The sequence below is a fragment of the Hyperolius riggenbachi genome, chromosome 5 (genome assembly GCF_040937935.1).
Source record: "Hyperolius riggenbachi isolate aHypRig1 chromosome 5, aHypRig1.pri, whole genome shotgun sequence".
NCBI classification, from domain to species: Eukaryota; Metazoa; Chordata; class Amphibia; order Anura; family Hyperoliidae; genus Hyperolius; species Hyperolius riggenbachi.
Genome location: NC_090650.1, coordinates 22517796 through 22589884, shown reverse-complemented (window position 1 = coordinate 22589884; position 72089 = coordinate 22517796). Strand labels below are relative to the sequence as shown.

Below are 72089 nucleotides of genomic sequence, written 5' to 3'. Positions count from 1 at the left end.
CGCTCCGGAATGGCTGACAGGCCGCAGCCCGGGCGACACTCTGCCGAGTGTCGGGCTGCTCCTTCCGCGTATGACGCGAATTACGTCACACGCCGGCCGCCTCGCATCATCACGGCGGCCGGCGTGACAGTACGGCGCATGCGTGCTTTAATCGCGCATGCGCAGTACTTTCACGCCGGCCGCCGTGATGACGCGAGGCGGCCGGCGTGTGACGTAATCCGCGTCATACGCGGAAGGAGCAGCCCGACACTCGGATGAGTGTCGCCCGGGCTGCGGCCTGTCAGCCATTCCGGAGCGGGGACATGGAGAGGAGCCAGGACGCCGTCGTGGGACCTCCCGACCAGCACTGGGCTGGAGAAAGCCCCAGGTGAGTACAACTTTCATTTTTTTTATGAGCTCGGAGACCCTTTAAAGTGACTTCATTTTACATGTATTTTTTAATTCAGGGTTTTGAACCCGACACCTGCGGCTGGGGACGACAGTCGGAGTGCCTTTCATTGATTCAGCTGTCGGAGCTGTGTGCTTTCTGCCAAAGGATGGATGTGGTTTTACCTTTCAAAGTCCTCATTTGGGGAAATCGTGGAGCTGAGTGGAGCTCGTAGCCGCTCGGCGATAAACATGACTAATTTTGCTGTAACATCGCCGTCGGAATGACTAAGGCACATCTGCTCCCCGCCGGCTGGGCCGCGGCGGAGTGCCGACTGAAGTGTTTACATGGAAACCCGCAGCTTTCGGACTGAAAAAATTCACTTCTGCTGCTAATTTGGAACAGGGGAAAAAAATGTTTTTATTTCAGGAATAAATCAATCTCTGGGTACACGGTGTGGTGGAAGGAAATTGGAACTGTGTTCAAAAAGAACAGAATGAAAGAGTTTCTTGAAACAGGTGCAGTTGTGCTCTGGTCTTCAGTTAGGAATGCCTCTGATGACAGGTTCAATTTATCTCCTGATATCATATTCTTGGTGCAGTGGTCAATCCCTGCAGATTGCATGGAGGATGCCTGGAGTAGTCCAAAGGCCCTTCTATAAAAAAACAAAAGAAACACAGAGAGCACAGACAGGAGCCCCGTATAGTTAGATAGTTAGCTTTACCAGATATACAGTGACTTGCAAAAGTATTCGGCCCCCTTGAAGTTTTCCACATTTTGTCACATTACTGCCACAAACATGAATCAATTTTATTGGAATTCCACGCACTGGCGTAACAATAGGGGATGCGACCCCTGCCATCGTGGGGGGGGGGCCCGGGGCCCCCCTAGGGCCCGCTCGGGGACTTTTTGGGGGCAGGAGGGGTCGCAGCATAAGAGGAGAGCTGTGGCCGCAGATCGGTGGGGAGGGGGGAAATTCCCCCCCTCCCTCACCTCGGGTCTCCTCTTAGCGCTCCCCTCCTGCAAGCAATCATTGGTGGTGCTCGTGGCAGCCGCGGCAGGCAAGCTGAGCACATACCTCCGTCTGGCCGGTCTCTCTGATCACTAAGTGCTTTATGGAACTTCCTGTGTAAACAGGAAGTTCTATGAAGCACTTAGTGATCAGAGACCGGCCAGAAGGAGGTATTTGCTCAGCTTGCCTGCCGCCGCTGCCGCGGCTGCCACGAGCACCACCAATGATTGCTAGGCACGCCCCTGATTCCACATGAAAGACTAATAGAAAGTGGTGTACACGTGAGACGTGGACGAAAATCATACATTATTCCAAACATTTTTTACAAATAAATAACTGCAAAGTGGGTGAAGTCTAGGGTGCCAGGACATCTGTGCCTATAGGCTCCTGCAATGTCAATCCTGGCCTACTCACACTCCTCTTCTGACGGTAGTACCAGTAATATTCCCGTGCACTGTCTCCACATGGCAGTATTACCGCTGGTTACTACATCAGGCTCCAAGACTCCTGGGAGGGTTATTTAAAGGGACTCCAAGCACCTCTCATGGCTATGCCTTTAAAGAGACTCCGACCAGTACTGCAAAGTACTTAAAGATGCATACCTTTCTGTAGCTTGTGCTCTCCTCTTTCATTTAATGCATGAATCGCCGTTCTACACCAAATAGTTTTCGTTCAATCTCAATTTAAACATCGCGGCTGCCATCTTGGCTATGTTATAACTTCTGGGTCTCCCCTGTCTTCTCTGTTAGAGAAGTGCATCACTGAATGAAGCAGGAAGAGGAAGTGACACGCATGGCCATTGCAAGAGGCTCCTCCAGAGGGGTCATAGCACGACTTTGTTGGAAGTGATCTGGCTTAAAGGCATCCCCATGAGAGGTGCTCAGAGTCCCTTTAAAAAAAGAGACGACAAGTCTCAGGGTGTGGTGCTGAAGACAGCTCCCCAGCACCGCATCTCGCTCACAAGTCGTCTGGCTTTGCCTCTTCTGTGCTCAGGCGATTTGTCCCACTTGTCTGTACGAGACTAACTTCACACACTGACGTCGGCATTGAGACACCTGCAATTAAATTTGTCTGTAACTCCTGTGTGATACCAGGAGCTAAAAAGAACTTGCTCCAAGAAAGCCGGGTTACTGTGACATCACACACGTGCCCACGTTACCCCGGCAACCATGTGGGGCATGTGTACAAGGATAGTGCCTGGAGCCAGCGGCAGACACCGACGGGTAAAGTATACTGTATGGTGCTGAAATGAATCAGGAATCGGCCTGCAGTGTATGGGCAGGCAACAGATCTCTCTCCAATCAGATTCGATCAGCGAAAGATCTGTCTCTTGGTCGATCTGTCCATACATCGTCTATTGTATGGTCACCTCAAAGGACCATACCCACAGCAAGATTTAATTTGCCAAAATGACGGATGAATGATCAACCAATGTGTATGTATCTCTTGAGAAAAAGCAGTAAACGATGGTTACAAAAGGACGATGTATGACGTTGCTTGGACATTTTGAAAGACTGTCATGACTGAACAAAACAAATCACTTTTTCTGTGTGTACATAGCTTTAAAGAGGAACTCCAGTGAAAATAATGTAGTAAAAAAAGTGCTTCATTTTTTACCATAATTATGTATAAATGATTTAGTCAGTGTTTGCTCATTGTAAAATCTTTCCTCTCCCCAATTTACATTCTGACATGTACTACATGGTGACATTGTTACTGTGGGCAGGTTATGTAGCTGCTGCATGCTGTTTTGGCTGTTAGAGACAGCTGTAAACAGCTAATTCCTGTCTGCGAACCTTGTTACATTGTGGCAGTTTGCCCAGAGTACCGCGGTACTCAGAGCTTCTTGTGGGAGGGGTTTCAGCACAAAATCAGTCATACAGCGCCCCCTGATGGTCTGTTTGTGAAAATCATTATATTTCTCATGTAAAAGGAGGTATCAGCTACTGATTGGGATAAAGTTCAATTCTAGGTTGGAGTTTCTCTTTAAACGATCTTTCCGCCAAAGTCTGTGGAACTTCCTCCTGCATCCTTTTTCATTTAATGATCATATTATTGGTAATCTTCTTGCTGTCTGTTGCTGTTGTCCACATCCCACCGCTAAAGATCTTTAGTGTAAAGTGACGGAGCAGAGTGTTGTGTACACACAGATAGACACCCAGTATAACAAGTCAGAACTCTTTCCTGAAGGAAAACATGCAGCTAAATCATACATCCCCATCAGGAATGCAGCTTACGTAGAGCAGAGAGGAACATAGAGAGAATACAGGAAATCACAATACCATAGAGACCTTCACATCATTCTAAAGACAGTGGCATCTTGTGGTCGCTTTACAATACTACAGTTTAAAGTAATAATGTTGTTAAACCTCTAACACAGTGGTCCTCAAACTAAGCCCCGCGGGCCAAATGCAGCCCCCTGAGGCTTTTTTGCAGGCCCTCCACACACAAAATGTATTACTTATAGATGTGGCCATTGCGTGACATTATGACTTACATCTGACTTGCTATGTTAGAGTCACGATATCTGTACTTGCTGTGTTGGTGGCATAATAACTGCACCTACTGTGTTGGGTGGCAGGCTATCTGCACTTGCTGCATTGGGGACATAACACCTGTTCTGGTTAAATGGGAGACATGAGGGCTACACATCTTAATAGGTGCGGTCTACAATACCTAGGTTCAATGTAATGTTTTTCTACATCAGCAGTCTGAGGTATGTTGACACGGCCCTTGGCCAAAAAAATTTGAGCACCCCTGCTCTAACATAAAGATTGAGGATACTTTTCAGTTTACTTTTGATTCATTCTTGCGGTTGGGTACTTAGCTTCAGGCTCAGCCTACCCTTTAGCCTACCCTTAGGCCCTTCATCATCATTATCTAAAAGTTGCTTCCCATGTAAGCAGTGATTTGACAATGGCATAAATCACAAATAAATCCTAATAAAACCTCACTGTGAATGTAAACTGTGTTTAAAACAAGTCGTAACCTCCATCATTTCTGCTCCGTCATCAGCAGGTCAAGCCTGTCCCACGTTGATTTTGGACGTGTTTCCTCAGATATTATTTCTTAATTGGGCAGACAATAAATAAAAGCTAGATTATATTTTATCAGCTTGCCGTTTGCTCAGACACATTCCAGTACTTGATTATTTTATGAATTCAGTCTTTGTGTTTTTGTTATTTTTCATTGGATGGGACCATGTGTGATGAAATGCTGCAGGCAGAGGGCAGTATCGGCCCCCAGCTATGACCTCGGTTCCCTTAGTTGACCTCCAGCTTGTTAACGTTTCTTCTTGTCCAAACGAGCGCAGACAGTGCATTCATCTCCCGCTAATTGCTGATCAGCTGTTTATATAATCAATCACCGCTGCACTTAGCATTGGTCTTGGCTGATCTTGTGAAGTCCAATCCTGAGCTTTAGATCTAGACCCAAATTCCTGGCCGTGGTAATCATTTGAGTGGTGAACATTTTTTAGGGCCAGTTCACAGAGTCTTTGCCCTTCCGTACACTCAGTGCAGGAGAAATGAAGTACGGCAGAAGAATGAATGGCTCACAGTGGCGTAGAAATAAGGGGTGCAGAGGTTGTGACCGCACTGGGGCCCTTGGGCAAGAGGGGCCCCATGGGGCCCACCCTCAACCACAGTATTAACTCTTTATCAGTCCTGTGCTGGTAATAATCGCTTCTATAGAATTATAGTGATCAAAAACGATTCCCCCACCCCTTCTTCCACCTCTGGCACTGGGGCTCTCCTTGGCAGGTTTTGGTGCGTTGTATCAATTGTTATGTATAGAGTGCTTGGAGGGCCCCAGAGTAAAACTTGCACTGGGGCCCACAGCTCCTTAGCTACCTCACTGATGGCTCATTTTATACTACAAACCATAGAGCCCCCCTACTAACGATTCATTGGAGGCCCACTTTACTAGGAAAAGCCAATCCCCCTTCGTTTGTGGTAAAGGTGCTATGCGGAGATCTCCTCCCAGAGCATTCTGGGAGATGAGGCATTGCCGGTATTTTTACTGGCGTCGGTAATCTCAGAAACAAATATTCTGCAGAGATCACCCTAAAGGACTAAAGATTTCACCACCTGTGATAAATGTCAGAATGTAAATCAGGGAGAGGAAAGATTTTACAACAGGCAAATACTGACTAAATCATGTATTAAATAAATATTATAACCCCCCAAAACAAAAACAAAAACAAACAAAAAAATAGGCAGTTTTATTCATTGCTAGTGGTGATGAGCACTTTACAGCAGAATGCAGGGTCTAACAATTCAACTTTACTATACAAGAGCTCCAAATACAAGACAGTGGTGGATGAACGCTGATGCAATGAACAAACCAACTGCATATTTTTACACAGGGGTGGGAGGTATGTACACACATTACACAGCATTACACAGGGGTGGGAGGTATGCACACACATTACACAGCATTACACAGGGGTGGGAGGGGCACACACATTACACAGCATTACACAGGGGTGGGAGGTATGTACACACATTACACAGCATTACACAGGGGTGGGAGGTATGCACACACATTACACAGCATTACACAGGGGTGGGAGGTATGCACACACATTACACAGCACTACACAGGGGTGGGAGGTATGCACACACATTACACAGCATTACACAGGGGTGGGAGGTATGCACACACATTACACAGCATTACACAGGGGTGGGAGGGGCACACACATTACACAGCATTACACAGGGGTGGGAGGGGCACACACATTACACAGCATTACACAGGGGTGGGAGGGGCACACACATTACACAGCATTACACAGGGGTGGGAGGTATGTACACACATTACACAGCATTACACAGAGATGGGAGGTATGTACACACATTACACAGCATTACACAGGGGTGGGAGGTATGCACACACATTACACAGCATTGAGACACAGAATGGGAATGAAAGTCCTGGCCAAAAGGCCTAACAGTGTAAAGGATTCGGGGACAGGACAGTTAGTGAAGGTAATCTGTGAATGAGGTAGTAGCGATGATAATCAATGGCCGACGTGTCTTAGTTAGGAGAGTATGCTTGCCTGAAGAAGAGGTAAGTTTTCAGATTTGCGTCTAAAAGGGGTAAGTGTGGGTGAGTGGCGGATGTGTTGAAGGAGGGTGTTCCAGACGAGGGGAGAGGATTGAGAGAAGTCTTGTAAGCGGGAGTGAGAAGAGGTGACCAGAGAAGAAGACTGGAGAATGTTGTTGACAGAGCAGAGATTGCGTGTAGGATTGTATCCGGAAACAAGGTTATTTAAATTGGAAATAGCTAGGTTGTAAAGTGCTATGTAGGAGAGAGTCAGGGTTTTGAATTGTATCCTTTGTCTAACTGACAGCCAGTGAAGGACCTGATAGAGTGGGACTGGGCTGGAGATGGAGAAGCAGAAGGAGAGGTGGATGAGGTTTGATAGGCAGCCAGTGAAGGGCCTGGTAGAGGGTAATAGGGCTGGACAAGCGGGGGGAGTGGTGGATGAGTCGTGCAGCAGAGTTCATAATGGACTGTAGACGGTTGGCGGGGAGGCCGCAGAGTAGAGAGCTGCAATAGTCTAGTCGTGAAATAATTAGCACATGCACCATAAGTTTAGTATTGACCTGTGTGAGAAAAGTGCAGAAATATATACACAAAATCTTTAATCACGTAAAAAGTGCTTATGATTGATTGAAAAAAAAGGCAACAACATCGATTTGTTTCGGGTTAGTAACCCTTCTTCAGGCCTTTAAATATATAGTGAACATCTACAAAATATAAAAACAACACAATTAAAAACTGTAATACAATAGACAGTTTTTAATTGTGTTGTTTTTATATTTTGTAGATGTTGTTGCCTTTTTTTTCAATCAATCATAAGCACTTTTTACGTGAATAAAGATTTTGTGTATATATTTCTGCACCTTTTTGCAAATAAAAAAGAAAAAGTAAATTTTCAATTTTTGATCTTCCGTGTCTTTGGTATATCCCTGATTAATTATTTAGACTTTGAGCTTGGTGTTTGTGGTGCACCTGCAGGGATTTTTTGTATGTTTTGCTTCTCCCAAATACACTAACTACTGTGTGAGAAAAGGGCGGATGCGGGAGATGTTTTTTAGGTGGAGGCGAGAGGAGGAGGATAGTTTGCCAATGTGTGGATAGAATGAGAGACTTGAGTCCAGTATTACACCTAGGCAGCGAGTCTGGGAGACAGGCATTATTGAAGTGCCTTTAACAGAGATTGTGATGTCGGGCAGCTGTGATGAATTGTGAAGGGGGAAGATTACCATTTCAGTCTGATCCATATTGAGTTTTAGAAAATGGGAGGACATGAAGGAGTAGAATGTATTGAGACAGTCAGGGACACGAGCAGTTCGAGTATCCAGGTCAGGAGCTGAATGGTAAATTCAGGTGTCATCAGCATATAGGTAGTACTGCTGCTGCAAGCCAAAGTAACTGATGAGCTGACCAAGACCATATGTGTTGATAAAGAAAATAAGAAGCCTTAGGGAACTCTAGCAGTAAGGGGACCTAGAGATGAGGTGATGCCAGAGTAAGCAACTCTGAAGGTCATATCTGTAAGATAAGAGGCAAGCCAGTAGAGGGTAAGACCCTGAATGCCCATGAATAATAGGATTTGGAGAAGGAGGATAGATGAGAGGGAATGGTGTTGAGGGGGCATGTAGTGGGACAAAATTTAGAGATGAGAGAGGAGACAGAGAGTTCAGATAGTGGTGAGAACACAGTTAAGAAAGATATAAAGGTTTGGGATTTGTATGGAGAGAAGAGGATGCTAGGTAAAGCTGATGTTGGTGATATTTTTTTTCACTAAAGAAGGAGACAAAGTCCTCAGCTGACATGCAGGGGGTGGGAGGTGGAGGTGGGGGCCAGAGAAGGGAGTTGAAGGTAGCAAAGAGGAGTTTAGGGATATGGGACCATGAGGAGATTAGGGAGGAAAAGTATGAGTGTTTGGATTCTTAGAGGCCCCCTCTTTGTATGTGCAGAGCCTCTTTGTAACTCTGGAAGTGTTTAGAGAAATAACTTTTTTCTCCAGCGCCGTTCATCTATCCAGAAGCAGTGTTTCATTTGTTTGTTCTCCTCGTTAAGCCAGGGCTGTTGATGGGCCCGGTGATGGTAGACCATGGAGGAGGGAGCCACAGAGTCAAAGGCTGAAGTTATGGTGTTGTGATATTGAGCAGCTGCTGGCTCAGGGTCAGTAAAGAAGGGTAGAATAAGTAGAGGGTGCAGAGAGGTTGATAGTGTCTGGAGTTTGAGATTGCAAATGTTTGTGAACTTGTGTTTTGAAGTCTGCCATGGGGATGTGTAGGGACTGGATGCAAGGATACTGAATTTGAGTAAGTTATGATCGGACAATTGGGAGGGAAGAGTTGATGAGGTTGAAAAGGGGAACATCATCTGGTGAAGCTTAGGTTAAGTGTGTGGCCATCAGCATGGGTTGCATTGGTGGATCAAAGCATGACTCTCACCATTTTCTGCAAAACAATTACAACTAAACGTCTCAGCAAAGGTTTTAAAGCCATCACCTCTCATGGGCGCCCCTTTAAGCCAGACGACTTCCAAAAAAGTTGTGCTTTGGCCCCTCTGGAGGAGCCTCTTGCAATGGTCATGCATGTCACTTCCTCTTCCTGCTTCATTCAGTGATGCACTTCTCTAAAAGAGAAGACAGGGGTGACCCAGAAGTTATAACATAGCCAAGATGGCAACCACCATTTTTAAATTTAAATTGAACAAAAACTCTTTGGTGTAAAATGGCGATTCAGGCATCAAATGAAAGACGAGAGCACAGGCTACAGAAATGTATGCACCTTTAAGTACTTTGCAGTACTGGTCGAAGTCTTAAAGGCATACCTATGAGAGGTGCTCGGAGTCCCTTTAACCCTCCTGGCGGTATGAAAAATTCCGCCAGGAGGCAGCGCGTCATTTTTTTTTAAAAATCATGTAGCGAGCCCAGGGCTCGCTACATGATAGCCGCTGCTCAGCGGCATCCCCCTGCCCGCTTCAATCGCCTTCGGCGATCTCCGATCAGGAAATCCCGTTCAAAGAACGGGATTTCCTGGAGGGCTTCCCCCGTCGCCATGGCGACGGGGCGGGATGACGTCACCGATGTCAGTGACGTCGTGACGTCATTGGGAGTCCCGATCCACCCCTCGGCGCTGCCTGGCACTGATTGGCCAGGCAGCGCACGGGGTCTGGGGGGGGGGGGCGCGCCGCAACGTATAGCGACGATCGGCCGCGGGGTGGCGGCGATCAGTGTGCTGGCGCAGCTAGCAAAGTGCTAGCTGCGTCCAGCAAAAAGAATATTAAGAAAATCGGCCCAGCAGGGCCGGAGAAAACCTCCTGCGCGGCTGAAATTAATTTTTACAGTTATAGACAGTAATGGATTTCAAATCCATTAATTCTTCAATTATGAGCATTTTGGGGTTTTCCTAAATATGCATGCCCTAAAGAGCAGGTTAAGAATATAAGTTCCTACCGCTTCCCGCCACAGAGCATTCACTCAAATGATTTCCATTATTTAAACAAACTTAAACATTTGGCAGAAAAGGCCGCGGACTTGTCATGTATGTTCTATAATTTTTTATTTGGGGGGGGGGGGGGGGTGTCTGGAGAGAACATTGTCAGCAAATCCCAAATTAGTGTTTTTTTTTGTTTGTTTGTTTTAAATTTGAACAAGATGCCAACTTCTGACTGAGCACAGTTTTAGTGGATGATGAATCTTAATTTTATTATATATATTTTTTAAGCTTCAGACTTTATAGTTTAGAAGCTTTAGTTATGTTTGTGTTGGGCCGCAGTTACACAATTTTCAATTTTCTTTTAATTGTAGTGAAAAATAAAGGCCATGTATGACCCATGTACATTGTTTTGGAATGGTGGTCCTGTGTTCTGCGTAGTATAACTGCTAAGTTCATTATTCTTATTGTAAATATACCTCCTGTTTTAAAGGGAAGGTTCAGGGACTGTTTAAAAAAAAATAAAAATCCGCATCCACTTACCTGGGGCTTCCTCCAGCCCGTGGCAGGCAGGAGGTGCCCTCGGCGCCGCTCCGCAGGCTGCCGGTGGTCTCCGGTGGCCGACCCGACCTGGCCAGGCCGGCGGCCAGGTCAGGCTCCTTCCGCGTTCCAAAATGCACCTCACGGCGGCGCGCTGACGTCATCGGACGTCCTCCGGGCTTTTACTGCGGAGACCACCGGCAGCCTGCGGAGCGGCGCCGAAGGCACCTCCTGCCTACCACGGGCTGGAGGAAGCCCCAGGTAAGTGGATGCGGATTTTTATTTTTTTTAAACAGTCCCTGAACCTTCCCTTTAAGACGGTAAATCTATATTTAGCATTCTATAAGTAGTAATCAATGATTCCTCACTCACTGTTACGCAGAGGAATGTTTTGCAGGATGGGGTATGAAAGGCATCTGCCACAGTCCCACCAAGACACAGGTAAAGGTGGCTACACACAGTAAATAAAAAAATCTAATTTTATGGCATTTTGCTAAAAAGAAACTCGACTGGAAGTGGTAGAAAATTCTGTATAATATTTCCGAAGATTAAATGGTACAGGATAGATTGTCAAGTGCTTGATTTATAGATCCAATTCATTTTTTTTCAGAGCTTACAATCATTTTTTTTAATATAATCTGGGAAACAATTAATGTGTATGTGATGCATTGGTCAGGTTTTTGTTTGAATGTTACGATCAATCAGAAAAAAATGATTGTACTTCTCAAATTGAAAGGAAATATAAAACACTGTATTGTATGTGGACACCTTAAAGTGGAATATAACCCAGTATTTCTTCTTTGCTCTAAAAGATTATTTACAGCATATAATATACTAACACAATGTTTTTTGTTTTTTTTTAGTAAAACAGCATTTAAAGGGTTACATCACAGGACTGACTTTTTCTCCTGCAGGGGCTGCCACATCCGAACTGGTGATTAGCTTATCTCCTGTATACATTCTTTACTTGATACAATTAAGTTAACATTCTCTGGCTGTCCAGAAACGTATGCTAATGAGTCCTGGAGTGAAACACAAGTCAGAAATCACTGGTGGCTGCATTTACACCAGAGTTACAACTGATATGAATAAAATGCACCAGCAGCTTTCAAAGTAAATAAACTGAACTTTGGGAAGTTATAATTTATAAATGAACTAGCTGGACACCCGGCGTTGCCCGGGTATGTATTTGGCTGGTGTTGGCTCTGCCCCCTTTTCCTAACCCTAAAACACAATTACTTAATGACCAAGTATGTGAGCTTTGCGGTCTTTGGAATCAATAATTTGCAATGAAATAAAATTAATCTGATTGGATGTGGCTCCACCCCTTTTCTGAATTTGAACCCCAATGGCCAACTGTACCAGGTACAGGTGATTAACAGTGCAAGAATGGCAGCAATTAAATATTCCCCTTAAAAATCAATAGGTGGATTTTGATTGACTTTTATAGGCTCCACCCACTTTTCTAAATATTAATCCCAGTCACCCAATGACCAACTGTGCAAAGTTTGAGAACCCTACCATTAACAGTGTAAGAATGGCTGCAGTTTACATTTGCGCAATGAAATTTGTATTTTTCTCCACCCACTTATTTCCTAACATTGTTCAGGTATGTATTTGGCTGGTGTTGGCTCCGCCTACTATTTCTAACCCTAACACACAATTACTCAATAACCAAGTTTGTGAGCTTTGCGGTCCTTGGCATCAATAATTTGCATTGAGATTAAACAAATCTGATTGGCTGTTTGTGGCTCCACCCCTTTGTCTGAATTTGAACCCCGGTCACCCAATGACCAACTGTACCAGGTTTAAGGCCTCTGCCATTAACAGTGCAAGAATGGTAGCAATTACATATTCCCCTTGAAAATCAATAGGTGAATTTTGATTGGCTTTTGTAGGCTCCACCCACTTCTCTGAATATTAATCCCAGTCACCCAGTGACCAATTGTGCAAAGTTTGAGAACCCTACCATTAAAAGTGTAAGAATTGCTGCAGTTTACATTTTGTCAGTGAAATTTGCATTTGTCTCTGCCTACTGATGACCCGGCATTGCCCGATTATGTATTTTGCAGGTCCTGGCTGCGCCCACTTTTCCTAACCCTAATACACAATTAATCAATTACTCAATGACCAAGTTTGTGAGCTTTGTGGTCTTTGGCATCAATAACCTGCATTAAAATGAAACGAATCATATTGGCTGTGTGTGGCTCCACCCTGTTTTATGAATGTAAATCCCAGTCACGCAATGATCAGCTGTACCAGGTTTGAGGCTTGTGCCATTAATAGTGCAAGAATGGCAGCAATGAAATATTCCCCTGAAAAATCAATAGGTAATTTTTGATTGCCTTTTGTAGGCTCCACCCACTTTTCTGAATATTAACCCCAGTCACCCAGTAACCAACTGTGCAAAGTTTGAGAGCCCTGCCATTAACAGTGTAAGAATTTGCTGCTGTTTACATTTTCCCAGTAAAATTTGTATTTGTCTCTGCCCACTTACGACTCGGCGTTGCCCGCTTATGTATTTGGTTGGTGTTGGCTGTGCCCACTTTTCTAACCCTAACGCACAATTAATCAATTACTCAATTACCAAGTTTGTGAGCTTTGCGGTGTTTGGCATCAATAATTTGCATTGGAATTAAACAAATCTAATTGGCTGTTTGTGGCTCCACCCCCTTTCTGAAATTGAACCCTAGTCACCCAATGATCAACTGTACCAGGTTTGAAGCTTGTGCCATTAACAGTAAAAGAATGGCAGAAATGTAAATATTTCCCTTGAAAATCAATAGGTTAATTTTGATTGGCTTTTATAGACTCCACCCACTTTTCTGAATATTAATCCCAGTCACCCAGTAACCAACTGTGCAAAGTTTGAGAACTCTACCATTAACAGTGTAAGAATAGCTGCTGTTTACATTTTCCCAGTAAAATTTGTATTTGTCTCCGCCCACTTATGACCAGGCGTTGCCCGCTTATGTATTTGGCTGGTGTTGGCTGTGCCCGTTTTTCTAACCCTAACGCACAATTAATCAATTACTCAATTACCAAGTTTGTGAGCTTTGCGGTGTTTGGCATCAATAATTTGCATTGGAATATAACAAATCTAATTGGCTGTTTGTGGCTCCACCCCCTTTCTGAAATTGAACCCTAGTCACCCAAGGATCAACTGTACCAGGTTTGAGGCTTGTGCCATTAACAGTCCAAGAATGGCAGCAATGTAAATATTCCCCTTGAAAATCAATAGGTTAATTTTGATTGGCTTTTGTAGACTCCACCCACTTTTCGGAATATTAATCCCAGTCACCCAGTAACCAACTGTGCAAAGTTTGAGAACCCTACCATTAACAGTGTAAGAATGGCTGCTGTTTACATTTTCTCAGTAAAATTTGTATTTGTCTCCGCCCACTTATGACCCGGCGTAGCCCATTTATGTATTTGGCTGGTGTTGGCTGTGCCTACTTTTCTAACCCTAACACACAATTAATCAATTACCAAGTTTGTGATCTTTGCGGTGTTTGGCATCAATAATTTGCATTAAAATAAAACAAATTTAATTGGATATTTGTGGCTCCACCCCCTTTCTGAAATTGAACCCCAGTCACCCAATAATCAACTGTACCAGGTTTGAGGCTTGTGCCAATAACAGTGCAAGAATGGCAGCAATGTAAATATTCCCCTTGAAAATCAATAGGTTAATTTTGATTGGCTTTTATAGACTCCACCCACCTTTCTGAATATTAATCCCAGTCACCCAGCGACCAACTATGCAAAGTTTGAGAACCCTACCATTAACCGTGTAAGAATGGCTGCTGTTTACATTTTCCAGTGAAATTTGTTTTGTCTCCGCCCCCTTTTTGGTTATGGGAATAAAAAGTATCCTATACTTTATTCCAGGTAGTGTACTATGTGTGTGCCAAATTTCATTCAAATCCGTTCAGCCATTTTTGCGTGATAGAGTAACAAACATCCAAACATCCAAACATCTAAACATCCAAACATCCGAACTTTTGCATTTATTATATTAGTAGGATAATAATACTTGTGCACAAAAGCAAATATGATAATTGTATGGGTTATAAAAAGTAGGAAAACACATTTTTGTTGAATATTTTGTCAGAATTTTAAACCGCTTTAAGGGACAACCGAAGCAAGAGGGATATGGAGGCTGCCATATTTATTTCCTTTTAATAAGTAATACCAGTTGCCTGGCTGTCCTGCTGATCCTCTACCTCTAATACTTAGCTATAGCCCCGGAACAAGCATGCAGCAGATCAGGTGTTTCTGACATTATTGTCAGATCTGAAAAAATTAGCGGCAGGTTGGTTTCTGATGTTATTCAGATGCTACTGCAGCCAAATAGATCATCAGGGATGCCAGACATTTAGTATGGTTTAAAAGAAAGTAAATATGGCAGCCTCCATATTCTTCTCACTTCAGTTGTCCTTTAAGGAAGAGTTGGAGTTCTAATTGAGCTACACATGATATCCCAATCTCAACACATGTGTGTTCTAGGACCACCTTATTTATGTTTCACCTCAAGTAAAAGAAGAAATGATTCATGAGGTAACATGATAAGGAAAGGTAATAAAATATACTAGCCAACCCGCATCGTAGCATACGCCGCATCTATCTATCTAATAGAGTACGTGCCTCAACCTTGAAGCAAGAAGAAGAAGTAGGCTTTCCATGAGAAAATGTATGCGTGCTCAAACACCAAGTTTAACCCTAGCAAGTCTGGCTTTGCAAATCTGGCCTAATTGGCTATTCATGAGGCAATGCTCATGCAAATATGCATTTGCTTTCGCATGCCAAACTATGCAGGGTCCAAAAACCAATACCGCAAAGCGATCGCCCTGTGGGAATTAGTTCATGCTACATTATCACTATCCAGGAGCGCCACAGGGAGGCTTCCCAATACCCCCATACAACCGGGGGGACCGCGGGGTCCCAGGCTCTCTCACTGCCTGGGAACCACAGCGGCACCCCGGAGGGGGAGGGCGCGCAGCCGACCCCCCCCCCCCCCAAGTGTGGTCAGCGCCGGGGAGAGCCGTCCGCACCCAGCTCCCAATATTAAAAACAGGCACTTACCTTAACGTCCATTGCGTTCTGCTACATGCACATTAACTTGGGGGCACCACATTAGAAAGGAGTGAAGGATGGGTCACCCCAAACATTAGAGCTCAAGGCTGGCTCACATACATACAGCACTCCAGAGGGGGGGGACGGGGGGGAGGGGGGGGACAGGCGCAGACAACTCACTCCAGGGCTAACACTAGAGTTGGGCCGAACGGTTCGCCGGCGAACGTGGTTCGCGCGAACGTACCCGCACGCGAACCTTTTGCGGAAGAAGTTCGGTTCGCCCCATAATGCACTGAGGGTCAACTTTGACCCTCTACATCACAGTCAGCAGGCCCAGTGTAGCCAATTAGGCTACACTAGCCCCTGGAGCCCCACCCCCCCTTATATAAGGCAGGCAGCGGCGGCCATTACGGCCACTCGTGTGCCTGCATTAGTGAGAGTAGGGCGAGCTGCTGCAGTCTCTCATATAGGGAAAGATTAGTTAGGCTTAACTTCTTCCTGGCTGCATACCTGTTCTGTTCAGTGAGCCCTCAGCCCACTGCATACCTGTACTGTGATCCTGCCACTGCATACCTGTTCAGTGATCCTGCCACTGCATACCTGTTAAGTGATCCTGCCACTGCATACCTATTCTGTTCAGTGAGCCCTCAGCCCACTGCATACCTGTACTGTGATCCTGCCACTCCATACCTGTTCAGTGATCCTGCCACTGCATACCTGTTCTGTTCAGTGAGCCCTCAGCCCACTGCATACCTGTACTGTGATCCTGCCACTGCATACCTGTTCAGTGATCCTGCCACTGCATACCTGTTCAGTGATCCTGCCACTGCATACCTGTTCTGTTCAGTGAGCCCTCAGCCCACTGCATACCTGTACTGTGATCCTGCCACTCCATACCTGTTCAGTGATCCTGCCACTGCATACCTGTTCTGTTCAGTGAGCCCTCAGCCCACTGCATACCTGTACTGTGATCCTGCCACTCCATACCTGTTCAGTGATCCTGCCACTGCATACCTGTTCAGTGATCCTGCCACTGCATACCTGTTCTGTGAACCCGCCACTGTATACCTGTTCTGTTCAGTGGACCCGCCACTGTATACCTGTTCTGTGAACCCGCCACTGTATACCTGTTCTGTTCAGTGGACCCGCCACTGTATACCTGTTCTGTTCAGTGGACCCGCCACTGTATACCTGTTCTGTTCAGTGGACCCGCCACTGTATACCTGTTCAGTGAACCCGCCACTGCATACCTGTTGTGTTCAGTGAACCTGCCACTGCATACCTGTTGTGTTCAGTGAACCTGCCACTGCATACCTGTTCTGTGAACCCGCCACTGTATACCTGTTCTGTTCAGTGGACCCGCCACTGTATACCTGTTCAGTGAACCCGCCACTGTATACCTGTTCTGTTCAGTGGACCCGCCACTGTATACCTGTTTAGTGAACACGCCACTGCATACCTATTGTGTTCAGTGATCCTGCCACTGCATACCTGTTCTGTGAACCCGCCACTGTATACCTGTTCTGTTCAGTGGACCCGCCACTGTATACCTGTTCTGTGAACCCGCCACTGTATACCTGTTCTGTTCAGTGGACCCGCCACTGTATACCTGTTCTGTTCAGTGGACCCGCCACTGTATACCTGTTCTGTTCAGTGGACCCGCCACTGTATACCTGTTTAGTGAACACGCCACTGCATACCTATTGTGTTCAGTGATCCTGCCACTGCATACCTGTTCTGTGAACCCGCCACTGTATACCTGTTCTGTTCAGTGGACCCGCCACTGTATACCTGTTCTGTGAACCCGCCACTGTATACCTGTTCTGTTCAGTGGACCCGCCACTGTATACCTGTTCTGTTCAGTGGACCCGCCACTGTATACCTGTTCTGTTCAGTGGACCCGCCACTGTATACCTGTTCTGTTCAGTGGACCCGCCACTGTATACCTGTTCTGTGAACCCGCCACTGTATACCTGTTCTGTTCAGTGGACCCGCCACTGTATACCTGTTTAGTGAACACGCCACTGCATACCTATTGTGTTCAGTGATCCTGCCACTGCATACCTGTTCTGTGAACCCGCCACTGTATACCTGTTCTGTTCAGTGGACCCGCCACTGTATACCTGTTCTGTTCAGTGGACCCGCCACTGTATACCTGTTCTGTTCAGTGGACCCGCCACTGTATACCTGTTTAGTGAACACGCCACTGCATACCTATTGTGTTCAGTGATCCTGCCACTGCATACCTGTTCTGTGAACCCGCCACTGTATACCTGTTCTGTTCAGTGGACCCGCCACTGTATACCTGTTCTGTTCAGTGGACCCGCCACTGTATACCTGTTCTGTTCAGTGGACCCGCCACTGTATACCTGTTCTGTTCAGTGGACCCGCCACTGTATACCTGTTCTGTTCAGTGGACCCGCCACTGTATACCTGTTTAGTGAACACGCCACTGCATACCTATTGTGTTCAGTGATCCTGCCACTGCATACCTGTTCTGTGAACCCGCCACTGTATACCTGTTCTGTTCAGTGGACCCGCCACTGTATACCTGTTCTGTGAACCCGCCACTGTATACCTGTTCTGTTCAGTGGACCCGCCACTGTATACCTGTTCTGTTCAGTGGACCCGCCACTGTATACCTGTTCTGTTCAGTGGACCCGCCACTGTATACCTGTTCTGTTCAGTGGACCCGCCACTGTATACCTGTTCTGTGAACCCGCCACTGTATACCTGTTCTGTTCAGTGGACCCGCCACTGTATACCTGTTTAGTGAACACGCCACTGCATACCTATTGTGTTCAGTGATCCTGCCACTGCATACCTGTTCTGTGAACCCGCCACTGTATACCTGTTCTGTTCAGTGAACCCACCGCATCAGTGCGCATACCTGTGCAGTTAAGTGAACCCACCTACCTACGTGAGTGCACGCAGTGTGATATACCACTCCGTGCATACCCAATATGGACAAAACAGGTAGAGGAAGAGGAAGAGGTAGTGGCAGAGGCAGAGGAAGGCCACCCGGCAGGTCTGCGCGAGGTCGTGTAAATGTAATTTCGTGTGGACCTGGCCCACAGTACAGTGCTCAGAAGAAGGCACGTCCCATCACCTCCCAAGATTGTCAGGACGTGGTTGAGTATTTAGCGACACAGAACACCTCATCTTGCTCAGCCACCAGCGCTACTAATAGCACCACTTCCGCTGCATTTGACACTTCGCAAGAATTATTTAGTGTTGAAATCACTGATGCACAGCCATTGTTGTTACAGCCAGATGAATTTTCACCAGCTAATATGTCTGAGTTACGCGGCAACACTATGGATGTAACGTGTCAGGAGGATGAAGGACCTACTGATGGTGCAAGTTTGGATTTGTCTGAGGCAAGCGAAGCTGGGCAGGATGACTACGATGATGACGGTAATAGGGATCCTCTGTATGTTCCCAATAGAGGAGATGAAGAGGGGGACAGTTCAGAGGGGGAGTCAGAGAGTAGTAGGAGGAGAGAAGTTGCTGAAAGAAGCTGGGGCAGCTCTTCGTCAGAAACAGCTGGTGGCAGAGTCCGGCACCATGTATCGCCACCTATGTACAGCCAGCCAACTTGCCCTTCAGCATCAGCTGCTGAGGTCCCCATAGTGCCCACATCCCAGGGTGGCTCAGCGGTGTGGAAATTTTTTAATGTGTGTGCCTCAGATCGGACCAAAGCCATCTGTTCGCTCTGCCAACAAAAATTGAGCCGTGGAAAGGCCAACACTCACGTAGGGACAAGTGCCTTACGAAGGCACCTGGAGAAAAGGCACAAACAGCAATGAGATGGCCACCTGAGCAAAAGCAGCAGCAGCACACAAAAGAAAAGTCACCCTCCTTCTCCTCTTCCTCCTTCAGGTGCATCATCTGCTTCTGCCGCTTTCTCCTTTGCACCTTCACAGGCACCCTCCTCCACTCCGCCTCTGCCCTTGAGCGGTTCCTGCTCCTCTGCCCACAGCAGCAGTCAGGTGTCCGTGAAGGAAATGTTTGAGCGGAAGAAGCCACTTTTGGCCAGTCACCCCCTTGCCCGGCGTCTGACAGCTGGCGTGGCGGAACTGTTAGCTCGCCAGCTGTTACCATACCGGCTGGTGGACTCTGAGGCCTTCCGTAAATTTGTGGCCATCGGAACACCGCAGTGGAAGATGCCAGGCCGCACTTATTTTTCGAGAAAGGCCATACCCCAACTGCACCGTGAAGTTGAGAGGCAAGTGGTGTCATCTCTTGCGAAGAGCGTTGGGTCAAGGGTACACCTGACCACGGATGGCTGGTCTGCCAAGCACGGGCAGGGCCGCTACATTACCTACACAGCCCATTGGGTGAACCTGGTGGTGAACGATGGCAAGCAGAAAGCGGCGGACCAAATTGTGACACCTCCACGGCTTGCAGGCAGGCCTCCTGCCACCTCCTCTCCTCCTGCTACATGCTCTTCGCTGTCCTCCTCCTCCTCCTTGGCTGAGTGGCAGTTCTCCTCTCCAGCTACACAGCCCCAGCTCCGCAGGGCCTATGCTGCATGCCAGGTACGACGGTGTCACGCCATCTTAGACATGGCTTGTCTCAAAGCGGAGAGTCACACTGGAGCAGCTCTCCTGGCTGCTCTTAAGAAACAGGTGGATGAGTGGCTGACCCCGCACCACCTGGAGATAGGCAACGTGGTGTGCGACAACGGCAGCAATCTGCTTGCCGCTTTGCATATGGGGAAGCTGACACACATACCCTGCATGGCACATGTCATGAATCTAGTGGTTCAAAGATTTGTGGCAAAGTACCCTGGCTTAGCGGATGTCCTGAAGCAGGCCAGGAAGTTCTGTGGGCATTTGAGGCGCTCTTACACAGCCATGGCACGATTTGCAGAAATTCAGCGTAAAAACAACATGCCGGTGAGACGCCTCATTTGCGATAGCCCCACTCGCTGGAACTCGACCCTGCTCATGTTCTCCCGCCTGCTAGAACAGAAGAAAGCCGTCACCGAGTACCTCTACAACTGGAGTAGAACGAAACAGTCTGGGAAGATGGGGATGTTCTGGCCCGACAACTGGACACTGATGAAAAATGCATGCAGGCTCATGCGGCCGTTTGAGGAGGTGACCAACCTGGTGAGCCGCAGTGAGGGCACCATCAGCGACTTAATTCCCTACGCGTACTTCTTGGAGCGTGCTGTGCGTAGAGTGGCGGATGAAGCTGCGAATGAGCGTGACCAGGAACCGTTACGGCAGGAACAGGCATGGGACCAATTTTCATCAGACCCAGCTGTTTCCTCAACACCTGCGGCAGCACAGAGGGGGGAGGAGGAGGAAGAAGAGAGGTCGTGTGCAGAAGACGAGTCAGACTCAGAGGATGATGAGCAAGGTGTTTCTTTGGGGGAGGAGGAGGAGGAGGGGACAGCGGCAGGAGAACAACCGCTGCAGGCGTCGCAGGGGGCTTGTGCTGCTCAACCTTCCCGTGGTATTGTTCGCGGCTGGGGGGAGGAGGTTGACTTACCTGACGTCACTGAGGAAGAGCAAGAGGAGATGGAGGGTACTGGATCCGACTTTGTGCAGATGTCGTCTTTTATGCTGTCCTGCCTGTTGAGGGACCCCCGTATAAAAAACCTCAAGGGGAATGAGCTGTACTGGGTGGCCACACTACTAGACCCTCGGTACAGGCACAAAGTGGCGGACCTGTTACCAACTCACCGGAAGGTGGAAAGGATGCAGCACATGCAGAACCAGCTGTCAACTATGCTTTACAATGCCTTTAAGGGTGATGTGACGGCACAACGCCAGCAAGGTACCACTGCCACTAATCCTCCTCCCGTGTCCACGCAGTCAAAGACAGGACGCTCCAGCGATCTCATGGTGATGTCGGACATGCGGACGTTCTTTAGTCCAACGCCTCGCCGTAGCCCTTCCGGATCCACCCTCCACCAACGCCTCGACCGGCAGGTAGCCGACTACCTGGCCTTAAAGAGACTCCGTAACAAAAAATGCATCCTGTTTTTTATCATCCTACAAGTTCCAAAAGCTATTCTAATGTGTTCTGGCTTACTGCAGCACGTTCTACTATCACCATCTCTGTAATAAATCAACGTATCTCTCTCTTGTCAGACTTGTCAGCCTGTGTCTGGAAGGCTGCCAAGTTCTTCAGTGTCGTGGTTCTGTGATGCATCTCCCCCCTCCAGGCCCCTCTCTGCACACTGCCTGTGTATTATTTAGATTAGGGAAGCTTCTCTCTTCTCTCATCTTTTACAAGCTGGATAAATCCTCCTCTGAGCTGGCTGGGCTTTCACATACTGAGGAATTACATACAGGCAGAGCTGTCTGCACTCTGCAGGAAGAAACAGCATAACACTTCAGTGGAAGATAGCTGCAGGGGGAAAGAAACACACAAATTATCTCTTGAGATTCAAAAGGAAGGGTGTATACAGCCTGCTTGTGTATGGATGTATTTTCTATGTGTGGACATACTGTACATCAACCTACTTCCTGTTTTGGTGGCCATTTTGTTTGTTTATAAACAAACTTTTTAAAACTGTTTTTAACCACTTTTAATGCGGCGAGGAGCGGCGAAATTGTGACAGAGGGTAATAGGAGATGTCCCCTAACGCACTGGTATGTTTACTTTTGTGCAATTTTAACAATACAGATTCTCTTTAAGTGTGGATGTAGACACTGCTGTGAACAGCGATGAGGAACCCTTGAACTACTGGGTGCGCAGGCTTGACCTGTGGCCAGAGCTGTCCCAATTTGCCATCCAACTTCTCTCCTGCCCTGCCGCAAGCGTCCTCTCAGAAAGGACCTTCAGCGCAGCTGGAGGCATTGTCACAGAGAAGAGAAGTCGCCTAAGTCACAAAAGTGTTAAGTACCTCACCTTTATCAAAATGAATGAGGCATGGATCCCGGAGGGCTGCTGCCCGCCCCAAGACTAAGTCAGTCCCCGCACACACAGCATCTCTGCCTGCACGCCGTGTGACTGGCTGCCTGGCCTGCCCCAAAAAGACTAAGTCGCTCCCAGTCCCTCCACACAGCATGTCTGCCTGCAGGCCGCTTCACTACCTTCTCCGCCACCACCAACAGGGTCCGGGACTCCAGGCGGATTGCTGAATTTTTTAGGCCGCTGCTAGCAGCGGCCGCTGTAATAATTTTTATGGTGCGTGTACATGACTGCCTAATTTTTCTGGCTGCACTGAGGGCAGCTGCAACAACAAAAGAAAAGGCATGTACATGCGCCCATTCCCCTTCGTGATCATTACCTTGTCGTGGTGAAGGGGCTTGCGTATCACAATGAAGCAATGACCGGCGCCTAGATGAGTGTCTCGGGGGGCACACAAAAGATAATAAGGTCGTTGCTTCATTGTGGTCAGACCAAATTTGATCAGCTGGACAGTCACTGTTCTGTCATTCAGCTACATCAGCCAGGCCGACCATATGGGCTGTAAAGCCACCAAAACCTGCACTCTCGCCATGGTGCGCACCAGTCCAGCACGGCCGTCACTAGTACAAACAGCTGTTTGCGGTGCGTTACACGGTGAGTTTGGTGTGTCAGTGTGAAGCAGTACCTTAATTACACTACCTGATTGATGTATACACATGCAAGATGTTTTAAAGCACTTTAGGCCTGTCATTTAGCATTCAATGTGATTTCTGCCCTTAAAACGCTGCTTTGCGTCAAATCCAGATTTTTCCCGGGGACTTTTGGCATGTATCCCACTCCGCCATGCCCCCTTCCAGGTGTTAGACCCCTTGAAACATCTTTTCCATCACTTTTGTGGCCAGCATAATTATTTTTTTTTTTCAAAGTTCGCATCCCCATTGAAGTCTATTGCGGTTCGCGAACTTTAACGCGAACCGAACGTTCCGCGAAAGTTCGCGAACCCGGTTCGCGAACCTAAAATCGGAGGTTCGGCCCAACTCTAGCTAACACCACCAGAGCAAGCCATTCACCACCTGCCTCCAAAGGGTACAACTGCAAAAAATGCTTTCTATGAGAAAAATTATGCGTGCTCAACCACCAAGTTTAACCCTAGCAAGTCTGGCTTTCCAAATCTGGCCTAATTGGCTATTCATGAGGCAATGCTCATGCAAATATGCATTTGCTTTCGCATGCCAAACTATGCAGGGTCCAAAAACCAATACCGCAAAGCAATCGCCCTGCGGGAATTAGTTCATGCTACATTAGCACTATCCAGGAGCGCCACAGGGAGGATTCCTAATGCCCCCATACAACCGGGGGGACCGCGGGGTCCCAGGCTCTCTCACTGCCTGGGAACCACAGCAGCACCCCGGAGGGAGAGGCTGGGTGGCGCAGCCGAGCCCCCCAAGCGTGGCCAGCGCTGGGAAGAGCCGTCCGCACCCACCTCCTAATATTAAAAACAGGCACTTACCTTAACGTCCATTGCGTTCAGCTACATGCCCATTAATTTTCTCATGGAAAGCATTTTGTGCAGTTTGTATCCTTTGGAGGCAGGTGGTGTATGGCTTGCTCCGGTGGTGTGAACCCTGGAGTGAGTTGTCTGCGCCTGTCCTACCCCCCCCCCCCCCCCCTCTGGAGTGCTGTATGTGAGCCAGCCCTGAGCTCTAAAGCTCGGGGTGACCCATGCTTCTCTCCTTTCTCATGTGGTGCCCCCAAGTTAATGCGCATGTAGCAGAACGCAATGGACGTTAAGGTAAGTGCCTGTTTTTAATATTGGGAGGTGGGTGCGGACGGCTCTCCCCGGCGCTGGCCACACTTGGGGGGGTCGGCTGCGCCACCCAGCCTCCCCCTCTGGGGTGCCGCTGTGGATCCCAGGCAGTGAGAGAGCCTGGGACCCTGCGGCCCCCCCGGTTGTATAAAAAGGGGGCATTGGGAATCCTCCCCGTGGCGCTCCTGGATAGTGCTAATGTAGCATGTAGCAGGGTGACCGTTTTGCGGTATTGGTTTGTGCATGCATTTGCATGAGCATTGCCTCATGAATAGCCAATTAGGCCAGATTTGCAAAGCCAGACTTGCTAGGGTAAGGCCTCTTTTCCATGGACTGTTGACAGGCAGTGAAATGCCTCTCAAACTCTCACAACTGCTCACTGCTGCCTGGTAACTGCTTGTTGCTGCCTGGTATCTGCTCACTGCTGCCTGGTAACTGCTTGCTGAGCACACAGCTCAACAGTCTGTGGAAAATAGGCCTTAAACTTGGTGTTTGAGCACGCATACATTTTCTCATGCAAAGTACTTCTTCTTCTTGCTTGAAGGTTGAGGCACGCCCTGGGAGCAGGGCACTACTTCTTCTTCTTCTTGCTTGAAGGTTGAGGCACTTACTCTATTTAATATATAGATGTGCAGAGATAAAATGTGAGTTAAAGGACCACTATCGCAAAAAAAGTAGGCAGTTAAAATCTGACAGAACCGACAGGTTTTGGGCCAGTCCATCTCCTCAAGGGGGATTCTCAGGCCCCGTTCACACTGCACGCGTTTCCAGACACGTTTTGGGAACGCGTGCAGGAGGCCAACACGCACGACAACAGACAGTGCATAGAGTGCACTGTCTGATGTTCACACTGCATGCGTTCCGGACCAGTGCGTTCCGGGAATGCATGCTGCACGCATTTTTTACAGAAACGCATGACTGACCTATTCACTTCAGTGAATGGGATCAGCCACACAACGCATACAAATGCAAATGTCGTGCGTTTGTATGCGTTGCGTTCCGAATGCACGGCGGTCCGCATTTCTAATGTGAACAGGGCCTTAGGGTTTCTTTGTTTTCAACAGCATTTCCTGAACAGCAATTTAACTGCCAAAATAGTAAGATCCCAGCCAGCCTCCCTACTCACTTGCGCACTATTTTGTCAGACTTTGCAACTGCTGTTCAGGAAATGCTGTTGAAAACAAAGAAAACCCTGAGAATCCCCCATGAGGAGATGGACTGGTCTAAAACCTGTCGGTTCTGTCAGATTTTAACTGCCTACTTTTTTTCCTGATAGTGGTCCTTAAAGAAAGATAAAGAGATATACTGTACAGTAATTCCTAAAATAAGACAGATATGGAGAAATAAATCAACGGATAAGCTTTGTGAATCAACCCTATCTCTGTATCTGTAGCAGGAAAAAAGGGTGCCGGCTGAGGGATGGTGAAAAGGCGCCACCATAGACTCTAATACAATTATCGTTAATACGGTGAAAAAAGCTTTTGAAGTATGTTATTGTTTTTGAAGCTTGAAACATTATAGTTTTTGTCATATTATTCTGTCTGTATGTACAGATTTTACATTATCAAAGATATTATTGTTTCTATGTGTAAAATGGTATTTCTGCAGAGGGAGTGGTTAGGGTTAGGCACTAGTGTTGGGCGAACACCTGGATGTTCGGGAAAGTTCGCCGAACATGACCGCGATGTTCGGCATGTTCGGGCCGAACCCCGAACTCCCTGAACATCCCGCTTTTGGGGGCCCTATGGGGTCGCAGGCATAAGGGGGGAGCATGCCCCGATCGCGGGGGGGGGGGGGGGGGGGGTCGGAAATTCCCCCCACCCCCTCCGCTAGCGCTCCCCCCTCTGCCCGCTTCCTCATACAAAAGTTTAAGGAAAGTACCGGTGGTAGTGGATGGCCTGGCAGTGGCACTGTGGAGTGAGGAGGAGGAGTCCGAGAGTGACGCGTTGAGGGAGGCCGGGCAGCGGGCGGTTCAGCGGTAGTACCCTTGTGGTACTTCCGCCCTTTCTCTGACCTCACGCCCGCTGCCCGGCCTCCCTCAACGCGTCACTCTCCGGACTCCTCCTTCTCACTCCACAGTGCCACTGCCAGGCCATCCACTACCACCGGTACTTTCCTTAAACTTTTGTATGAGGAAGCGGGCAGAGGGGGGAGCGCTAGCGGAGGGGGTGGGGGGAATTTCCGACCCCCCCCCCGCGATCGGGGCATGCTCCCCCCTTATGCCTGCGACCCCATAGGGGGGCCGTATTCGGCCGAACAGGGCCCTGTTCGGCCGAACAGGGGCCCTGTTCGGCCAGGTTCGGCCAGGAATTGAGCCGTTCGGGCGAACGCGAACAGTTTGGCCGAACACCACCAGGTGTTCGGCCGAACTCGAACATCACCCGAACAGGGTGATGTTCTGCAGAACCCGAACAGTGGCGAACACTGTTCGCCCAACACTATTAGGCACCACCAGGGGGGTGGTTAGGGTTAGGCACCACCAGGGGAAGTGGTTAGGATTAGGCACCACCCAGGGAGCGGTTAGGGTTAGGCAACACCGGGGAGGGTGGTTAGGGTTAGGCACCACTAGGGGGGTTAGGGTTCGGCCCCACGGAGGAGGGGGGGGGGGTGCTTGGGGTTAGGCACCACCAGGGGAGTGGTTAGTTTTAGGCACCACCAGGGGAGGGTTCTATGGGAGAGTAGGGTTAGGTTAAGCTGTATTATTAAATTACGATTTTTAAGCTTAAGATATTTTTGTTATCATCTCCAGTCTTTTTTTTTTAAACTGTATTTATTGTTAACTACTTTCATTAACAATGTTTATCATTATTGAGATCTCGTTATCCACCGGAGCCATTTCATTATCCAGTTGGGCCCTTTTTTCCTGGCGCCCTTTTTTCATGCATGCGTTTTATCTCATGAATTATTGGGGAAAAAGTATAGGCAAAATTATTTTGAGCATTTGTTTTTTGTTTGTAAATGGTTTTAAAAAAAAATGTATTGACAAGGGCCCATATGCAATTCAGTTTTTCTCCAGACTTATCTCCTAGGAGATAACATTCCATCTTCTGTTTAAAATAACTTTTCTGCACTTTGCAATTGAAAAAGTACAAACAATAGGTGAAAAAGTACTATTAAAATTACTTCAAGAGTTTTGTTTTGTTTTCTTGCTTGCTTGCTGATGGTTTTAACCACTTCACCACTGAGGGGTTTTACCCCTTGAGCACCAGAGCAATTTTCACCTTTCAGCGCTCCTTCCATTCATTCATCTATAACTTTATCATTACTTATCACAATGAAATGAACTATATCTTGGTTTTTTTTGCCACCAATTAGGCTTTCTTTAGGTGGGACATTATGCCAAGAATTATTTTATTCTAAATATGTTTTAATGGGAAAAAAGGAAAAAATGTGGGGAAAAATTCATTCTTTTTCAGATTTTGGTCATTATAGTTTAAAAAATAATGCATTCTACTGTAATTAAAACCCATGAAATGTATTTGCCCATTTATTCCGGTTATAAAACCGTTTAAATTATGTCCCTATCACAATGTTTGGCGCCAATATTTTATTTGGAAATAAAGGTGCATTTTTTTCAGTTTTGCCTCCATCCCTAATTACAAGCCCGTAGTTTATAAAAGTAACAGTGTTGTACCCTCCTGACATAAATATTTAAAAAGTTCAGTCCCTAAGGTAATTATTTATGTATTTTTTTTAATTGTATTTTTTTTTTTTTAATTACAAAAAAATAATAATTGGGGAGTGTGGGAGGTAATGAGTTAATTTTTTGTGCAAAAAACTAATGTATTTGTATGTGAAAAATGCTTTAGGGTGTAGATATACTATTTGGCCACAAGATGGCCACAGTAAGTTTTTGTTAATGCGACCTGCAAGCGTCCGGAAGGACGCTTGCAGGAAGTGCTACGAGGCTGGGAAAGTTTTTTTTTCTCACAATGATCGCGCTGCTTGTCGTAGAAGCAGCGGATCATTGCGGGGCTTAGATCAACGAACAGGAATGGTTTTTCCTGTTCATTGATCTCCGGGCGAGCGGGCGGCGGCGTGCATGCGAGCGGGAGTGCGCGCATGAGCGAGCGGGAGCGCGGGCAGCGGCGGGAGCGCGGGAAGTACGGATTTCTCTGTCCCTGGTGGTGAAAGGATGGAAAAAGGGATGGAGAAATCCGTACGGCTGGGGGTAAAGTGGTTAAAGGAATTTTATTGGCAAGTTGTGAAATTATCACCTTGGAGAAAACTCTGGAGAAAAAGTGAATTACATATGGGCCCTTGTCAATAAGATACATTTTAAACCATTTACAAACAAAAAAAATACTCAAAATAATTTTGCCAGCACTATTTCACCAACTTTAGGTTCTTTTTTTAGTTGACAAGTGTTGGAAAGTTATATTAAATAGAAGATGAAAAAGTATCTAATAGGAGAACACTCAGGCCCTGAACTCATATGCAATTACATCTAATCAATAAATTGCTTTTTAAGCCACCAGCAAGCGAGAAAATACTCAAAATAATGTTTCCACAGTTATTAACATATTGAGGAAATGGAAGACCACAGGCTCAGTTCAAGTTAAGGCTCGAAGTAGAAGACCAAGAAAAATCTCAGATAGACGGAAGCGACGAATGGTGAGAACAGTCAGAGTCAACCCACAGACCAGCACCAAAGACCTACAACATCATCTTGCTGCAGATGGAGTCACTGTGCATCGTTCAACCATTCGGCACACTTTACACAAGGAGATGATGTATGCGAGAGTGATGCAGAGGAAGCCTTTTCTCCGCCCACAGCACAAACAGAGCCGCTTGAGGTATGCTAAAGCACATTTGGACAAGCCAGCCTCATTTTGGAATAAGGTGCTGTGCACTGATGAAACTAAAATTGTTTTATTTGGGTAAGGGGCATTATGCATAGAGAAAAAACAGGACAGCATTCCAAGAAAAACACTTGCTACCTACAGTAAAATATGGTGGTGGTTCCATCATGCTGTGGGGCTGTGTGGCCAGTGCAGGGACTGGGAATCTTGTCAAAGTTGAGGGACACATGGATTCCACTCAGTATCAGCAGATTTTGGAGACCAATGTGCAGGAATCGGAGACAAAGCTGAAGCTGCGCCGGGGCTGGATCTTTCAACAAGATAACGACCCTAAACACTGCTCAAAATCCACTAAGGCATTCATGCAGAGGAACAAGTACATCGTTCTGGAATGGCCATCTCAGTCCCCATCCCCAGACCTGAATATAATTGAAAATCTGTGGTGTGAGTTAAAGAGGAGCTGTCCATGCTCGGAAGCCATCAAACCTGAATGAACTAGAGATGTTTTGTAAAGAGGAATGGTGCAAAATACCTTCAAGCAGAATCCAGACTCTCATTGGAAGCTACAGGAAGCATTTAGAGGCTGTAATTTCTGCAAAAGGAGGATCTACTAAATATTGATTTCATTTCTTTTATTGTGGTGCCCAAATTTATGCACCTGCTTAATTTTGTTTAAACAATTATTGCACACCTTCTGTAAATCCAATAAACTTCATTTCACTTCTCAAATATCACTGTGTGTGTCCCCTATATGATATATTTAACTGACATTTTTTATCGTAACAACCAAAGATTTATACGGGAAAATCATGACGATCAACAAGGTTGCCCAAACTTTCGCATCCCACTGTAATGCTGGGCAGGTTTTGCTTTTGAACAGTGATGAGATGAGAGAAAATGTCAATCTTATTTTCACATTAATTTTTGCAAAAACAATGTTAAATTTGAGATATGAGCGACAATGTCCTTGAAAATCAATTTGTAACAAGTTTGTGATTTTACACATTTTTTTGCACATTTTTGCACTAAAAATAAACAGTTTTACATTTTTTTCGTGAATTTTCACAGTAAAAATAATGTTTTTTTGCGGTTTTGTGAATTTGTTTCCTTTTTTTTTAACCATTGTTGTAATTGAAAATAGCATTTTCGATGCAAAAATGCAACCAAGCTCCAGAGAGATACAAGAATCCAGCGGGAGACTCAAACCACCAGCCTCCACTTATGAAACAATAATTTTGCGGTGGACTGAGCTCTTCCTTAGGAGACTGGACAGGCCAGCGGGGTCTGTTGTTCTTAATTTCATGCTTGTCTGTAAGGTCGGATTTGAGAGTTTTTCCCTCTGACTGTACATCAGCGGGGCGATGAAATCACCAGCTACAGAAATAGTTTGGAGGAGAAAAGGTAAGGACATCTTGGCACGACAGTATAAGGATGAAAGGATTAGAGCAGGCAAAAAGCTGACTTGCTGAAACAGAACATACTGATTTTCTGCTTTGAAGTTAATGGAATTAGTCCTTGGAGTTCAGCAGGGACAGTGAGACTATAAGCTCGGCCAACCATCCACCCAGAATCTGATTATAGATTAAAAAATAAATATTGAAAATGTCATTTGTTTAGAATATGGGTCAGTTTTACATCAACGTGATGTGATTTGCGAACTACGGCTGACTACAAACTTATGTTAGCTCTTCCCAAAGTTGTTTCTTAGCTTCATATACAGGTCACTTGAGTAGATTGCCCTCAATGGCCCCGATTCAATAAACTATGACCTCAATTCACTAAGCTTCTCTCCTGTCTTTAATAACGTTTCTAGAGTTGTCACCATGGTGATAAGGAATGTAGTATTCAGGAAACATTTTACCTCAGGCAAACCTAAAGTTAACTCTTCTGTCTTTAAGTTAACTCTTCAATCCTTAAAATAACTCCAGAGTTAAAGGATACCCGAAGTGACATGTGTCGTGATGAGATAGACATGTGAATGTACAGTGCCTAGCACACAAATACCTAGGCTGTGTTCTGTTTTTTCTTTTCTCTGCCTGGAAGAGTTAAATATCAGGTATGTAAGTGGCTGACTCAGTCCTGACTCAGACTGGAAGTGACTACAGTGTGACCCTCACTGATATGAAATTCCCCTTTTTTACCTATTTCTTGCTCTCAGAAGCCATTGTCTGCTAGGAAAGTGTTTTATAGTTTGAATTTCTTATCAGTGAGGGTCACACCGTAGTCACTTCCTGTCTGAGTCAGGACTGAGTCAGCCACTTACATTCCTGATATTTAACTCTCTCAGGCAGAGAAAAAAAAAAAGGAACACAGCATAGTTATTTGTGTGCTAGGCACTGTACATACACATGTCTATCTCATCATGTCACATGTCACTTCGGTATCCTTTAAAGACAGGCTGTTTATTAACTCCGTGTGAAAATAACTACAGAGGAGGTAACTTAACTACAGAGGGGGTAAATTAACTACAGAGGAGGTAAATTAACTACAGAGGAGGTAACTTAAAGAGAATCTGTATTGTTAAAATCGCACAAAAGTAAACATACAAGTGCGTTAGGGGACATCTCCTAAAACCCTCTGTCACAATTTCGCCGCTCCTCGCCGCATTAAAAGTGGTTAAAAACAGTTTTAAAAAGTTTGTTTATAAACAAACAAAATGGCCACCAAAACAGGAAGTAGGTTGATGTACAGTATGTCCACACATAGAAAATACATCCATACACAAGCAGGCTGTATACAGCATTCCTTTTGAATCTCAAGAGATCATGTGTGTGTTTCTTTCACCCTGCAGCTATCTTCCACTGAAGTGTCAGGCTGTTTCTTGCAGACAGCTCTGCCTGTATGTAATTCCTCAGTATGTGAAAGCCCAGCCAGCTCAGAGGAGGATTTATCCAGCTTGTAAAAGATAAGAGAGAAGAGAGAAGCTGCCCTAATCTAAATAATACACAGGCAGTGTGCAGAGAGGGGCCTGAGGGGGAGATGCATACAGAACCACAACACTGAAGAACTTGGCAGCCTTCCAGACACAGGCCGACAAGTCTGACAAGAGAGAGATAAGTTGATTTATTACAGAGATGGTGATAGTAGAACGTGCTGCAGTAAGCCAGAACACATTAGAATAGCTTTTGGAACTTGAAAACAGGATGCAAATTTTGTTACGGAGTCTCTATGGATATGAATATTTCATTATAAATGTTCAAAATTGCATTAACATAAATGTCTCTCATAATAACTGAACTATTTTTTTATATTGCACAATGCCATATAGGCCCAAATGCAATTGAATTTTTCATCTTTGATTTAAAACAACTTTTCAGCATTTGGATAAACTACAAAAAAAAAACTACTAAAAAGTAGGTGAAAAAATACTAATAATTATTTTGAGCATTTTGTTTTTAAAAATTATCTCCTAGTAGGAAACCCAATAGAAAGAGGCCTCAATTCACTAAGATCATGCTGGAGATAACAAGGCAAGAGAAAACTTACCTCCACACAGTGAGAGAGTTATCTTATCTCTTCATTCCTTAAAGAGACTCCGTAACAAAAATTACATCCTGTTTTTTATCATCCTACAAGTTCCAAAAGCTATTCTAATGTGTTCTGGCTTACTGCAGCACGTTCTACTATCACCATCTCTGTAATAAATCAACTTATCTCTCTCTTGTCAGACTTGTCAGCCTGTGTCTGGAATGCTGCCAATTTCTTCAGTGTTGTGGTTCTGTGGTGCATCTCCCCCCTCCAGGCCCCTCTCTGCACACTGCCTGTGTATTATTTAGATTAGGGAAGCTTCTCTCTTCTCTCTAATCTTTTACAAGCTGGATAAATCCTCCTCTGAGCTGGCTGGGCTTTCACATACTGAGGAATTACATACAGGCAGAGCTGTCTGCACTCTGCAGGAAGAAACAGCCTGACACTTCAGTGGAAGATAGCTGCAGGGGGAAAGAAACACACAAATGATCTCTTGAGATTCAAAAGGAAGGGTGTATACAGCCTGCTTGTGTATGAATGTATTTTCTATGTGTGGACATACTGTACATCAACCTACTTCCTGTTTTGGTGGCCATTTTGTTTGTTTATAAACAAACTTTTTAAAACTGTTTTTAACTACTTTTAATGCGGCGAGGAGCGGCGAAATTGTGACAGAGGGTAATAGTAGATGTCCCCTAATGTACTGGTATGTTTACTTTTGTGCGATTTTAACAATACAGATTCTCTTTAAAATGCTTCCAAAGTCTCTTCAAATGTCAAAAAACCCTTTCGGAGGTCTCTCTCTCTCTTCTCTCTCTCTTCTCTCTCTCTTCTCTCTTCTCTCTCTCTCTCTCTCTAGGCCTGGATGCCTTTGAAAGGGATTTTTGCCATTGAAGGTGATTTTGGCTTCTGCTCGGATATCTGACTGAGCTAACTATCCGTCCGGATTTCAGATTTCAGTTGGGAAATCCGAGTTTGCTTGGATAGTCTATTCGGATTTTTAAAAAATATCTGAATTGCTACTCAAAGTTCGGATAGTGGAAAAAGTTTGGGTTATCTGGGTAGTTCGGATACCCGAATATTGGATGAGCACCACTGGTGGCTACAAGAATTAGATTTAGGTTAGAACAGCAGGTGACTAAATTTGGTTACATCAGTTAATTCGATTATATCAGTTCAAAATAACATATATGTTTGACATGAAATGCAGCGAAGATTGTGCCCTACCATGGGGGATTAAGGTTAAGCACCACCAGGGGGGGTTTGGGATCATATGGGGGGTCTTAGGGTTGGGCACCACGAAGCGGGATATTAGGTTTAGTCCCCACCAGGGGGAATCTTAGGGTTAGGCACCTCCAGGGGTGAAGGTGGGGTCTTAGGGTTAGGCACCACCAGCGGGGGGTTTAGGTTTAGGCACCTCCGGGGTGGGGGGTTTTAGGGTTAGGCACCACCAGGGGGTTTTAAGGTTAGACACCACCACGAGCATCTTGGGGTTAGGCCCCACCAGTAGGTTCTTAAGGTTAGGCACCATCAGAGGGGTCTTAGGGTTAGGCACCTCTAGGTTGAATCTTAGGGTTAGGCACCCCCAGAGGGGCGGGGTCTTAGAGTTAGGCACCACCAGACAGGGTCTTAAGGTTAGACACCACCAGGGGGTGTCTGTCTTAGGGTTAGGCACCACCTGAGGGAGGGGTCTTAGAGTTAGGCACAAGGAGAAGGTTATATGTGCGAATAGACAGAAATTAGGTCATAGTAATCACTTTTCTCGGCTATATCACTTTTCTTGGCTATATTCAGTGCCCTCTTATAGCCGAAAAAAAAAACATCTCGGCTATATCCAGCAGTCTTTTATAGCTAAACAAAAATCTAAGCTATATCCAGCGTCCTTTTACTGTATAGCCGAAAAAAAAACGCGGCTATATCCAGAGCCTTTTTATGGCCAAATATAAAAAAAATTAGCTATATCCAGTGCCCTTTTTCCCAGGCGCCCTTTTCAAATGAATGCCATTTGGCTATCTAAAGGGGTGGGAGGTGGCAACCCAATACTGGGGTGCACATCTGGGTTCATATAGAAGGGAGGCTACCACATACTGATGAGCACATTTGGCTATCTATAGAGGGGAAGGCGACCTTATACTGGGGGGGACATCTGGCTATCTATGGGGGGGGGGCTACCAAAAACCAAACATTTGGCTATCTATACTGAGAGGGAGGCTACTTAATATGGGTGGGGGGGGGGGGGGGGGCACATCTGGCTATCTTACTTCAGCAGTGCTAGCTAATACTGGGGATACATCTGGCTATCTTACCTGGAGAAGGGGTTTGCCTACTATTGGGCAGCGCACATCTGGCTATTTATATTGGGGTGGGAGACCTACTTATACTGGAGGCAAATCTGACTATCTAGACTGGGGCAGGGGGTGGGAGTACATTTGCTACAAATACTGGGCCGGGCACAATTTGGAGGGGGCTGAACCTTTTTGTACTCTACTGAAAATAGAATGTCATTCTTGTGACACAACACAGAAAACGTTTTTCGACAAATACGGTACACAGGGCGGTATGAAAGGAATTTCAGAAAGCAGGAACACACAGAACAGTTTTAATAAATTAAACCTAATTAGTGACTTAATTATTATCTGTTGAGAGGTTGTTGCTGCAGCTGGGACCACCTGCAGGAAGACACGCTAGAGGGCAAATTCCACTTGTGTCGGGACAAACGCGTCGTCTTCAATATGGCTCTTAACACTGTGAAAAGTTATGGAAGTCATTATTTTGGGTTGGTTAATGTGCATTTATGGAGGGGGGGGCGAGTGCGCATTAGAATCTTCTCCTCTAGTCAGTGCCGGTTGTCCAGGCACGGGACCCTCTTCACAGCCGCAGTCCTGTCCATGTACAAGGAAGGACACTCCGTGGTATGGGGACAGGGTTGCGGTTGTCCAAGACCCACTGATGTGTGTGGTGAGTGAAGGCTAACCCATCTGGTCTGATCTTACAGAGGAGCTACTGTAGAGCAAATGTTGGCCATAAGAGCGAGCTGTCAGAAAACAGGGTGTGACTAAAGGTGTGACATCCGTACTGTGCATGCGCAAGTCATGAGACTTCTGGAGAAGCAGAGATGGTTCTAGACTTTTTGCTGCCTGAAGCAAACTTATGAGGATGCGCCCCATCCATTTGGAATGATCCCACAACACTCAACAATTTGCACAGCATGTAATAGCCACTGTGCAACCAAAAAGATATTCCCTCAGTATACATAGGTAGGTAGCCAGTATAGGAAGCCAGGTATAGGAGCCTCCAGTATAAGTAGCCAAGTAAAGGTTCTTCCATAGAGGTAACCAGGTATAGGTGCCCCCTGTATAGGTAGCCAGGTACAGGTGCCCCCAGTGTAGGTAGCCAGGTATAGGTGCCCTCTGTATAGGCAGGCAGATATAGGTGCACCAGTATAGGTAGCCAGGTATAGGTGCCCCTAGTATAGGAAGCCAGGTATAGGTGCCCCAGTATAGGAAGCCAGGTATAGGTGCCCCCTGTATAGGTAGCCAGGTACAGGTGCCCCCAGTGTAGGTAGCCAGGTATAGGCGCCCTCTGTATAGGCAGGCAGATATAGGTGCACCAGTATAGGTAGCCAGGTACAGGTGCCCCTAGTATAGGAAGCCAGGTATAGGTGACCCTAGTATAGGAAGTCAGGTATCTGTGCCCTTAGTATAGGAAGCCAGGTATAGGTGCCTCCAGTATAAGTAGCCAAGTAAGTGTGCCCCATAGAGGTAGCCAGGTATAGGTGCCCCCTGTATAGGCAGGAAGATATAGGTGCCCCAGTATAGGTAGCCAGGTATAGGTGCCCCCAGTATAGACTAGCCAGGTATGGGTTCTCCAGTATAAGTAGCCAGGTATTCTTGTACCTGGTATAGGAAGGCTCCTATAGGTGCTCCTAGTATAGGTAGCCACTCATCTGCTGCTGCTGCGTGGACTTATGAATCTTGCTGAGCAGAGTGGCCAGGCAAATGGCGGGTGGGCGGCAACATCACTCTCCTTCCGGACCGGAAGTCTTGTGACCAGTTTCTGCCTCTTACGTTTCCTGTCCTCTTAGCTGCTGCACGTAAAAGGGAAAGAGGCGCCCTGATATAATAAAAGCATCTAAAATCAGCTTAAAATCGAAAAGTGATATGAGGTAGCTTACCTCAATGACGAAACCTCTGTAGTTAATACAAGGGATTTTTATTAGCACAGGCAACGCGTTTCGCGGGTCTCAGCCCGCTTCATCAGGCCAGTAAAAGTGCCTACAATAGCAACAAGAACTCCTCAATATACTTGTACATGTATATCAAACATAATAGTAAAAAATGTTCTACCAAGATCATAAACATTGCATCATATCATATTGATCAAATTTTTAGATGCGTTTTTGTACATACATAATGTTTTTTTATAAATTATTATTATGTAAGAAAGAGTAATACTGGTGATAATCGTTAGCAGTAAAGATACTAATCGCAATAAAGGAGGAAAACTTAATGGGCCTGATTCACAAAGCGGCGCAAACCGTCCAGCACGGGCGCGCCAAAACAGCCAGCACGCGAAGCGCCGCCCGCGGACCGCCGCACGCGCAAAACGCCACGACCCGCGCGATCGCGGACCCCCGCGAATCGCGGCAAACCGCGCACGCAAAAGCCCGCAACCACACGAACCACGGCACCCCGCGCGCGCAAAAGCCCGCGAACGGCACCCCACACGCCAACCGCCCAGCACACCCACGCCAAACAGCCCGCACCGCCCCGCGAACCAGGGAGTAAATTCAATAATAATTATAATAATAATAGTAGTCGCTGCTTTATAAAAATAAATAATAAGTATCAACATTGTTGGTAATATTAAGAATCCATAGTAAAAGTATATCGCTCATAAAATCATAATATAAATTTGTATAAACACAAATAACAATTAGGACTTGGCCAGCTATTGAATATAAATATACATAAAGTCAAACTAAGGTGGTATCTCACAGCTACATAAGCTATTCGATCACAGCACTAGTTGCTCTTTAAAAAATAGACTGGTCACAAATAGGCTAAAAGAAAAGACACAGTATTTCATTGTGCTAAGTTTGAGTATGGTGGGTGAACAGCAGGGGGAGCGTTAGGTGGTCTGAAGGAATGAGGGTCAGAGCACTTACCAAATAGAAAAGATCATCTAGCATAGGGAGCCTCTGTAGGGGGCTCTGCAGAGCTGTCTTAAATAACTTCTGTAATGTCTGAACAGCATGCTTGCTGAAAAAGGGGCGGCACCGGAAGTTATTGATGACATCACACAAAGGGCCGCCCACCGGAAGTACTGGCGGCACCATTTTGGTTCTGGGCGATGTATAGGGAAAGGCTATTGAATGCCAGCACTTTGCTTATTTAATAGAGAACATCCAGATGCTGGGGGAAAAAAGTTTTAGTAAATGGACACTAGATGGCAGCAGTGTTAACAATTCTTCAGTATAGATAGTGCTGGAGATTTGTGCTTGTTATAAAAGCTTCTTTAAACATAGGTGATTGTTGGTAATAGGTGGCTTATAGTGAATTCTCAAGGTTGGTCTGAACTTCACTATCTCAATTGGAACCAATTTTACTAATTACATTATATTAATAATACTAAAATAGTGAATAATAATTATTATGCTAAATTATTACAAAATGCTATAAGTGCATATTGTTGGTATCAGGTGGGGTATCATAATTTGCTCATAAATTTATTAAGAAGTGTGCATGAAATAATATTTTTAGTTATGAAAAATGATTAAAAAAATAAAAAAAAAAAAAAAAAAATAAAGAATACATAAATAAATGAATAAAATATATAATAATTAATAAATATGTTTCAAAGACATCATTATAATGCCGTCATATGTGCATAGTGCGTGTTGTGCTTGTCATTTGATAGCTACTAGCTCATAAGCATTACTATTGGGGAAAAGGAACTGGAGAGGTGGAGGAGACAGTTGGAAACTAGGAAGTGTAAGTATCTGGTCCAGGGGGAAATTATGTATGGACAGAGTTGGTAGATAGTATATCTTATGGGGATACGTATAGTGAGCTGGACCTCTGAGTTAGAAATTGTGCTCTAAACATTCATTTAAACCCTCTGGTTTGAGGGTTCTCAATCTGAAGATCCAGAACATCTCTCTTGCCCGCAACCGAGCTATTCGATCGGAGCAGGAGGGATTGTCGGGTATCTGTTCTATGGGCATGAAGAATAGTGTTTTTGGATCCGAGTTGTGGCACTCCGCGAAGTGCCTTGAGAGACTGTGTTTGGTATATGCTTTGGTGATGTTCCTTCTATGTTGGCCGAGTCTGGCTCTTATTTGCTGAGTGGTACGTCCAACGTACTGTTTTTTACAGGGGCAAGTGATGAGGTAAATAACATGGGTGGTGCTGCAGTGGAATGAATGGGTGATTTCATATGAGTCTTGTGTGATTTCACAAATGAAAGAAAGTTGCCCTGGATGCAGATAATCACAGGCCAGACATTTAGATGACTTGCATTTTTGTATATTTGGAGTGGTATTTGAACTAGGTGCATGGGATACTAGTGCTCGTGGTCTGCTAGGGGCTACAATGTTTTTTAGGGTTTTTGCTCTTCTGAAGACCAGCTTGGGTTTAGCCTCTAGTTTGGGGCAGAGGTAGGGATCCTTTAATAGGGTTGGCCAATGCTTGTTGATTATAGATCTAATATTTTTGTGGTTAGAGCTAAAGCGAGTAATGAATGTGGGTTGAGAGTCTGGGGTTTCGTCTTTTTTAGTTTTTGTCTTTAGGAGGGTCTCCTGGTCAAGTTGTCTAGCTCTATGTCTAGCAGATTGAATAAGTTGTTTTGGAAATGATCGCTCTAAGAACTTGTTTTCCAGATTGTCTGCTTGGGTGTCATATATAGATAAATCGGAGCAGTTCTTACGTATACGTCTAAACTGCCCGAAAGGTATATTGGTCTTCCAAGGCTTATGATGCGAACTCCCATAATGTACATAGGAGTTCGCATCAACCTTCTTGAAAAAGGTTTTTGATTTGACCACCCCATCCACAATGTACAGTGTCACATCTAGATAGTCGATGGTAAGTGGGTTTGTGTCCATGGTGAATTTTAGTCCCCAATCATTGTTATTGATGGATTCTACAAAGTTCTCTATGGTGATGGTCTCTCCTTCCCACACGAGGATGATGTCATCTATATATCTATAGTACTTTATAATATTATTGCGATATGGAGTTTGGCTCAAAAATAATTGTTCAAAGAGACCCATTGTAAGATTTGCGAAGGACGGAGCTAGATTGGCCCCCATCGCTGTACCCCTGGTTTGTAAATACGTTGTTTCCTGAAATGTGAAGATGTTATGAGTGAGTATGAACTGAGTTGCTTGAAGGAGAAAGTTTTTTTGAGGGATAGGCATAGTAGTGTCAGAATATAGAAAATGGGCTATGGATTGTAGACCCACTTCGTGTCTAATATTAGTATAAAGAGCAGTGACATCTAGTGTCACCCAGTGGTAATTTGGTGACCATCTGAATGAAGTAAATGTTTGAATGAGTTGACTGGAATCTTTTAGATAGGAAGGAAGTGTGATTACATATTTTTGCAGAAAATGATCTATGTATTCAGATAAGGGAGAGGTTAGGGATCCAATGCCAGCAATAATGGGACGGCCAGGGGGGTTTATTAGTGATTTATGGATTTTTGGAAGAAAATAAAAAAATGGTATTTTAGGGTTTGTAATGGTGAGAAAATCTTTCTCTTCCTTTGAAATTATGCCATCTTTTAGTGCTGTGGATATTAAATTATCATATTGTTTTTTATATTGTTGTGATGGATCATAGGATAATGTGGTATAATATTCTGGATCGTGTAGCAATCGGTGGGCCTCTGTCACATAGTCCACCGTGTTCATAATGACAATCCCCCCCCCCTTGTCAGCGGCCTTTATCACTATTTCAGTATTGTTCTTTAGGGAGTTAAGAGCAGTCTGTTCGATTCTGGTAAGGTTGGATTTTGGTACAACTTGTTCTTTCTCTAAACGTCTTAAATCTTCCAAGACGGAAAGGTAGAAGGTTTCTATATGTGGGCCTCTGTAAGATGTAGGATAAAATTGGGATTTTTTCTTAAATTCTGTGTGAATGTATTTTTCCATGTAAAAGCTATCCAGATTCAAAATTGCATCGGGGCAATCAGTGGGTTCATTTGTGAATATTGGTTGGAGATTGGAGGGATTAGCATAATTAGATTTTTTGAGATCTTTCATCATAAAGTATCTTTTTAGTGTAATTTTTCTTGTAAAAGCATTGAGGTCAACAAATAATTCGAATAGATTAGATGTTTTTGTTGGACAAAAGGAAAGGCCGCGGCTGAGAACTTGTATTTCAGTTTGAGTAAGGAGGTGGGAGGAAAGATTAAAAATGGATGTGTATTGTGCAGAGGGATTCTGTTGAGGTGTTTCTATTTGGATTTGTTCCCCATGATGTCCCTTCTTTTTGCTGCCCCTTCTGCCACGTTTTCGGGGCTGGAGGCGGGTCTCTTTTGGGCCTTGGGGATTTGTGGTTTGGCTAGTTGGTTTTGTGACAGAGGATTTGGAAGAAGAGGGCGGAGTGGGGGGTCCTTGGTAAGGAGGGTCGGAAGTTCTAAAAAAGATGGAGTGTCAGATTCAGATGAGGAGGAGGTGAGTAAGGATGAGGAATTTTTATCAGGATATGAAGTTTGAGTGCCATGAAAGTATTCAGGAATCGTGGAATGGGACTTGGTCCGGACAGATGGCATGGGGTTGGAGCGGGGAAGGGGCACAGGAGGTGATCCTGATGGGGGGGATTTTGGGGGCTGAGATGAGGGAGGGCCAGGGGGTGTGGACGGGTTTGTGTCAGGGGTTGTATCATGGATGCTGATATTTGCAGGATCTAGCCCTAAATCTGTGCATGGGGGAGTGGGGTCAAGTGATGGGAAGGGAGGGGATGGGGAGTGGGTAGTGACAAGTGAAGGGGATGGGTGTCCCCTAGGGTCAGTGGGAATGGTGTGAAGAGGTGATGGGACAGGGCCTGAGGGAGGGGGGCACGGGAGGGCAAGAAGAGATGGAATGGGTTGTTTGGGAGCAGGGGGATATTGACGTCTGGGTGGACGTCGTGGGTGATAAGGTTGGGGTCGTGGTGTGGGTTTGGAAGGTCTGTGTCTAGGAGGTGGGGCTGGGGTATTGGTGTCGTTAGGTGTCTCAGGTGCAGGTGTAGGTTGTAACCCCTCCTGTGGTTCACCCTGATTGGGGTCTCTGCGCTGTTTCTTCCTATGTTGGACATGTGCAGCATAAGCTGCTCTGTCGCGGTTAAGTTTTTTTAGTTTACTTTCCATGATGTCTGCTTCAAATCTATGTAATTTGTTAGAAAGTGAGAAGTATAACGATTTATACTCTTTGGAGTCTATATATGGGGCCAAGCGGTCTCTTAATCTAGCAATTTTTTCAGCAAGTTCCAACAGTAGACTCTCTCTCTTTGCTATAATACGTTGCATCATCCCGACTGAACATGATTGAAGGTAAATATACCAATCAGCAGTGTAAATTAAGTCATTCGGGAATGATGTCTCTACTAAGACTCGGAGTCCCTCTGGGGCTATCCCCTCCTCTATATATGTCCTTTGCATCGCGATGTCCGCCTGATTGAAAAATTCACTCTTTAGAAGGCCCTCCAGTTCATAAAAGAGTGGTTGTAAGTCTGGGACCTTTATGGTCTCTCTGGGATCAGTTATGTCCTCAGAGGTGGAGCCTTCAGAGCTACGGTTGTCGAGTTTGAATTGTTCAAACAGTTTTCTGCGATGTTGGAAACGGTCGTCTAGGTTTTCCATGTTCTCAGAATCCGTGAATCGGATAAGGTCTTCAACCGGAATGTCTCCTGTGTTTCCGGCAAGAGTCGATAGAATCTTCCGGATCTGCAGACAATTTTGTAGTAGGGGTGGATGAACACCCTGTAGAAAAAGTCACAGGAGACAAAAAACGGGAGCCCAGTAGTGCAATATGTCAATGACCACAATAAAAGAAAATAAATTAAAAGCACTACTCACAAAGGGAGGTTGCTTGGGGCAACCAACCACAGGAAGCAGGTGGAGACAATAAACCCGACTCCACTCGGGGTGGTCCTAGCCAGAACCGGAAGGATGGTCGCTCTCTTAGTGGAAAAAAGGGGACAGAGTCCACTGTGGGGACTCCACTGGTGGTCTGCCACCTCCCCTCGGACAGGATGTGTTCGGGGGTATACTTAGCACGTAAAAGGGAAAGAGGCGCCCTGATATAATAAAAGCATCTAAAATCAGCTTAAAATCGAAAAGTGATATGAGGTAGCTTACCTCAATGACGAAACCTCTGTAGTTAATACAAGGGATTTTTATTAGCACAGGCAACGCGTTTCGCGGGTCTCAGCCCGCTTCATCAGGCCAGTAAAAGTGCCTACAATAGCAACAAGAACTCCTCAATATACTTGTACATGTATATCAAACATAATAGTAAAAAATGTTCTACCAAGATCATAAACATTGCATCATATCATATTGATCAAATTTTTAGATGCGTTTTTGTACATACATAATGTTTTTTTATAAATTATTATTATGTAAGAAAGAGTAATACTGGTGATAATCGTTAGCAGTAAAGATACTAATCGCAATAAAGGAGGAAAACTTAATGGGCCTGATTCACAAAGCGGCGCAAACCGTCCAGCACGGGCGCGCCAAAACAGCCAGCACGCGAAGCGCCGCCCGCGGACCGCCGCACGCGCAAAACGCCACGACCCGCGCGATCGCGGACCCCCGCGAATCGCGGCAAACCGCGCACGCAAAAGCCCGCAACCACGCGAACCACGGCACCCCGCGCGCGCAAAAGCCCGCGAACGGCACCCCACACGCCAACCGCCCAGCACACCCACGCCAAACAGCCCGCACCGCCCCGCGAACCAGGGAGTAAATTCAATAATAATTATAATAATAATAGTAGTCGCTGCTTTATAAAAATAAATTCTGGTTTGCAGAAGGCCCTTCTGTTGAATGGCGGCCAGGTGAGCCCCCAGAGATATGCCGCCTGAGAAAGTCGCCTCAAGCAGCGTCATGAAGGGTCCGGCCCTGCTGAGGAGTGCCGAAGAGGTATTTGACCTAGCAGGTCAAATAACTTCATCCTGGGATGCCACAGGAATGGAAAGGTCCATGGTATCCATTCCAGATCCTTCCCACTACTCAGGTACTGTATGAAACCCGAAATTAATATTCTTAAGACTCCATTAAAACATTCCTTTTTTTGATCAGCATAAATGAATGTCAAAACCTTATTTATGTGAGGTTGCACGATTAACAACTGACGGGTGACACATCCCGGCACCCAGTGAGTACATCGCTCTATCTTAAGCTCCTTTCCGCGTCACGGAGCCAGTGCGTGTGAACGATGAACTCTCCCTTGGTGTCAGCACATTGGGGGCGGCCGGCTAATCAGAAGGCCAGAAAAAATATTAATTGACAATGACACGGCGAACATGTGAGAGGTAATTAGACAAAGACCTCACCCCGACGCGTTTCCTGCGTAGCTGCACAAATGGGATTACTGAAATTCCCAATTAATTCTCCTGCGCAAATTAAATGTTTATTCTGTCCCAGCTAGAATGGCGTTCAGGTGCTCGGCGGATGGAGCCAAACAATTTTTTACTCTACTGAAAATAGAACGTCATTCTTGTGACACAACACGGAAAACGTTTTTCGACAGATACGGTATACAGGGCGGTATGGAAGGAATTTCAGAAGGCAGGAATACACAGAACAGTTTTAATAAATTAAATCTAATTAGTGACTTAATTATTAACTGTTGAGAGGTTGTTGCTGCAGCTGGGACCACCTGCAGGAAGACATGCTAGAGGGCAAATTTCACTTTTATCGCAACAAATGCGTCGTCTTCAATATGGCTCTCAGCGCTGTGAAAAGCTATGGGAGCCATCATTTCGGCTGGGTTAATGTGCATTTATGTAAATAGAAAACACAGCCGTTCCAAAGGTATTCCTAATGGAAACGTAAGTATTAAAGTTTATACACACTCCAGGGGTATAACAATAGCCCCTGCGACCCCTGCCATCGGAGGGGGGCCTGAGGGCTAGGGAGGCCCGGATGCGGAGTGTGGCAGCGGAAGCAGCTTATGTTTCCATCAGCAGAGCGAGCGACCTGTCCTCTTCACTGGGTGTAAAAGGTGCACACACACCCACCCCCCAGTGGGCTTGCCAACCCATACTATGCCCCCAGTATAGGTAGTCAGGTATGGGTGCCCCAGAATAAGTAGCCAGGCATAGGTGTCCCCAGTATAGGTGGCCAGCTGTAGGTTTCCCCCAGTATAGGTAGTTAGCTATAGGTGCCCCCAGTATAGGTTAGCCAGCTATAAGTGCCTCGGTATAGGTAGCCAGCTGTAGGTGCCCTCAGTATAGATAGCTAGCTATAGGTGCTCCTAGTATAGGTTACCTAGGTATAGGTGCTCTCAGTATAGGTAGCTAATCAGGAAGTATAGAGAGTATAAGCGGCTATGCAGACAGTGGAGACCAGAAGCAACAGTTCGGCGCTTGGAACGGGGAGGAAGGTGCGCTGTTCATATGGTCTTCCACTGCGCTTGCTCTACAAAGAGGGTGGAGCACGGAGGGGGGCCCTGGGAAGAGGGAAGGAGGGAGAAGTCAGGTCAGCTGAGTGAGTCCCAGTGGGGCAGCGGCTTCCCCCTCCATCACTTCGCCCCTCTCCCGCACAGCGCCACGGGCGGAGTCCTGCCTGGCCTGCCCCTAGGAACAGCACTGGTTATCCCCAGACTGGGCCATATGGGCTGCCTCTGCTGAGAATTTAGCATGCATACAGCAGCCTCTGACCCCCTCGATGTATCAGCCGAATGCTGGCACAGGGCATTTTTCTTGCACCGTCTGCTCCGTTGTTTGACTCTTTGTTAGCCCTCCTCCCCCTCCATAGCAAAAAAAAACCCCTCGTTATTAGCCTACAGATTCTTGTGTGTTCCTACATCCTCAGACCCAAACTATCGCGCAAGGGTTCAAATCCTGAACCCTTTCCGGCTGACATTTGTCATAAATCTGGCTGCAGCTTTCTACCAATGAATGGATTAGGGCAAGTGTTGAAAGTGCGAAACATGGGCTCCTGTCAGGGGCGTAGCAATAGGGGTTGCAGAGGTTGCGACTGCATCGGGGCCCTTGGGCCAGAGGGGCCCCGAAGGGCCCTCCCTCAACTGCAGTATTAGCTCTCTATTTGTCCAGGGCTCATAATAATCACTTCTATTGATACTTTGAATATTGGTTATCATTAACAAACTGTTCCCCATCCCCCTCTTGCACTTCTGACACTGTAGCTGCCATTGGCAGATTTTGGTGCGCTGTATCAATTGTTATGTATAGAGTGTTTGGGGGGCCCCGTGTAAAACTTGCATTGGGGCCCACAGCTCCTTAGCTACGCCACTGGCTCCTGTTCTGTACACCTTATTACTCAGAAGTTTCAGTTTTTGCACCCCCCTCCCCTGGAAAGTCCTGCACAAAAAAATGGGAGTGGCCACACATCAGACTGTGGGCATGGCCATGGGTGAAGCCAAATGTACAAATGCTGTTTAGATAGCCAGATGTGCCCCCTTCCCCTATAGATAGCAAGATGCTCCCCCTTCCCCCACTCAGAGAGCCAGATGTGCCCCCCTATAGATAGCCAGATGTTTTCCCTTTTAGATAACCAGATGTGCCCCCCCCCCCTTTAGACAGCCAGATGCGCCCCCTTCCCAATTCAGATAGCCAGATGTGCCCCTCTTCTAAATGGCCAGATGTGTAACAGCAAAATACTCACCGTTTCCACATTCTGGCGATAATGTCATCCCTCCTCTTGGTAACAGCGGCGCCTCTTGTCACATGATACCACTGTTACCAAGGAGAGGATGCTGGGCGCACTGCAGAGGAGAGATGACGTCATCGCCGGAGCTGGTGAGTCTTTTGCTGTTATTAATGTGTCTGCCCTCCTCTGCAGAGGGAGGGAGGGAGAGAGGCGGGGCACTTCAGACAGCAAGCGAGCCGCCTCTCACTCACTTGGGGGTGTGGTGGCTGTGCTGAGCACCCTCATAGTGCTGCACCCAGGGACATATGTCCCCCATTGCTCCCCCATAGCTACACCTCTGTGTGAACTCTGTGCTTCAAAAAGAGTACACATGTACCAAACTAAATTTTTGCCTGAAATAATCATGAAATATCTGGGTAGAGTAAAATCTAGCATCTGTATTATGTAGCTTTGTTCCGTCTATGCTTCCTCCCTCTATGTGCAGAGTGTGATTTATATGCATGTATGGATACCTTCGTATAACCTCAGACTTGGCAGACTTTCCCTCCATCATCATTTGCCGTTTGCAGCTTCGGAAATCGATCTGCCGCAGCCACCCACATTACCGTCTCATATTCTAGTCATTGTTATATTTTGTGCCGTAAACTAAAACCAATACTTTTTTTTCTGTATTGCTCTGCATGAACGTTAAATGCAAATCAGATCCGTTTGTTATTTCTTTGACCAGAAAGCGTCTCAGGCGGGTATTGCGGCCTCGACAGGAGAAGATGTAATCAGGGAATAACGTCTTGTAGTTGAGCCCAGTGTGACTTTTTTCCCATAATCCCCCCCTGAGTGCTGTGAGGAGATGCTGACATGTGAGGGAAGCAAGAATATCCATTGCCTCTTCTGTCTGCAAGTATTATACAGAGACTGAATATTACTGTAGTGCCTGTCTGTATACTGCGAGTGTATATACCCCTCAGCGCGCTCCCCTCCTGCATTAAATAGGTGGCAGCAGCAGCGGCAGGAACACAGGCATACCTCTGTGTTCCACCGCTGAGGTCAGATCTCTAAGTGCTACACGCTACTTCCTGTTTATGCTACCTATACTGAGGCAGCTATATTACCTATACTGGGGGCACCTATACCTGGCATTACCTGCTGCACTCACTCCTTTCATTTTTTGAGGGGGGGGGGGGAGAAGGTGTGTCTTATAATACTCAGCACCAGGTGTCAAATGCCCTAGGTATGCCACTGGGAAGCATGGATGGTCATTAAAATGTTAATTATTCTGTTGAGGCAAATGCAGTAGCTTCAGTTTAAGAATGTATCATAAAGAATACATATACATATGGAGTGTGTAAAAAAAACTTTGTTGTACATATATGATATAAAAGTTAATACAGCAATATCTTTACAGACACATCTATATTCTTTATTATACATTACAATATAAATATTCATGTAAGTAGATCTTCATAATCATAGATATTTAGTACAAAGTGTCCCAAGGCAGTCTTCATAAAAAAGCTTTATATTCTTATCAAGGGCAATTATCCAGAACATAAGGACAGTATTCCACATCCAGACAAAGAGGTCCATTCATCCCAAAATGTGGAAAACTTCAAGGGGCCAAATACTTTTGCAAACCACTGTATATATATACAGTATATATATTTTGGACCATTCCTCTTTACAAAACATCTCTAGTTCATTCAGGTTTGATGGCTTCCGAGCATGGACAGCTCTCTTTAACTCACACCACAGATTTTCAATTATATTCATGTTTAGGGACTGAGATTGCCATTCCAGAACATTGTACTTGTTCCTCTGCATAAATGGATTTTGAGCAGTGTTTAGGGTGGTTGTCTTGTTAAAAGATTCAGCCTCGGCGCAGCTTCAGCTTTGTCACTGATTCCTGGACATTGGTCTCCAGAATCTGCTGATACTGAGTGGAATCCATGCATCCCTCAACTTTGACAAGATTCCAAGTCCCTGCACTGGCCACACAGCCCCACAGCATGATGGAACCACCATTATATTTTACTGTAGGTAGCTGGTGTTTTTCTTGCAATGCTGTGTTGTTTTTTCTCCATGCATAACGCCCCTTGTTATGCCCAAATAACTCAATTTTAGTTTCAGCAGCCCACAGCACCTTATTCCAAAATGAAGCTGGCTTGTCCAAATGTGCTTTAGCATACCTCAAGCGGCTCTGTTTGTACTGTGGGTGGAGAAAAGGCTTCCTCTGCACACAGCATCTCCTTGTTTAAAGTGTGCCGAATGGTTGAACGATGCACAGTGACTCCATCTGCAGCAAGATGATGTTGTAGGTCTTTGGTGTTGGTCTGTGGGTTGACGCTGACTGTTCTCACCATTCGTATGCTTCTGTTCATCCAAGATTTTTCTTGGTCTGCCACTTTGAGCCTTAACTGGAACTGAGCCTGCGGTCTTCCATTTCCTCAATATGTTCCTAACTGTGGAAACAGACAGCTGAAATCTCTGAGAAAATTTTCTGTATCCTTCCCCTGAACCATGATGGTGAACAATTTTTGTCTTCAGGTCTTTTGAGAGTTGTTTTGAGACCCCCATGTTGCTACTCTTCAGAGAAATTTAAAAGAGGAGGGAAACTTACAATTGACCCCCTTAAATACTCTTTCTCATAATTGGATTCACCTGTGTATGTAGGTCAGGGGTCACTGAGCTTACCAAGCCAATTTAAGTTCCAATAATTAGTTCTAAAGGTTTTGAAATCAATAAAATGACAACAGTGCCCACATTTATGCACCTGCCTAATTTATTTTAAACAATTATTGCGCACTTTCTGTAAATCCAATAAACTTCATTTCACTTCTCAAATATCACTGTGTGTGTCTCCAATATGATATACTTAACTGGCATTTTTATTGTAACAACCAACGATTCATGTAGGACAATCATGACGATTAACAACGTTGCCCAAACTTTCGCATCCCACTGTATCCTTGTTTTGCCTAGTTTATTTATGTTTTGGAATGTGAATTTGCTGCTATGCAGTACTGTGAAATTGATGTGGCCCCTTTCTTCCACGATATTCAGTTCCTTTTCTGTACTTATAAGTTCATGCACCTCCGCTCCAGCAGAGATTCAGTTCCTTGCGTCTGTGCCGTCACACGTGCATAGTTCCTGCACACAACTGCATAATTCCATCCAACATACACAGACGTGGCTCGGTGCCAGACACATAGAGCGCTTTGAGGAATGCGACTTCCATAAACTCTTCCTTCTTCATCTAGTTGTAGACCTTTTTCATTCCCCCGTATGGGAAACTTGGGGGGACAGCCATAAATTTGTTACATATCATCACCCGCTCGCTCCGGCCTGAAGGAAATATTCCCAGCACGAGGGTTCGCGAAGAGGAAATGCATGCCTTAAACACCTCGCTGGCCAAATTTGTAGCAACTCATCAAATTTACTCACTTTCTCTGCTTTCTTTTATGGCCCCGAAGTTGTATTTCCTCGGCTCATGGGGATCAGCTTATTCTACGGAATTGCATGACTCCCGAGTGTTGTGTCGAAGCTAAGCACAGCCGTGATGACATCATAGCGTTGGAGCACTTGTTCTTTATCTTGTTATTACAAGTGGTGTGATGTCGGTGTATCCAAGATCCCAACAGGACAAAATAAAGTGCGACTCTTCGAAAAACAACATAGCTTTGGATCAGGGCAGTTTCTAGGCTAAATTGCTCACAGGGCGAGGGTGTAAAAATGGTCCCCCGACGAGCTCAAGAAAATTATTTGGGATTATGTAATTAGCCCCCACTATAGGTAGCCAGGTATAGGTGCCTCCAATATAGGTATCCACTTATAAGCATCACCAGTATAGGTAGCCAGGTATAGGTAGTCCCAATATAGGTAGTCAGGTATAGGTGCCCACAATGTCCAGGTATGTGTGCCCCCAGTATAGGTTAGCCAGCTATAGGTGCCTCAGTATAGGGTAGCTAGCTATAGGTGCCCCAGTGTAGGTTTGCCAGCTATAGGTGCCTCAGTATAGATTAGCCAGTATAGGTTAGGTGCCCCAGTATAGGTTTGCCAGCTATAGGTGCCTCGGTATAGATTAGCCAGCTATAGGTGCCTCAGTATAGATTAGCCAGCTATAGGTGCCTCAGCATAGATTAGCCAGCTATAGGTGCCTCAGTATAGATTAGCCAGGTATAGGTGCCTCAGTATAGATTAGCCAGGTATAGGTGCCTCAGTATAGATTAGCCAGCTATAGGTGCCTCAGTATAGATTAGCCAGCTATAGGTGCCTCAGTATAGATTAGCCAGCTATAGGTACCTCATCATAGATTAGCCAGGTATAGGTGACTCAGCATAGATTAGCCAGCTATAGGTGCCTTAGTATAGATTAGCCAGCTATAGGTGCCTCAGCATAGATTAGCCAGCTATAGGTGCCTTAGTATAGATTAGCCAGCTATAGGAGCCTCAGCATAGATTAGCCAGCTATAGGTGCCTTAGTATAGATTAGCCAGCTATAGGTGCCTCAGTATAGATTAGCCAGGTATAGGTGCCCTAGCCTTTCGCAGGCTGGGGGATTACAGCGAAGGAGGGGGAGCAGTGGCTTCATGCAATGATCACGTCCCGCCGGGCTGCTCTGTCTCCAGCGCCTCTCACTACTTCCTTCTTTTCAAAAAGACCTTGTAGTTTTTGAGAAAACCGATTTGAAAAATATGAAGGGAAAATGTTTTTTAAACTCAGAGAAATGAAAAAGCATGTTTCCTTTGCATTTTTAAAACCGATTTTTCTCAAAAACGTCAAAAGTCTTTTTGAAAAGATTTTTTTTAACTTATTCCCACTATTCTCCATAACATATGTAGCAATTTTGCTGACAATAGCGTATATGGGGCTTTGCTATCCACTGCTAAAGCATTAGTTCCTCTTTGGGAGCCATGTCCCACTGTCCCTCTTTCTTCCTCATTTGTCCCTCTTTCAGGATGTACAGACCTGTGTAAATATATGTACTTTTCTGCTGAACAATGGGTTAAATTGACTCTAAACTTTATTCCCATCCTTTAAATTGATATTTTTCTTATTTCCACGTGTTAATATGAAGGGAAATGAACCAGGATAGAAAGGACCAGTGTAGTCTGAATTATAACAACATATTTTCTTATAAAATCTTTATGGTATGCATGACTAGGGGTGTGACGTGTTTTGGGGTGTGTCAGGGGCATGGCTTAAGTGTCCCTCTTTCTTATCTCAAAATGTTGGGAGGTATGGCTAAAATCGGCATGAAAAATACCAATTGCGTTATTTTTTAGTGACAAAATTTTTTTTACCGCACATAGCTACCAGAATTGAGGCCATCGTTTCAAGCCCTAGAGGTCTATCTATCTATCTATCTACACTTTTTTTTTAACAAATATGCCTGGTTGTTTTTGAGGCTGAAATAATTCCACCTTCATTCTTTAACCTTGACTAACATCTTAAAATAACTGAACAGAAAATGAATTAACTGGACATTATCGCGCAGCGTGGATCAAAAGCCACTTGATATAATTTGTCTTGCCAAGGGAGTAGATTTCAAAGCAGAACTTTCTTGGTTTCATGCTAACTTTTCTGGCAAATCTTTTTCTTTGTCCTGCAGCACATTAGTTCTCACCAACAAGAACTGCTTTCAGAACAAATACTGTAAAAAACCAAATACACAAAAACCCTGTTTGATCCGTGGAGAAGCTCATGTACTGAGGTCATCAGAGCAGCAGTCACATTTTCACTAGTATTGTACATCATAATAACTCGCATTATCGCCGTCAATGAGGAACATTCCCAAACCGGAGTCAATGCCCAAATATAACGTATCAAGTATTTCTCCCCCACATTTCCCCCCAATAAAATAACAGCATAACTATTTCTGTTGGATCCTGTTTTGTACTTCACACCCGACTCTATAAAAACAGGCGGCTTTGAGCCCGGCCTATCCGGTTGCAGTATTGCTACCGAATTTAACACGATAGGGCTTAATGACTAGAATATGAGATTAACCACTTTTAGACCGGCATATAAACCCCCCTTAAAGACCAGAGCAGGTTTGAGTTTTTAGGTGTACCCAATATAGATAGCCAGGCATGGGTGTCCCCAGTATAGATAGGTTTCCCGAGTATAGGCAGCCATTACTCACCTACTCACCTCCCCAGGTCAACCGAGGAGCAGTTCCCTCCGCCTCCTCTCTCCCCGCCATCCAGCCTCGCACTGCAGCTAAGTTCCGTGTCCCGGGTTGATTTTGAATACTATGAACAAACTGGGCTTGATTCACTAAGGCAAATAGCAGGCCTTATCAAAGTTAACACACCTTATCAGAGTAGCATAGCGAGCGCTACGAACCTGCAGGGGCTCAGGGCAGGACGAGTGGATCGCTCGTCATTGCCAATGAGCAGGTATAAGTTTGCTATGCTACTCTGATAAGGTGTGTTAACTCTGATAAGGCATGTTATCTTAGATAAGGCATGCTATTTGTCTTAGTGAATCAAGCCCATTGTGTAGGTAAGCTCTCATACTACATGGAGGTGGTAAAACAATTGGCAACAATTGTCAAATCATCTCACCATTTCTGGCATGAAATTCGGACCATCATAAAGCAACTTTTGTCCCCTCTTCTAGACTATGAGCCAATGGTCCTCCTTCTGGGAAGTAAGGTGCCTGCCACCAAATACCCAACCCAATGGTTAATTCAACATATAGCCATATCGGCTATGGTGCAGATAGCTAAATCATGGAAGGCTACTACCTTATCACTAGATCACACCATAGCAAGAATAACCTCAACAATGATATCGGAAAACCTGTATAGGTTAGGTAGCCAGGTGTAGGTGCCCCCAGTATGGGAAGCCAGGTATAGGTGCCCCAGTATAGGTAGCCAGGTATACGTGCCCCTAGTATGGGAAGCCAGATATACGTGTACCCAGTATAGGTAGCCAGGTATAGGTGCCCCAGTATAGGTAGACAGGTAGTCTGTCCCCTGTATAGGTAGCCAGGTGTATGTGTCCCCTGTATAGGTAGACAAGTAATATGCACTGTGCAGGAAGGGGAGAAGTGGGCAAACCGTGAGAGCCGTGGCAACTGAGGCCCAACTCCTCTATCCCTCTCCTTGGGCACACTTTTCTGTGCCCCCCCCCTCTTATTGCAAAGCTTGCACAGTGGGAAGGGGCTTACGGGTTCGGGAGGCTCAATCAGATTGACATTTTTGCATATCCATTCGGAAATTGGCATGACATGGAAATCGGAAAACGGTACTCGGAAATAGGATTTCCGTGGAAATTCGATTTATCACAACTCGGTCATTTTAGCCCAATCACAGAACTTTTACTGATATTTTACTGATATACTACTAGCCACAATTGGGCGCCCACATTTTTCATGCACGCCAGGATGTTTAAAGAGACACTGAAGTGTCTAAAAAAAAATCTTATTACTTCATAAATGTGTTTAACCTTATAGCCGTAATCAATCCGCTGCATCCCCACCGCTGTAAACCAGTGGTGCTCAGCAGAGCTCGAATATTCGAGTAGCTCGAATATTCGAGCTCTTTTTCAGCTATTCAAGCTCGGTATTCGAGCTCCGAATAGCTGGAGCTATTCGAATGGGCTATCCGAGTACACTCGAATAGCCCATTCACTATTCGAGCTATTCGAGCAACCCGGCGCTATTCGAGCTCGGTACCGAGCTCGAATAGCGTCATAGCCCAGATTGATGTCCTTAGAGCCAATCAGAGGGCTCCCAGGCCCTCTGACGGCAGCCAATCACAGAGGGGGACCCTGGCCAGCCCCTACCCTATAAATAGCGGCCGCCATGTTCCGTTTCTCCATGCTTGCCTGAGACTTGTACAGAGAGAGAGTTGCTCCTTTGTGCTTTGGCTTAGCAAGTGCTCTATTGTGATCATTTACCTAGCGTTTTTGCTCACCTACACCTGCCATATACACCTATATTGTTGTTAGTTAGATAGACATTGTATTTTAGTTAGTAGCTTGTGTGTTACATTAGAGACAGGCAGCTGCTGCAAGCTTACAGGTTTAGGCCTCAGGGGGGCCTTGCCTCTGTGGGCAGCTGTCCTCTGTTTATTTCTCTCATCTATACCAGTATTTCTGCTGTCCTTTACTAATAGTATTGTAGTTATACTGTACTAGGAGTAGGACACTCACTGACTGTCACTGTTTATAGGCTACTAGCTAGCTCCTGCGTGTGTGCACTCACTCACTGTCTGTGTGTACACACACTCTATTTCCTTCTGATTACTGATAGATTATTGTTAGTTAGTTGTACTTACTTACTACTTACTCTTACTGTACCCGTAGGGACACTCACTGTCACTGTTCATATAGGCTACTAGCTCCTGCGTGTGCGCACTGCACTCACTGTCTGAGTGTACACACACAACACACACTCTATTTCCTTCTGATCGCTGATTGATTATCGTAATTAGTTAGTTCTACTTACTGTTACTACTTACTCTTACTGTACTAGGAGTCTAGGACACTCAGTCACTGTCCATAGGCTACTAGCTCCTGCGTGCGTGCACTCACTGTCTGAGTGTACACACACCCACACCCCATTTCCTTCTGATCGCTGATTGATTATTGTAATTAGTTAGTTCTACTTACTGTTACTACTTACTCTTACTGTACTAGGAGTCTAGGACACTCAGTCACTGTCCATAGGCTACTAGCTCCTGCGTGCGGTCACTCACTGTCTGAGTGTACACACACCACCCACACTCCATTTCCTTCTGATCGCTGATTGATTATTGTAATTAGTTAGTTCTACTTACTGTTACTACTTACTCTTACTGTACTAGGAGTCTAGGAAACTCAGTCACTGTCCATAGGCTACTAGCTCCTGCGTGCGGTCACTCACTGTCTGAGTGTACACACACCACCCACACTCCATTTCCTTCTGATCGCTGATTGATTATTGTAATTAGTTAGTTCTACTTACTGTTACTACTTACTCTTACTGTACTAGGAGTCTAGGACACTCAGTCACTGTGTTCATAGGCTACTAGCTCCTGCGTGCGTGCACTCACTGTCTGAGTGTACACACACCCACACTCCATTTCCTTCTGATCGCTGATTGATTATTGTAATTAGTTAGTTCTACTTACTGTTACTACTTACTCTTACTGTACTAGGAGTCTAGGACACTCAGTCACTGTGTTCATAGGCTACTAGCTCCTGCGTGCGTGCACTCACTGTCTGAGTGTACACACACCCACACTCCATTTCCTTCTGATCGCTGATTGATTATTGTAATTAGTTAGTGCTACTTACTGTTACTACTTACTCTTACTGTACTAGGAGTCTAGGACACTCAGTCACTGTGTTCATAGGCTACTAGCTCCTGCGTGCGGTCACTCACTGTCTGAGTGTACACACACCACCCACACTCCATTTCCTTCTGATCGCTGATTGATTATTGTAATTAGTTAGTTCTACTTACTGTTACTACTTACTCTTACTGTACTAGGAGTCTAGGACACTCAGTCACTGTGTTCATAGGCTACTAGCTCCTGCGTGCGTGCACTCACTGTCTGAGTGTACACACACCCACACTCCATTTCCTTCTGATCGCTGATTGATTATTGTAATTAGTTAGTTCTACTTACTGTTACTACTTACTCTTACTGTACTAGGAGTCTAGGACACTCAGTCACTGTGTTCATAGGCTACTAGCTCCTGCGTGCGGTCACTCACTGTCTGAGTGTACACACACCACCCACACTCCATTTCCTTCTGATCGCTGATTGATTATTGTAATTAGTTAGTTCTACTTACTGTTACTACTTACTCTTACTGTACTAGGAGTCTAGGACACTCAGTCACTGTCCATAGGCTACTAGCTCCTGCGTGCGGTCACTCACTGTCTGAGTGTACACACACCACCCACACTCCATTTCCTTCTGATCGCTGATTGAGTATTGTAATTAGTTAGTTCTACTTACTGTTACTACTTACTCTTACTGTACTAGGAGTCTAGGAAACTCAGTCACTGTCCATAGGCTACTAGCTCCTGCGTGCGGTCACTCACTGTCTGAGTGTACACACACCACCCACACTCCATTTCCTTCTGATCGCTGATTGATTATTGTAATTAGTTAGTTCTACTTACTGTTACTACTTACTCTTACTGTACTAGGAGTCTAGGACACTCAGTCACTGTGTTCATAGGCTACTAGCTCCTGCGTGCGTGCACTCACTGTCTGAGTGTACACACACCCACACTCCATTTCCTTCTGATCGCTGATTGATTATTGTAATTAGTTAGTTCTACTTACTGTTACTACTTACTCTTACTGTACTAGGAGTCTAGGACACTCAGTCACTGTGTTCATAGGCTACTAGCTCCTGCGTGCGTGCACTCACTGTCTGAGTGTACACACACCCACACTCCATTTCCTTCTGATCGCTGATTGATTATTGTAATTAGTTAGTGCTACTTACTGTTACTACTTACTCTTACTGTACTAGGAGTCTAGGACACTCAGTCACTGTGTTCATAGGCTACTAGCTCCTGCGTGCGGTCACTCACTGTCTGAGTGTACACACACCACCCACACTCCATTTCCTTCTGATCGCTGATTGATTATTGTAATTAGTTAGTTCTACTTACTGTTACTACTTACTCTTACTGTACTAGGAGTCTAGGACACTCAGTCACTGTGTTCATAGGCTACTAGCTCCTGCGTGCGTGCACTCACTGTCTGAGTGTACACACACCCACACTCCATTTCCTTCTGATCGCTGATTGATTATTGTAATTAGTTAGTTCTACTTACTGTTACTACTTACTCTTACTGTACTAGGAGTCTAGGACACTCAGTCACTGTGTTCATAGGCTACTAGCTCCTGCGTGCGGTCACTCACTGTCTGAGTGTACACACACCACCCACACTCCATTTCCTTCTGATCGCTGATTGATTATTGTAATTAGTTAGTTCTACTTACTGTTACTACTTACTCTTACTGTACTAGGAGTCTAGGACACTCAGTCACTGTCCATAGGCTACTAGCTCCTGCGTGCGGTCACTCACTGTCTGAGTGTACACACACCACCCACACTCCATTTCCTTCTGATCGCTGATTGAGTATTGTAATTAGTTAGTTCTACTTACTGTTACTACTTACTCTTACTGTACTAGGAGTCTAGGAAACTCAGTCACTGTCCATAGGCTACTAGCTCCTGCGTGCGGTCACTCACTGTCTGAGTGTACACACACCACCCACACTCCATTTCCTTCTGATCGCTGATTGATTATTGTAATTAGTTAGTTCTACTTACTGTTACTACTTACTCTTACTGTACTAGGAGTCTAGGACACTCAGTCACTGTGTTCATAGGCTACTAGCTCCTGCGTGCGTGCACTCACTGTCTGAGTGTACACACACCCACACTCCATTTCCTTCTGATCGCTGATTGATTATTGTAATTAGTTAGTTCTACTTACTGTTACTACTTACTCTTACTGTACTAGGAGTCTAGGACACTCAGTCACTGTGTTCATAGGCTACTAGCTCCTGCGTGCGTGCACTCACTGTCTGAGTGTACACACACCCACACTCCATTTCCTTCTGATCGCTGATTGATTATTGTAATTAGTTAGTTCTACTTACTGTTACTACTTACTCTTACTGTACTAGGAGTCTAGGACACTCAGTCACTGTGTTCATAGGCTACTAGCTCCTGCGTGCGTGCACTCACTGTCTGAGTGTACACACACTAAATTTACTTGTGATTACTACTGATTATTGTAACTGCTAGTTGTACTTCCTGACTGTTACTACTTACTTACTGTACTAGGGGACACTCACTCAGTCACCTCACCAACCAACCCACTCCATTAACCTCCTGAGCGGTCTGGACGAGCTCAGCTCGTCCATCACCGCCTTAGGCTGCCGCTCAGGCCCTGCTGGGCCGATTTTTATCAAATAAAGTGCAGCACACGCAGCCGGCACTTTGCCAGCCGCGTGTGCTGCCTGATCGCCGCCGCTCTGCGGCGATTCGCCGCGAGCAGCGGCGAAAGAGGGCCCCCCTAGCCGCCTGAGCCCTGCGCAGCCGGAACAAAAAGTTCCGGCCAGCGCTAAGGGCTGGATCGGAGGCGGCTGACGTCAGGACGTCGGCTGACGTCGATGACGTCACTCCGCTCGTCGCTATGGCGACGATATAAGCAAAACAAGGAAGGCCGCTCATTGCGGCCTTCCTTGTTTATTCTGGGCGCCGGAGGCGATCGGAAGATCGCCTCCGGAGCGCCCTCTAGTGGGCTTTCATGCAGCCAACTTTCAGTTGGCTGCATGAAATAGTTTTTTTTTAATTTAAAAAAAACCCTCCCGCAGCCACCCTGGCGATTTAATCAGAACGCCAGGGTGGTTAGAGTACCCCACTTTTCACCCGCCCTTTTAAAAAACTTTTGTCTATACGCCCAAAACATTGAAGATGTCTGTAAGTGGCAGCCAGCGCGGTTTGGGCAAGGGGAAGGGCAGCAAGGGAATCAGGAGGAGAGGGAGCAGCATTGTGGCAAGCCGCGGCCGCGGGCGCGCCACCATGCACAGTTCCGCAGCAGCAGCAGCAGCGTCAGTGGCTAACATTCCTCCCATAGCCACTGGCCGTGGACGCCTTGGGCGCCGCCCAGCAGGAGCATCTGCAACTCACGCTGCAGAGACACAGCAGCAGCGTGTAGCACCTGCTCCCATTTTCCTCCAGCCGGGTCGGAAACGTCCCATTGAGGAAAAGGATGCAGACACTGTGGTGCAACTCATGACGGAGGATGAGCAGCCCGCCATCAGCTCTGCATCCGAGGCCTCCACCCTCACCACCACCACCACCCCTGTTCGCAGCAGCCGCCCAGCAGGGTCTGGGGAGGAGGCCAGTTCACCGTCACTCGCCGACCTGTCATTCAGCAGTCTTTTGACCCCAGGCATCATGAGTAAATTGTCTGCTGTTGTTGGCGATCTTGAGGAGGAGATGCTGATGGGCACTTTGGGGGATGAGGGATTGGACAGCAAGACTGTGGCGACAGTCAAGCAGCCCATCCATGCATCAGGAGAGGAGTTTGGGGGGTCCTCATCCCAGCAGGACATGTTTCAGGAGGGGGAGGATGATGATGACCCGGTGACAGACAGAGACTGGGTGCCACCACCTCCAGGGGATGTCGTCCTCAGCAGCTCTGAGGAGGAGGAGGAGGATGCGCTTGTGGGCCTTGCAAGGAGGCGCATCATTGCAAGCATTGGCAGCGTCCCACAGCCTGCTGGTGTCTCAGGCTCAGCAGCAGCAGCAGCAGCATCAGCCAGTACCACCCCCAGCCGCACCCAAGCCCCCCCCCCCAACCACCACAGGGAGACAGGCAGCAGCGCTTCCATGCCGTAGGGGGAAGTTTCTGTCACCAATCTGGCGGTTTTTCACCATGCCCACTGTGTACAGCAAGTACGCCACTTGCAACCACTGTCAGCGGAAGTTGAGCAGAGGTGCAGACCCCTTAAAGTTCAGCACCAGCTCGCTCATCAACCACCTTGCGGCTAAACATTTCCACCAGCATGAGGAGTTCCAGAGGCTGAAGGCATCTGCTGCTGGCAGTGGCACCACACCCATCACTGCACAGCCTTCAGCAGCAGCAGCAGCAACAGCAGCCACCCGCCCTCCTGCTCCTCCAGCAGCACCAGCAGGAGTGCGGAAACGCACTGCTCCTCCCCCCTCTGCAACTCCTGCCGCCGACACTGAGGCCTGTTCTGGCAGCCAGTCCTCAGTGGCCTCCTCTGCTGTGTCTGCTGATTCCCGTGTCAGCAAAAGGCCACGCCAGAGCCTTTTGAGCGAGTCCTTCCAGGGGGTGGTTAGGGCTCTGCCTCCCAGCAGCCGTCGCGTGCGGCAGCTGAACGGCTTGCTGGCACGGGCCATGTGCTCCCAACTCCTGCCGTACACGCTCGTGCAGGAGGGGAGCGACATTCGTGCGCTGCTTGCTTGCGCAGCCCCAGACTGGCAGCTCCCCAGCAGACACTTTTTCTCCCGCAAGGCCATTCCTGCACTGCACCGCTTTGTGATGGCCAATGTGGAGCGAGGGCTGGAGCACGCGGTTGGTGAAAGGGTCCACGTCACCATGGACTCCTGGAGCAGCCGCTTCGGGACAGGCCGCTACCTGTCCTTCACTGTCCACTGGGTCAGCTTGGTGGAAGGGGGTGAGGATGGGAGAGCAGCAGCGGGCACAGCAGCAGCAGCAACACAGTGGGTGGTGCCACCCCGCAGGCTCAGGGGAACTGCAGCAGGTTCCTCCGATCCTCTGCCATCCTCCGGCACACCTGGCCAAACCCCCCGCCTCAGCAGCAGCGTGAAGGCCCGCCACTGCCAAGCGCTGCTGCACTTGGTCAGCCTTGGGAAGACCAAGCTGACGGCAACCCATGTGTTGGCCAAACTCCAGGAGCAGGAGAGGATTTGGCTGACCCCCAGAGGCCTCAGAGTCGGAGAGGTGGTGGCCGACAATGGGGCCAATCTGGTTGCCGCAATAGACAGGGGAAACCTGACCCACATCCCCTGTCTTGCCCACGTGCTGAACCTGGTGGTGCAGAAGTTCCTGCGCACCTACCAGGGGATGGGCGAACTGCTGGAAACGGCAAGGAATGTTGTGCGTCACTTCCGGCGCTCGGCTGCAGCCTGTGCGAGCCTGGAAGACGTGCAAAAGGAGCTGGATCTGCCACGCCATCGGCTGATCCTTGACGTTCCGACTCGCTGGAACTCCACCCTGGCGATGTTGGAGCGTCTGGTTGAACAGAGGCGCGCTGTCAAACAGTACCTTGCCCTGGCCACTGTTTCCGCAGCTCTGAGAAGGGACAAGACCAGCAACTTCCCGTCCATCGTCCCCGATGATGACTGGAGGCACATGCAGCAGGTGTGCTTAGTGCTGGCTCCCTTCCTGCAGGCCACAAACATGGTGAGCAGGGACCATGCTATGGTCTGCGAGTGGGTGCCCCTGGTTTCTCTGCTGAACAGGGCCCTCGATGCTTTGCTGGAACAGGGAGCGGCAGCCTTGGACCAGCAGGAGCGGCAACCAGCTGCGCAGTCCACCTCTGAGGGGGAGGAGGAGGAGGACTTGGTGGAGGTCCCTGACCTGGCTGCTGATGAGGGGGATCAGCACAGCGCAGCTGAGTTGGTGCGGGGGTGGAGAGAGGATGAGGCGGCAGAGGAGGAGGATGAGGACAGCACTGACGTCGATGTGCCAGCAGACGTGGCCCGCCTCTTCCCAATGGCAGCGCACATGCTGACGTGCCTGCGCAGGGACCCCAGGGTGATCCAGATGAAGCAGAGGGAGGACATCTGGATCAGCATGATGTTGGACCCACGCCTCAAGGGGAAGTTGAGCCAGTTCCTGCCGCCTGCAGGAGGAGACCCAGCGCAACAAATAAGGAGCTTGCATCAGGCCCTTGTTGAGCGCTTGGAGGAAGCCTTCCCCCAGCCTTCCACCCCCACTGTCCAGCAGCCAGCACAGAGGCAGCAGCAGGTGCCTGCATCCAGCAGCAGCAAGCGCCCCACAGACCTGCTGTCTCTCAGCCACGAGCTCTACAGGACTGTAGAGGCTCCGGCAGCAGTGACTAGAGAGGAGATGCATGCAGCAGCATCCTCCTCCGGTCACAGCCAGCGCCTGACCCGCATGGTGGCTGACTACATGGGGTCGTACAGCGGGCTTGACAGCGATGCCCCTGTTGATCCCATGGAGTATTGGGTCAAGCGCATGGAGATCTGGAGCGAGCTGGCGCAGTACGCCCTGGAAGTGCTGTCCTGCCCCCCTTCCAGCGTGCTGTCCGAGCGCTGCTTCAGTGCAGCTGGTGGCGTGGTCACCGAGAAACGCTCACGTCTGTCTCACAAGTCTGTGGACAGACTGACGTTTCTCAAGATGAACCAGGCGTGGGTGGAAGGCGAGTTCCTGGCCCCTGTTGTCGGCGAGAGGGGGACATGAACTGGCTGCCGGAACCATCGTTAATGTGCCTTACCACCCTTTACCACCTCCTGGCTCCTGCTCACTAAGCCAGCCTGGTTCACTTTGACTATTACGTCGCCTGCAGCCACACATTTTACACCTACAGTGGGCTGCTGTGTACTGCCCTTCTGCTGTCTGTCTGTGTTTCCCACTGCCAGCGTACACAGAATTACCTTCTTCTGCTGCCACTCTGCCACCAGCTATTACGTCAAACAATAGCTATATTGGTTGCAAAACCAAAAACCAAACAAACCATTAAAAAAAAAAAAAAGGTTTAATTTTTCTGAGGTGCCCGGGTTGAAAACTGTGTTGTCCCAGTTGTGTATTGGACACAATGTGGGCTGCACGACCGCTGTCTGGGACCTCCTGTTGTGTTTATTTACAGCCCTGGTATCACCGCTAGGTACCAGGGCTATTATGTCACGCTGCCTACCTGCTGCCACACTCACACTGCTCCTCCATACCTCCTCCTGCTGCTGCTGCTGCTGCTGTCTGTCTGTGTTTCCCACTGCCAGGGTACACAGATGATTTACCTTCTGCTGCCACTCTGCCACCAGCTATTACGTCAAACAATAGCTGCTCGCCTACTCCTCCATTCCTCCTCCTGCTGCTGCTGTCTGTCTGTGTTTCCCACTGCCAGGGTACACAGATGATTTACCTTCTGCTGCCACTCTGCCACCAGCTATTACGTCAAACAATAGCTATATTGGTTGCAAAACCAAAAACCAAACAAACCATTAAAAAAAAAAAAAAGGTTTAATTTTTCTGAGGTGCCCGGGTTGAAAACTGTGTTGTCCCAGTTGTGTATTGGACACAATGTGGGCTGCACGACCGCTGTCTGGGACCTCCTGTTGTGTTTATTTACAGCCCTGGTATCACCGCTAGGTACCAGGGCTATTATGTCACGCTGCCTACCTGCTGCCACACTCACACTGCTCCTCCATACCTCCTCCTGCTGCTGCTGCTGCTGCTGTCTGTCTGTGTTTCCCACTGCCAGGGTACACAGATGATTTACCTTCTGCTGCCACTCTGCCACCAGCTATTACGTCAAACAATAGCTGCTCGCCTACTCCTCCATTCCTCCTCCTGCTGCTGCTGTCTGTCTGTGTTTCCCACTGCCAGGGTACACAGATGATTTACCTTCTGCTGCCACTCTGCCACCAGCTATTACGTCAAACAATAGCTATATTGGTTGCAAAACCAAAAACCAAACAAACCATTAAAAAAAAAAAAAAGGTTTAATTTTTCTGAGGTGCCCGGGTTGAAAACTGTGTTGTCCCAGTTGTGTATTGGACACAATGTGGGCTGCACGACCGCTGTCTGGGACCTCCTGTTGTGTTTATTTACAGCCCTGGTATCACCGCTAGGTACCAGGGCTATTATGTCACGGCGAGCTGCCTGCCTCATTGACTGCCTGCTGCCACACACTCATCCTCCTCCTCCTGCTGCTGAATTTACCTCCTGCTGTCTTTGTGTTTCCACTGCCAGGGAGCACATACAATGGCGCTTCCAACATGCGTGCGCCCACCAGCTATTTGTTACGCTCAAAAATAGCTGCATTTCTTTAAAAAAAAAATTGAAAAGAGAAATACGTGAAGAAGAAGAAGACGATATTGAAAAGGAAGGAGAAGATGAAGAAGAAGAACAAGATGAAGAAGAAGATGAAGAAGATGATGAAGAAGAAGATGAAGAAGATGATGAAGAAGATGAAGAAGAAGATGAAGAAGAAGAAGAAGAAGAAGAAGAAGAAGAAGAAGAAGAAGAAGAAGAAGAAGAAGAAGAAGAAGAAGAAGAAGAAGAAGAAGAAGAAGAAGAAGAAGAAGAGGAAGAAGATGAAGAGGAAGAGGAAGAAGATGAAGATGAAGATGAAGATGAAGATGAAGACAATATAGAAGAAGAAGATCGAGAAGAAGAAGAAGAAAGATAAAGAAGAAGAAGAACAAGTATATACAGTAACACTACTGAACAAAATTAAGGACACAACTTCTCTTTCCACATTTTTTTTTAAAGGAACATCCCCACATAATCACTTGCTGTTGTTACTTGGAAAAAAAGAGGTTTCTTGCATCATTCACCCTCAAAACAAGTGTTGGAAGCTATTTAAGGCCAATTCGAATAGTCAGCTCGAATAGTTAGCTCGAATACCGACTCGAATAGTGAGCTCGAAGTCCGAGGTCGAATCGAATAGTAAAAATTATTCGACTCGAATATTCGACTGACCTCGAATAATTTACTATTCGAATTCGACCAAACTCGAATTTTAAAAAGGGGTATTTGAGCATCACTACTGTAAACTATCTAAATCCCCCCTAACCTCCCCCTCCCTCTCCCCTGCAAAATCCACAACTTTCATGGTCGTGGATTTTGCTGCCCTTGTGCGCTTCTGTGTGAGGCAGAGCTATGAGCTGCAGCCCTGCCTCACATGCGTCTGTCAGCGGTGGATCTCCGCCTCTCCTCCGCCCCTCTCAGTGAAGGAAGACTGAGAGGGGCGGGGGAGAGGCGGATCCGGGCTGATAGAGGTGCTGAGGCAGAGCTGCGGCTCATAGCTCTGCCTCACACGAAAGTGCTGCCCGGATTGCCCTCTGGGGAGTTAGGTAGGATTTGGTTAGATTAGAGCGTCGGGAATGCGGCGGTTTAGTTAGGGCTATCAGGTTAAACACTTTTATTAAATAAAAAGAAGCTTTTTTTGAGACTTCATAGTCTCTTTAACCTTGAATATAATTTATTTAAAAAAAGGAAAATGAGTGCTTTGCAAGATCATTGTAGAAAATGTTATGGCCAACACATAAACATGATGTAGCACTAGCCAGCAGTTAGAAATAAAATGGGAATAAAGAAGAGAAAATACTTAAAGCTTGATGGCGTCTGCTCAGCTTTGTGGAGTTACAGTCCTTAGCAGAGTCCAACAGCATCAGGGCCAGATTTACCATAAGGCACCGTAGGCACATGCCTATAGGCGCCTGATGATGCTAAGGTGGCCCCCTCTCCTCTCTGAGTCCCTCCCTATCTCCTTCCCTATGCAGAGTCCTAATGAAAGTGTAAATCAGAGGTTACTCACCTGGCTCTCTGCATTCCACCGACTACATCTCCCTTCTGTTGGGGGCACCACAAGCTGCTTAATAACAAGGACACTTTTGGCTAACTAATGCTAAGGGACACCTGTAGCTACCTATGTTGGTCAAGGGAAGTAGGGGAGAAGTGACAGCTGGGACAGCCAGCACACTTGCGGTGTGGTTCGGTGGTGGTTTGTAGGTGTATGAAGGGTGAAGTCTAGGGTGCCAGGACATCTGTGCCTATGGACCCAGTGATGTAAATCCAGGCCTGGCCAGTATAACACAGTTTGCTCATGGACTCCTTGATGTTCTCACTCAGATCATGGCACACAAGCAATGCTATAACCAGCATAAGATCCGCCAGGCTTGTTGGTGGTGGGAGATGGCAGCCTGTGAACCACAGCATATTTTTATATGCAACATAAATGTAAACAAAAATTTGTTTTTTAAAGGGATACTGTAGGGGGGTCAGGGGAAAATGAGTTGAACTTACCCGGGGCTTCTAACGGTCCCCCGCAGACATCCTGTGTTGGCGCAGCCACTCCCCAATGCTCCGGCCCCGCCTCCGGTTCACTTCTGGAATTTCAGACTTTAAAGTCTGAAAACCACTGCTCCTGTGTTGCCGTGTCCTCGATCCCGCTGATGTCACCAAGAGCGCACAGCGCAGGCCCAGTATGGTCTGTGTCTGCGCAGTACACTCCTGGTGACATCAGCGGGAGCGAGGACACGGCAATGCAGGCGCAGTGGTTTTCTGACTTTAAAGTCAGAAATTCCAGAAGTGAACTGGAGGCGGGGCGAAGCATCGGTGAGTGGCTGCGCCAACACAGGATGTCTGCGGGGGACCATTAGAAGCCCCGGGTAAGTTCAGCTTATTTTCCCCCGACCCCCCTACAGTATCCCTTTAAGGCATTTATGATTGAACAACCATTCTGTTTGGATTGTGCATGCAAATAGACACTTGTCTTTATTCTTTTGTAGCACAGGCTCCCTATCGTTATGATGACATCTTATTAAATGAAGTTAAATAATGAGTTTCCCAAAAAGAAACTTAAGGTGGACATACATCTAGCAATTTTGGTGGCCAGTCGACCAAGAGAGAGATCTCTTTCTGATCGATTCTGATGGGAGAGAGATCTGTTGGCCACAACAAAAAGCAGGCCGATTACCGATCAATTGCAGCATAAAATCTTGTGGGAATCAGTCTTGTGACGCCACCATGCCGCCTTGCTGCTCCGGCCGTTGTCTGCCTGTTTTATATCCCTCCCCCCATGGTAGTCACGTTTAAACTGAATGCAGAAATGGGCCATGACACTCAGCGTGGATGGCGTGACAGCTAAAGTATAGCTACATGGGTTCCGGGGGCATAAACACATTAAGGGGACAGCGGCGGGAGGTTTTCGTCACATTCATCATTCGCTATTATCGTATGCTGTTACTGCCGTACACCCAATCGAGCATGTTGGCTCGAGATTTTACAACATGTCCGATGAATACATACAACCCATTTCTGCTCAAATTTGGTCGAATTGTGAATCGGGCATGCTTTTGGCAGCACCAATTTTAATCATATTCGATAATAATTATCGAATATGATGGTCGATCGGCCACCAAGTCTATAGATGTATCTCCACCTTAAGCGATGGCCTCTGCAACCCCACGGAAAAAGAAAATAGGATTTCATGCACAATATTAATTTTAGGAAACATAAAACAACTATACACCTGCTAAATTTGCTCTAATGCAGAAATTATAGCAAATATAATTACTAGCTCCATAATGCATGTTGTTCAACATCTTATAGGCCAGATTTAAGTACAAAGGACACCACATCCATTAAAGTGTCAGGAGAGGAGCCAATAGTTTGAGATAAGTACAAACACACTTAGTGGACAGGTCAAAGTTGGCCTCGCTAATATGTCCAGTCTTAGGAAATAATCTATCTGGGTGTCGTTGGGTCATCTGCTTTCACTGGAGTCTGATCCAGAAGGGATGTAGAAGGGAAGAAGGGGGTCTGGCTTACTCAAGTGACTTGTTTTGAGGAGCATGTGACAGGATTTCAGAGACAAGGAACATGTCTGAGGCTGCAGGGTGTCTCTATCTTCAGGAAGGTCAACAGATAGAAGGAAGCTTGAGAGATAAGAAATCCACAGTAGGCAAGTCACATGTCGCCAACTCCCAACACGAGGCAGCGTGCCAACTGTCTCTTGTGAGTTGTCCTCTGGATGACTGCACATCTTCTTCGTGACAGTCAGTTAGATTTCTCTTGAATTTGAAGCTCAACATCAGATTCATAGTTTAGAAATTTAAAGAGAATCTGTAAGTTTTGAATAGAGGAAATCCAGATACTTACCTCGGTAGAGAGAAACCTCTGGATCCTCCAGAGGCTTTGAACATTTTCCTCTGGACCACTGCTTGCCAGGACCTCCTGAAAGTTTGTGGCCATGCTCCCGTATGTGAATGAGTGCAGCCACAGCGTATGTTGAAAAAAGCCGCATGAAAATTGAAAGCCAAGTAATCCCGATAGTACAATATTGGTATTTAATGCCAATATTTTACTATTAAAGTGGGAAATACCGATATTTTACTAACTATGGCTAAAACTAATTCTACTTTCACACAGCCTCCTCCCCCTGATGCTTAACCTTAACTCCTCCCAGAAACTTCCTACCTAACACCTAACCCTAAATCCTGCCCCCCACAAACTACCTACCTGACACCTAAACCAAAACATCCTCCCACACAAACTTCCTACCTGAGGCCCAACCCTAACGCCCCCCCCCCCCCACACACACACACACAAACACAAACCTGCTTCCTGATGCCTAACCTTAAATATCCCCCAAACAATCTTCCTACCTGACGTCTAACCCTAACACCCCTCCACAAAATACATAACTGAAGCCTTACCCTACCTCCCTGCCTAACCTTAACCTCCCCATTCCACGGCCAATCGCCACCCCCCCCCCACAATAACCTCTTCCCCTGCTCCCAATTGCTGCCCCCCCCCCCCCTCCCGGCAAGAAAAGAAAAAAGAAAAAAATTGAGGCATAATGTGCTTGCCGAAATTACCCCTAGTGCTGATATTTCAATACGAGGCACCCAAACTTCCTAGCGGGCTCCTAAATTGCATGTCTCGCCGGCCACACAATGCAGGTGTAGTATGGAAAAAGCTTAGCTTAAGTGGCTCCATGCTACTGAGCAAGTGCAAGGCATCCTACACCTGCGCAATGCAGCTGCACTCGTTCATGAAGAAACACCTCTTCGACAAGAGCAATCAATATGAGAAGCGAAGGTACACAGTGGCGGAGGCAGTAATTGTTTCATGAGCCAGATGTGCTTTCCAGGGCAGTGCAACTTGCGTACTCTGCTGTCTGGAATCAACTGATAGGTGGGTCCATCAGGTGGGATCATGTGACCTGTCCCCAATTCCTAGCCATACAGAATAAAACATATTTTTACAGGAGCAGGGACTTACGGGTCATAGGAAATAAGTGTTGAGCAACTGAGAGCAGTGTTAATGATGGTCAGAACTGGGTAAAACATGAAATTAATCCAACTGACGAGTTGCGGATATATGGCCCTGAGGTGGTGAGTTGGGCGTCCGATACTAGCCAATTGGCAATGAGTAGCTGAACGGCTAGTAGAATGGCCAGGGGCGAGGCTAGACTCCTAAGAGACCTGGGGCACTTTTGGGCTTTCTTGACGGAGAATTGATGTGGCCACACACCAGGATGTGGGTGTGGTCATGGGTCAAATTTACATGAACTTAACAGCAGTCTAACTTAGCCTGCCCAGCAAAATGTTGGATGAAGCCCCCTCTCCATTAATAATAAAATAAAAACAATAATGCAGCATATCACATAAAGTTAAACCAAGTTAATTGGGCAAGCGCTCAAACAAAGTCTCTGCTGTAACACAGTGTCCAAACTCAGTAGTTGATATTCAGCAAATGCATCAGCAAAACATCAGTGGGGCTTTGCTACCTCCCAACGTGGAGAGACTCACCAGACTTTATGGCCTAGATGGGCCCGATCTTGCCTTAGGGGTATAGGCCACCCCTCAGCCTCTCTGGCAACCTCTGGACCACTGCACCATCCACTTCCAGCTGGCTTCTCAAATAGTTGTCACTGTTACCTCCAAGCAAAAGAAAAGCTTCACATAGCGTAAAAGTGCTTTAAGGGAAGATTCTCACGTTTATTAAAAACATTTAAAAAGCAGGCGATGCCTGAAATACAAGGTAAGAGCAGGCGGCTGGGTGCAGCAAGGTATTCGGCTAAAAACAGCGTTACCCCGGCTTACAAACCCGCGGAGACCGGCGCTCGTTCAGGCAGTATAGGCACGTCAACCAATCACCGCGTCCGGTGACGTCAGACGTATCGCCGCTCCGTAGCTCCTCCCTACGCGTTTCGCCACTATGGCAACTCTTCATAAATAGCCAGTTATCTGGCTTCTGTGCTGGCTGGTCTGGCTTTCTGCAGGGTGGGCTGGCCTGCTGCCAGGTTATCTGCCAGTACCCCATAGCATTCCCTGACCTTGCTCCCAAGGGCCTCCCAATGGGGCACCACAACTACCAACATGCCCCATAGCAGAACCACAGCTCCCTGCATGCCCCCATAAATGCATCACAGCGCCCAGCATAGCACTACAGCACCCAGTATGTCCACATGGAGGCATCACAGCAGCCAGCATAACCTTGATTGATGTACCACAGCTCCCAGCATGCCCACCATTAAGGCACCACAGCTGACTCCCAAAAATAGATCCGGGGCACATGCCACTAATCTTTGGGGCTAGCAACGCTCCTGACAATGGCTAAGGCTTTGGGATATCATAAAATATATCATCTGAAGCAACACAACATTACAGTTTAGGTTTTGTTTAGCAGGGGTAGTGTTAAGGCTAGGGTTGTAGAAGGTTAGTTTATTGATTAGTGTTAAGAAATTAGGATTTCATCAGGAACGGTTTAAAGTTCTGGGGAAAGCTAGGGTTGGGCATCAGAAAAGGGTTAAAGAGAACCTGTAACAAAAAAAAGTTCCCCTGGGGGGTACTCACCTAGGGAGGGGGAAGCCTCAGGGTCCCAATGAGGCTTCCCCCTCCCCTGTAGCTTCAGGCAGTCCAGTGCTGGCTCCCCCCGAAGTGTCCCGCAATCCTCCCTCGACAAGCCTGATAAGCGCTGATTTATTTACCTTCCCAGGCTCCAGCGGGTGGCGCTGTTGTGGCTCTCCGCACGGCGAAAATAGCTGATCTCTGTCGCGTCCACTTTACTGCGCAGGCACAGGAGACTTGCGCCTGCGCAGTAGAGCGGCCCGAAAGCGATCGCTATTTCCGCCTTTCTCCGAGGCGAAGAGTCGGGAAGGTAAATATTTACATCCCCGCTGTTCGGGGAGCTTTATCGCCGCCGCCGTGGGACTGAGGAGGACGGGGGAAGCCTCAATAGGATCTGGATTCTTCCCCACCAGAGGTGAGTACCCCCCAGGGGAGTTTTTTTTCGTTACAGGTTTTCTTTAATGTTAATTAAAGAGGTTAGGTTGCATCTTAAAAAGGGGGAGGTTAGGTTTAGGAGTCAAGTATGGACTAACAATTAGGGGTGCTCATTCGGATTTTGCGGAATTGAAATTTCCACATTTCCAATCGGAAATCCAAATTTCTTATCGGAAATCGGATTTCCGCAGAAAAACTGCATTACTTCAATTCGGTAATTTTAGCCCAATCATGGAACTCGAAATCAATGGACCGATCAGAGAATGCAGAAACAACTCTGAAGTATTTGGCCAATCAGAGAATGCAAAAGATGACCCAAAAAAAAAAAACTACTCGGAAATTGGAAACCAATCAGAAATCTGTGGAATCGGTAATCGGCATTGGTGGAAATCGTAATTTCTGCGGAATTGGAAATCAACATTTCCGACCATCCCTACTAACAGCATTGGTAGAGGACGTTAAGTTTAGGCACCAGGAAAGAGATAAGAACAAGGGGAGGTTAGAGTTAGGCATCAGGGAGGGCTAAGGGTTTAATGCTTGTGGGGGAGGTTAAGGTGGGGCGCACAAGAGGGCTTAAAGCGGATCCGAGATGAAAAACTAACTTTAACAAGTAACTTGTCTATATATCTTATCTAAAGTTTAGATAGTTTACACAGCATATCTAGCTGCAAACAGCTTCAAAAGTGTATGATTATTTATCCATGTGATACAATGAGAACAGCCATGTTCTGTTTGTCACATTGTCACAGGCTGAGGCTGGAGATGCTATCAGCTTGCCTGTGTGTAAATTAAGTCACCTCTCCTCCTCCCTCCTCCCCGCTGCCTCTGAAATCAATGGCTACTAATACCTCCCCCTCCTCCTGCCCAGACTGAGCTCCCATAAGCCCTTGCTACAGTGCCAAGGCTCTCTGGAGCACAAAAGGAGCTGTGGACGAGGCTTGTTTCGTTTATAGGGAATGAGAGTATTAAAACAAAAAAAGTATTTGGCTTGAGGAATGCCCTATAAACTATACAAAAGGAACACAATTATGCAATGAGTAAAAGTTTATCTCGGATCCACTTAAGATGGGGAAGGGTAAGTAAAGATTAGATGTTGTCAATGACTTTTACCAGTAAGTACATTGGTTAGGTTTAGGCAATTGACAAGAGGCAAAAATTAAGATCACATGAGATAGCATCACAAAAATGGGAGAGCATCGGTAAATGCAATACACTGATACCCTGTCCATCCACTCACTTCCAGTGTTGAGCTGATGTAACTGATGACAGGATTATACATACAGCCGAAGAGAGAGGCTAAGATTTTTATTACAATAAACCATAAAACTAAGTTCTGCAATTTTTAAGAATTTAAG

At 46.5% G+C, this 72089-nt stretch overlaps 1 long non-coding RNA gene across 1 annotated transcript; it reads right to left on the bottom strand.

The window, feature by feature from the left end:
• Positions 1-36463: 36463 nt before the first annotated feature.
• On the bottom strand, positions 36464-37691 carry LOC137519553 (uncharacterized). Its single transcript, XR_011021007.1, has 3 exons — positions 37575-37691; positions 36582-36681; positions 36464-36494 (listed from the first exon to the last, which is right to left on the bottom strand). It is a non-coding gene; the product is annotated as an uncharacterized lncRNA (long non-coding RNA).
• Between the last annotated feature and the right edge of the window lie 34398 nt (positions 37692-72089).